The sequence below is a fragment of the Panicum virgatum genome, chromosome 4N (genome assembly GCF_016808335.1).
Source record: "Panicum virgatum strain AP13 chromosome 4N, P.virgatum_v5, whole genome shotgun sequence".
NCBI classification, from domain to species: domain Eukaryota; kingdom Viridiplantae; phylum Streptophyta; class Magnoliopsida; order Poales; family Poaceae; genus Panicum; species Panicum virgatum.
The window spans coordinates 12798458-12868867 of record NC_053148.1 but is presented as its reverse complement, the minus strand read 5'-3'; the positions used below and the strand labels follow the sequence as shown (position 1 = coordinate 12868867).

Below are 70410 nucleotides of genomic sequence, written 5' to 3'. Positions count from 1 at the left end.
GATCCATGAACCCGCTCCAACAGAGGTGAGGTCCCATCGGAGGCCATTGAACTTGAACAGCTGCCACATGATAGCACACTAAGGACGGGCACATTTCAGATAGAGCACAGTTCTGGATTTGATGTGGCAATTGTTCTACTTTCACAATAGATACCTATGTATCACCGATACGCGATACGGGTACAGCGATACGGGTACGGCGATATGGCGATACGTGCGTTTAAAAAACGACATAGTGGTAGTATAGAGAGAGTATCGGTGTATCGAAGTATCGGATATGCAAGTATCGGATACGGGTACGGCTGGGTTAGTGAAGTATAGGTGATTCATAGATAGATACTAAATGCTTGTCTGGTTTGGGCAGAGAATGTCAAGACACTAAATGTTGTAGGTGTTGGCGCCGGCCATGCTCCTCGCCAACGGAGGGTGCGGCGGTCGGGCGGAGGATGCAGAGCGCGCGGCGCAGACGGGCCTCGCTGCAGCCAGCTCCCAGCGGAGGCGGGGCGGAGCCTGCGTGCGGCGTGTGCTCGTGGCGGGAGCGGCCTCGGGCGGCGGCATCCACGCCGGCACCCCCTTCTCCCTCCTCCGTCGCCTGCATCGAGTCGCTGGTCGCGGGCGGCCTCGAGCACACCGAGCGGCGGTCCGGCGCGCCTCCCTGCTCCGGCCTCCCTCTCCCTCTCCCCCGGTGAACGGTTGGGGCCGCGCGCTGCCGGTGGTGGGCCCGCGCCACGTCGCGTGGTAGCGCTCGAACGCTACCACGCCATGTTTGGCGGACGGCGAGGCGTCCTGGGAAGGAGCAGACGCGAGGAGCGTGCCCGCTGCAGCCGTCCCGAACGGTACCCACGTATTGGAGGATGGGTTTGGCGTACCCAGTGCGGGCAGCCTAAGACACATCAAATGGAGCTACCGGTGCTCTACTCCCCTGCACACAGTGGTCAAGCCAGCTTAAAAATGGCAACGGGTCAGCTCTCTTAAACAACGTCGACATGAGTTAAAACCTACTTATCGTAGAGATGAGTAGACAAAGCAAAGAAATTAGATAGAATGACAAGAATGACAATTAGTACTTGCTCCGTCCTGCCTGCACATCAAATGGATTGCTAGATCGGTTACCGTTCGCTCCAAGGTTAAATCATAACGTATAATCTTAATCCCACAAGTCGCCAAGTACTAATTGTGGTTGGAAACCAACCCCATCCTCCCCCGTTTCTTCCCCTTCACCTTTCTTTTTCCCCGTATGGTACGTTTTATTTCACCACCTACATTCGCTCATGAAAGGAAAGGCATTAGGCAATGTAATGGATAAGGGATCATTTGCTTTACTAGTAAGGGCGCGCGCGAAACGCACGTGCTATACGTTAATATGATACTAAAATTCTGATTTAATAGTGTGCCGTATGTATTTATATAAATAAATTAAACACATGTTTATATTCGCTAGTAACCATGCACGTGCGATACGTTGATACGAATATATGATACTAACTAAAATTTTGATATAATAAAGTGCCCACGCGGCACGAGCATATTTATATAAAAATATTAAACACATGTTTATATTCATCAGACACATTAGTAGTGCTGATTTTTTTTCTTTCAATCGACGTAAATGGCAAAGTCAAATAATATATCTAAACATAGGTGCTTATAGGTACACAAAACCAAAGCAAGCTATCTTCGGTCATGGTTGCATTCCAAATATTTTCCATGAATACAACAGGAATAGATGCCAGTAACGAGGCACGTCATTTTACTCGAAATAATTCAGGACAGATCATCACCATCCATCCAAGAAACTCAACAGGATAAACAGGGAAAGGTTGCAAGCTGCAAACTTCACATCAAGTCTGAACCATCAACACGTTCAGATTTAGCCAACGTCAAAAACAAATTCATAAAGGCTGAGCAATGCAGTAATCCACAAGAACACAAAGCACAGATAGATGCCGATAAGTAACTGCAGTACCATTTCCATTAGAAGTTCATGACAAGGTCATCATTGACCATCACCATCCAAGAAACTAAACTCTGCAGGACGAACAGAAAGGTAAACAGGGCCGCCTCACACATCATGCACGAGACAACACCACCACCAGAAAGAAACGTCTCCCTCTCGTTCGCAACATCTCTCCATCAGCAACGACCACTCCACTAAACTACTGCTAGAGCACTGCGCAACTACGATATGGACTGCAAATACGAGACCTGGACGGACCGATTCGATCCCCACCCCTACTCGACCTTGATCTGGAACACGTCCTTGCGCTGCTCTGCCTTGATCTTGGGAACGGTCACCTTGAGCACGCCGTTGTTCATCTCCGCCTTGATCCGGTCCATCTTGAAGGCCTCCGCGGGGAGCTGGAAGCGGCGGGTGTAGCGCACCGGGCCCTTGCTGTCCTCGGGGTCCTTGTCGCCCCCTTGATCACCAGGGTGTTTTTCTCCGCCGACACCTTGACGTGCTCCTTCCCCAGCCCCGGCATCGCCACCTTCAGCTGCATCGCGTCGTTGTCGTCCTTCGAAACCCACCACCCGTGCCCGGAGAGGCCGGTTCCGGACGCCGCACCACCGTCCTCCATCAGCGCCAGCAGCGGGAGCAGCTTGGACGGCACGGCGAACAGGTCGTCTGCAGAAAACCCCAAATCATCAGTACTGGGTCTCAATTCGCCAGCTTAGAGCAAACAAGGGGAAGGGACGGGGCAACACGAGGCAGTACGGTACCTATGGAGAAGCGCTTGGGGACGGAGAGGTCGAGCGCGAGGCTGCCGTCGACGGTGTCCTTGCCGCTGGGCTTCTCGGAGGTGTCGTCGTCGCCGCTGCCCTTGGTGTTGAGGAGGCAGAGGGCGCAGTCGACGGGCTTCTCGAACGCGGACGGCGCTGCGGGGAGGAGCTCCTTGAGGTGGCCGGCCATTGGGGCCCCCTTGACGACGGCGGCGGAAGCCATGGATGGATCTCCCTCTCTCTCTCTCTCTCTCTCTCTCTCTCCCCTGTGTGATTGGGGTTTTGGTTTTGGATTCTAGCGGAGCGCTGCGAGGAGTGCCTTGACAGCGACCGAAGTGGGGTGGGGGGTTTAAAAGCTGGAGATTTCTTGGGGAAGGGGATGGCCAAGGAGCATCGACGGTTCACGCTGGGTCCCCTGCTTTGCGATTCGTGCAGTCCCGAGAGTGGTAACGGCCTCGGGCTGGATGGCTTGGCCGCTACTACTTGGCGGACATGCTCCGTCGATTGAGGACGCTAGCGAGTCGCTGAAACGTGGGGCCACACTCCGCATTATGGATAGACCGCAAGAGCCAAGGCTCGAAGCATATTGGATATATGGCCACCGAATTCGTTGCTCACGTTGCACACCGTTCACGTGACTCACACAACACAAGCTGTACACGATCAATGCACAGCTGGTTGTGTATGCTCAAAATGGGGGGCATCTATTCGTCGCTAATTGTGATTCCCTGCGATTCGGTCACAGAAGCCGAGCGATGTCCTTCTCGCAGCCTGCTCCCCCGCCTCCCCCGCTTCCCCGGCTCCGACTGCGCCGCCGACGCTAATCGAGCTCAACACCGCCGCACCACCTTCTCTTCGCCCCCGCCGCCGGCACCGCCCACCGGTTGTCCGGCCCTGGCCGGCCGGCGGCGCTCCCGCGCCCTCCGCCGGCCGAACCGCCGCTGCCGCCCCCGGCCCTCTCCTCTAGGTCCGGCGACCATGGAGGCCGCCCCCACCACTAGCAACCCGGAACCTAAAGCTCCACCACCTTCTGCCACCACCTCGGCCGCCGGCGACCTCGTCGGCGGCCGCCCCGTCCACCTCCCACCCCTCGCCGGCCACCCCCTGCCCCTCCCCCTCCCCTAGCTCGCCGGCGGGCGCTCCCCGCTCCCCTGACGGGAGGTAGAAGATGAACAGCGCATGTGTGCGATAGCTTCCCTCGCAGCAGCGCGCGATAAATAGACACGGCGCAAAATGGGCCGTGTGATATATTATGGCCTGGGTAGGCATTACAAATGGGCCACACCCACATAGTTTTTCTTGAACTGTACATAAACTTCACATTCTATTTCTAATTTTCTATGGATGCAAATATGTGAAAATAAAATTAAGCCAACGTCGACGTCCTGTAGCAGTGATCGCTGGCCTTGAAGGGGATGGCCCTGACCACGACCTGGTGGTACACCGCCGCCAGCGCCGCTCGGGCGAACGGCCCCACCCACAAGATCCACAGGCATCGAGCGTAAGCAATGGGTTCGTTCGGGTCCAGTAATTCAGGTAATTGAAAATTTAAATTTTAGAAATTGCTAACAGAAATTTATTTGAAAATGAAGAAATATGAAATTTCACGTGCTCAATTTTAGGTTGGATATCGGGTAATCCCAATAACTTGAGTTTTTATTATAATTCACACCTCATAAGTACTCCAGCTTGTCAGATAGCACCAGCACACAACAGATTCAAAATTCAATTCAGCTATGTAAGTTTTGGATGATAGTCGAATACAAGAATTAGCAATATGTATCCCCGAAGAAATCCGCGCGATGGCAGTGCTTCTCCCGTTTCAATCTATCATTGAATGACACGTGTAGCTATGTAGCTATTTCAGGCCCGCCCATTTTGACGTCCTCATGGGCTTGGCCTGCTGTGTCCATCGTCCGTGTTCTAGAAAAATTTTGCCCAACAGCTGTTGGCCCAAAAGCTACCCGCCACTGTGATCGGGGATACTTTTGAAAAAAAAAATCATTGCAACAAATTCATTACTTTAGATAAGCTTTCTCATCCCTAACTTGCTCTTTAATGCATGGGGCAAATAATCTATTAAAATAATTTTGTTGGTTTAAATAAGATTTTAAACACATCACTAGCTTGCTCTTTGATTAATACTCCCTTCATTCCAAAAATATTTGTCATTTTGCCTTTTTTAGATACATAGTTTTTGCTATGTCGAAATGCATAGCAAAATTAATGTATCTAGAAAAGCCAAAATAATAAATATTAAAGCAAAATAAAGTGCCACTACAACAAGATCAAAGCTCTCTGTGAAGATTTGCTCCGGTGACCGACTATGAAGCTACTAACTCTTGGTACTATTTAAGAAGAAATATAAAAAATTGCTATAATTATTTACTTCTATCATAAAAGTTTATAGCATGGTGGATCGTCTAGGCCATCCGCATCTTCCAGGCACTATAATTAGCATATTTACATATCTCAGTTAATTTAATATTTCCAAATCATATAATTATTGCAATTTTGTACTCCAGCATAGATTACTACCTCCATTAATGTGTTGTATTTCTACAAGTGAATATCCTCGCTTTTTAATTACTCCTATTGTGGTGTAAAATAACAAATGTCGTGCTTAAACCAATATGCTAAAGATAATTCTCCAGACTTTAGAGGAGTTGAGAGGACTTTGATGTCGCCTAGAGGGGGGTGAATAGGCGCACCTACAAAGTTTCACTCAAACGCAGCGGATAAAATTGACTGTTTGCCAAACCCGGAACTTCCGGGTTTCAAATCCGGAACTGGGCTAGACAGTAGGTGAACTCGAAACTTCCGGGTTTGTCAATCCAGAACTTCCGAGTTCACTCATAACAGAGTGAACACAATAAGAGTAGTGCTAATAAATGAATGTAAATTCAAATCCCAATTGTAGAGTCTGCTCAGAGAAGTTCTTTGAGCAGGTTCACGCAGATCCTGCACATACGAAACAACAATATCTCCAAGACACAAGTGTCTAATGGAGACATCCTCAAATCCACAAAACAAATGTAAATGCAATGAACACAAGGATTTGTTTTACCGAAGTTCAGATTCACCCCGTGCACCCATGTGTGAATCCTAGTCTCCGTTGAGGAAGCTTATATCGACCCCAAGGTCAAGATATTTCCTCCTTCCACTATATGACCATGCGCCCTCGTGGCACAAGATCGGTGCTACAACAAACTTGCCGCTGCTCACCACAAATCATGGCTAATCTCAAGTGCTCAAGGTTTTATGTGCTCTCTAGTGCTCTCACGCATTCACTCTCTCAACCTATCTCAAGGATATATACTAATCACACAATCTCACAAAGAGAGGTTGGGGAGAGCTCAACTATGGCTACCAAGCTTCTTGGGACTACCAGCAATGAACAGAATAAAGTCTGGAACAGCAGCCCACCAAGGAGGGGGCTAAGGGGTATAAATAGCCGGTCCCAACAAAACTAGCCGTTATGTGACAGTTAGAACCCGGAACTTCCGGATTCTACAACCCGGAACCTCCGGGTTTTCAAACCAACTAGCCGTTAGTGCCACGTGTGCCAAATCCGGAACTTCCGGATTCCAAATCCGGAACTTCCGGATTTGCCCTAGCAGCAATGTTAAAATGTGTACGTGAGGCTTTTGTGTCTCTTTCAACTCACATGGGTTACTTGAGCACTGAGACTAAACCAAAGACCATTGTGATGCATCCCTCTTGATAGTACGGGATACCTAAACTCAAGATCAAAGATAAATTACATTTCAACTTCTTGAGCTTCACTTTTTCATCCTATGTCGTGTGTTGATCAATCACAATCTGAGGTGTGCATCCAACTTGGCTTCTTTACTTTGAGCACATCTTCCTTGAGCTAGTGGCCTTGAACCTTTATCCTTGAATGAAATCCACTCCTAGTTCAAGTCACTGTCTTCACAATAAGATTCTAGAAAGATTAATACTTGCCAACATGAACACCACACATGACCAAGATTCTTCAAGTTGAACCCAAAGAACATTTTGTCACCATATCATTGGTTCCTTGGCACAACCACAATTGCCCTTCTCCAAGCTTAGTACCTAGAAACCCATTCTCGAATTCCAACTCTTCATCCTTGCATCACATATAGCTTCATGTAGGCTTGTATCACATTTTACTTACAATGAAATCCATTTTGACCCTCAAGCTATTTTTCTTCTTCTAATGAATAATGCTTCTCAATGTGAAATTCTCCTTATCTCTTAGAATTCTTGGACTTGATCATTATCAGTTTCCTTGCTCATGCCAAGCCTTTGCTTACATAGCCTCTAGAAACTCGCCTTTCGTGCCCATCCATTTATTCTCAAGAGGCCTCTTGAACTCACAATGATTTTTACATTATAATGAAAACCATTTCTTTCATACTTGCTTGATCATCAAATATCACTTGCAATTCTTATGACAATTTTTCCAATATATGAGACTATGCATAAGCATACAACCTTGTCTCATTCTCAATACCTTGACTTGTCATTTTGAGTACCACATACTTCAACAAGCTTCATTTAGATATGGGAGTGAATTCTTCACCAATAACACATATCCCAATTCACACAATACTCATTGCTTGTTATCATTCTCATACTAGATCATGTTGTGGCATTCATCTTGTCATATGAGTTTTGTCTTGAACATTGATACATTTCATCGCATATATAATAAATATGATAATCAATTTCTGCTCATATACTCAACAAGATGGTTAGTCCTTTAATCGTGATGTCAATCAATCCACCAAAACACACTAGGGGCCTAGATGCACTTTCAATCTCCCCCTTTTTGGTGACTGATGACAACACCGATTAAAGCTTACAAAAAGATATAATCAATTGAAGTTTTGAATTTTTAGATTTAGTAGGAGCTCCCCCTTACAATGTGCATTGAATGGAATTCAAATAATTTGGCCTCAAATGCCCTTTTGCACATGTTCACAAGAAAACAAAGAGCTCTCCCTAAATCTCATCATCCATGGAGTGCAAAATACATGTGTGAACATATAATACATGATGCATATGACAGAAATCTCACACAATAGCAAGATGAAATAAACTGATCAGTTATGTCCACACAAGCCCGGAACTTCCGGGTTCCAAATACGGAACCTCCGGATTTGCCAGGCAGAACTGGCCTAAAGCAACAAATTATCATTTCATCATATTTTATCACACTTCCGGATTTGGAAACCCGGAACCTCCGGGTTTGCCAGACCAGAACCACTAAAATCTGAATAGAAGCTTTAATCTTCAACAATTTCTTCCCCTTTGTCATCCATCACCAAGAAGTGTCTATGGGGAGTTCTTCTGGAGCTTCTACTGCTGATCATCATCCTCATCATCTTGTCTTCCACCTTGCCCGTTAGTCCCTTTGCCGGCATCACCAATAGGTTGATCAATCATCCAAGAGCCAAAGGCATCAAACCCATAAGATGGTGCAATATATGGAGGAGGTTTTGGTGGAAATTGAGGAGTCTGAGGCATGAAAGGAGCGGTCGAGGGGTCAACAAAAGTAGGGTTAACATAGGATGTGGTGCCACTACCATAGAGCTGCCCCCAATAATCTTCTTGCTGATATCTAGCATTCATTTGCTCCATAGTTTTAGGCTCACTTTGCTGTCCTTCTGAGCCAATGGGTGAGGGAGGATCATTGGGCAATATGGCTTCTTGCAATTTGTTTAGCCTCAAAGTGTCTTTCTTCCTCCTTTCCCTCTCCTTGTGCACCACATCATTTGTGGACTTGCACATCCCAAAAATCATATTGAACATCTTTCTAATTGGAGAGGGAGGCTTTTCTCAATTTTGAGATCTAGAGCCACCACGCCTAGAATAGGAGCGAGTAGGGACATGTGGGGCACTAGGAGCATGTGGGACTGTATCACCATCACCTGGAGCTGCAGCTTGCTCTCTAGATGCAATAATTTCAGCAAGAGTGGGTCCGGGGTGTGAGTCCATCTTAACATCAAAGGAGGAAGTTTGTAATCACACTCAAATCTTTTGTTGGTCTTTTGATCAATCAGGAACATGAGATAAGCTCCAAAACCACAACACTTTTGAGGTGATTCAGATATGGACTTGATTTGCTCCCATATGTAATCAAACACACTGAACTCTGGTTCGCTAGGAGTTAAAGCATATAGCAAATTCTTTCCATATGACGATATATTGTGAGCATCACCCTCTCTAGTAGCAAGTGTCTTCCTAAAGAACTTGTTAAGATATGCATAAAATAGAATTAGTCCTTTAGGCCCCCCCAAACTCTGACTCCCTACTAGGTAAGTACATGCATTTCATTTCTTCTTTAGGGAGAGGAGAGCTAAGGTGAAGTCTAACTCTTTCTGCATCAGCTCTCCCAAATCCAAACATGGCTGCAAACTCAACATAATTAATTTTATACCATTTTCCCTCTGTCATCCACTGGACCCATCTCATATCATCATGTGTTTCAAAATAGCAAGTGGCATAAAATTGGGCAATCACTTCAATGTTCCAATCATATTGAAATGCCATGATTTTGTATATATGCTTAGCCTTGCATGCACTAATGATCTCATTAAAGATTGGATCTCCCATGCTCTCAAGTTTTGGCCAATTCATAAATTGAGAGCGTGCCACTTTGTATTTCTTGCTAAGAATTGCACTCACATAGAAGTCTTGATGGAACTTGGTTTGAAATCTATAATCAACACTTCTTCCTTTCTTAGCACGCAAAGGATTCTTCAATCCTTCTTTTCTTACTTTGTCTATCATTCCCCTCTTCATGTAATCAGTCATGATATAGTCATGGGAAACACTTGGCTTTCTTAACATGACTCCAGTCACAAAGAGTGGCTGACTGGACTGCTGTACATGTTCTTCTTCTTCCTCCTCCTCATCATCATCATCGAGTTGAGCACCACCACTGCTAATCCCATGGCCACCACTGCTACTGCTGCCCCTCATTTGCCTACCACTCCTCTTTGTCCCATGGGGAGGTGATTCCTGATAGTTTGGATCACTTTCCTCCCCATCATCACTAGATGTGTTGTTTTCCTCTTGAATCTCTGGCTCATCTGCAATGTGCAAGGTGCCTCTGGAAAGTTGCCTCATGGATCTCCTTGTCCCAATAGGAACATTAGGATTTTTGCTCCTCCTCCTCAAAACAAACCTTTCCTCATCTGAATTATCTATGAAAACAAAGGAGGAACCTTGGATTTAGGACAGGAATGATTTTGAGTGAAAGAAACCGACAATTTGGAAGATCAGAGCTGGATTCCAGTTTTCTGGGTAAATCCGAAACTTACGGATTTGAAACCCGGAACTTCCGGGTTTGCCCAGAAAACCGTACATTCGAGTATCATCTAAATCGACCAAGTAAACATGATTCTTTTGCTAGGGATAACAACTATGGTCTAAATGTAGGTGCCCTACCAAAGGAATCGAACAGATCAATCCTAGGTAAAGAGATCGGGCAAAAAGATTGATTTTGTGCCGTTGCTCATGGTGGGAAGGGTTTGAAATTGATTCCGGAAGATGGATCCGAAACCTCTGGATTGTAATCACCAAGAGCCGCCCTTCAATCCTTGAAATCCTTGATCAAATGGCCGAATCGCCCCAAAATCGCCTCTCCCGAACTGTGTTTGTGTCGAGCAGTGAGTGGGAGAGGGAATGAGAGGTGAAAGGGTAAATCACGGGCTGAATAGTGATATACCAGTTGAAATCCGGAACTTTCGGGTTTCACATTACCCCTCGGTCAAGACTTGATATTGGAGAATTTGTCCGAGATAAATGTGAGTTCCAACTTCTTAGATATCCGTAAAATTTTTGGAACAAATATATCCATGGAAATTTTTTAGAACTTTGGTGGTGAATATTTTTACCCACTAAATCCGGAAGTTCCGGGTTACAAACTCGGAATTTCCGGGTTTACTGCTGTACTGGGTAAACTCCAGAGAATCCGGGAGAAAAACCAGAGTATCCGGGCCACCCCAGAGTATCCGGGCTGAAACCCAGAGAATCCGGGAGAAAAGCCAGAGTATCCGGGCCACCCTAGAGAATCCGGGCTGAAACCCAGAGAACCCGGACTATTCTCAAAATTGGGCAAAATATCTCAAAAGTGTTGATAGAGTTTGATTTCTAGATGAGAGAGCCTTGACCAGAGAAAGATTTTGATATTTTGGTTCCTTTGTCTTAGATATCCATTTGAAATAGGAACCTAGGCTTGCATTTGATGAGAGATAGCATTTCCAAAGAATATAGCCCTTGAGATGAGATTGGAATAGATCCTATGGACTTGAGAGTGTCTTGTTGCTTTGTGTTAGCCAACAATCAAACAAGTGTAACTATAACCACAAGGCAACTTGACATGGTCACAAAGACCAAGAACCAAAAGTTTCCAAACAGCTTACAACCTAGCATACTAGTTGGGTTTTCGAAAAATCTAACCTATAACACTCATATATCTAGTAACTCAAGTCAAGCACCGTCCTTAGTATATTTGGCTCATACCTCACAACAATTTAGTTCTATTGACACTAATTCAATCTCAAAAGAAGGTATCAACCAAATATTTAAAGTTACACTAAATGACATTGAATTACTTGATACAAAACATGCACACACTAGCATGTAGAGGGCCTAGATGCAAATCATAAATACTTGACCCTAATAAATCATACCTTGGCCCTTTAGGTTCCATGTCCTTCACAAGAGAAGGATCTCACATACATGACTTGCACATAATCATTATAAACATAACTTGAACTCTTTTCATTCGATTAATCATGAAAAGCTTAGAAGTCCAAATAAATCACATTAGTAGTACAAACCCTAGCTTTGTGCTTGATGATTCTTTAAATGTGGAAGGCAATGAATCGTCAAGCAGTAAAGCCTCATAACATGGACTAAGTTTCTCAAGAGTGAATAATGCATACATGTATGTGGAGGCAAGTATATGTGCATCTTTTGGTCGATTAAGACCAAATGAGAAACTTAAGCCATATTATGGAGAGCAGCCACACAAAGTGATAATCAATCCAATTTTGAGTTTAGATACACCTTTTTCAAGTTGGATTGGTGACCTTGAAGTCAAGTGGCATACTCATAGTGAAGCATATTACCCTTGTGATCATGTATATGTTTTCTACACACATGAAGCCTTGAAAGTAAGGTTAGTAGCAAGACACACAATATGAAATAAGCTCCCCCTAAATAAGTGCATCAAGGATAGAATTCTTGAGATATGCACTTGTGATCAATAAAGACACTTTAGGATACTCATTTCATATCTTGGTCAACTAATCAAGAAATATGTCTAGAATATAGAGTAGGTCAAGAATAAACTCACAGTCCCTTGAGTAATGTAGAAATCAAGTCGTCGCTACTGTCTGTCCACAGATATTACTCAACAGTGATTCTTTTGAAAATCCGGAACTTCCGGGTTGTAAAATCTGGAACTTCCGGGTTTATCGGACTTTCTTGACTGAAGGTAATCCATGAATTCTTGATCTTTCTTGAATCTTCAATACTTGTAGATGCTCCTGTAATGTTACTAAAGCACTAGCTCCACCAAAGAGCTTGTTAAGAGCACCACAATTGATAATTGCATATATTTTACAAATTAACAAAGTGAGCTAATCAATCCCTTTTATTTGAAATTACACAAAGCAATCTTAAATTTAAGAACTTGATTAGCACAAGGAAGATGTACATGTTATCGGAGATGCATTGGAATGATGGATCGGTTTGAGTTCAACTTGGCGATTTTCTAGATGAACTTTGGACAATGATATTGAGGTGAAGCTCTTCTCATGTTCGCCAAGTCCACAATGCATCTCTGAGTACCTGCTAATTCTTTCAAGCACATTTTGGTACCCAAGCCAAGTTAGGTCCACGAAGGTTAGTCAACAAAGATTTGGGAACCCAAATGGCTCTTGGGCGAGTAGTTGATGAACTCATCATCCTACCAGCACCAACACCATTTGAAGGTCTACTATAGCATAAAGGTACATTGTTGATCAAGTTTGGTTTAGGAGAGTTACCGTTTGGACAATCCTTACCAAGATGTCCTTTTTCTCGACATGTATAGCAAACTTTGTGCTTGATGTTGCTTGATGGATTGTTCTTATTGCCTTTAACTGCTTCCCTCTCCAAGTATTTTTCTTGAGCTCTCTTGAAACCTTTGTTTGGCTTGAAGTGCCGTTGTGATTTCAAAACCGGAACTTCCGGGTTGTACCATCCGGAACTTCCGGGTTTGCTTGACTTGTCTGGGCAAGTTGCAATTCTGTGTCCCATTTTGCAGCAGCCAAAACATCTTCTTTTGGCAAGGCTTCTTTGTCTCTTGGAGAGGGTTTGCTGGCCTTCTATTTTGATTGAGCACACTGAGGCATAAAGTCCCACGTTGGAGCTTTTGTAGCACTTAATATGATCCATATTTTTCTTCCTTGCTTGAGACTTGCTCTCCTTTGACTTGAGTATAAGTTTGCATGAGTTTTGCACGGTGGACCCCTTCTCAAACTTCTTCACCATGGTTTCACGGTTATCTTGAGAAGGTTGCACAACACTCTTGCCTTTTAATTTTGATAAGTCTTGTGAGAGCCTCTCAACCTCTTGCTTGAGCACTTCATTTTCTAGGGCGAGGTCATCATTGCAATCTTCCACGATCACTTGTTTATACCAAGATTGTTTCTCTTTGTTCTCATTTTGTGAGCAAGTGTTGTCAATTTGCTTGTATGATTTCACCATTGTAACTATGACCTCATGAGCAACTTCTAGATTGACAAATGAATCCACAAGTTGGTCATTGGAGCACTTGAGTTTCTGATGCAGATTTTGAAGGTCCATATGCTTGCTAGTAAGCTCATCCAATTCAGTCTTGAGGGCATGATTTCTCTCTTCTACTAGAGCAAGACATTTGATTTCATCATCCTTTTTGTTGAGAACCTTCTTTTGTTTCTTTATTTCTTGATCTTGCTTCATCACCTTTTTCATCAGCCCAAAAATTGTTTCCCTGCTCTTCTTGCTTACTTTTCTAAGTTCAAGCACTGGCTCCTCGTCATCATCATCACTATCACAATCACTACCACTATCAATATCTGAATCTGAATTGTCTTCAGCTGTGGCCATAAAGCACTGATGATGTCCATAATGTGATTGAGCAGAACAATTAGAGGCTGATTCATCATCTGATTGATATATTTCAGCATTATTCTCCAATCCGGAACTTCCGGGTTCTGAATCCGGAACTTCCGGGTTTGCTGAAATTTTTGGAGTTGAGTCAATGCCTTTTGAATCTTTGTTTTCCTGACTCTTGACAGATGATTCTTGATGAGCTGTGCTTGTTACTGATGATACTGAGCAATTTTTGTCATAAAGATTCTTGAGAAATTTCCAAATGAGATATGCGTTTTCTCGCATTTCTTCATTCTCAAGAATGATATCACTAATTTCTGCACATACAACACTCAGCAAATAATCAGGGACTAACGCGTTGAGTTGCATGCAATCCATTTCCCTTTTGTTTGTTATGTCAACATTTTTCCAACTAAAATTTGGAGGAATGATACTTGCAACTACAACTCGTTCCACAAGTGGACCAAGATTCCGCAAATGATTTTGAACATTAATGGACCAGAAAGCATAATTTGAGCCATCACTTACAAGCGGCTCAATGGGTACCTCATAGGACGTCGACATTATTTCTTCACGGCGGTTAAGCTTTGATGTGAAGTTAGGCTCTGATACCAATTGAGAGGACCTTGATGTCGCCTAGAGGGGGATGAATAGGTGCACCTACATAGTTTCACTCAAACGCAGCAGATAAAATTGACTGTCTGCCAAACCCGGAACTTGATTTGGACTAGACAGTAGGTGAACTTGGAACTTCCGGGTTTGTTAATCCGGAACTTCCGAGTTCACTCATAACAGAGTGAACACAATAAGAGTAGTGCTAATAAATGAATGTAAATTCAAACCCCAATTGTAGAGTCTGCTCAGAGAAGTTCTTTGAGCAGGTTCACGCAGATCCTGCACATACGAAACAACAATATCTCCAAGACACAAGTTTCTAATGGAGAGCTCCTCAAATCCACAAAACAAATGTAAATGCAATGAACACAAGGATTTGTTTTACCGAAGTTCAGATTCACCCCGTGCACCCATGTGTGAATCCTAGTCTCCGTTGAGGAAGCTTATATCGACCCCAAGGTCAAGCTATTTCCTCCTTCAACTATATGACCATGAGCCCTCGTGGCACAAGATCGGTGCTGCAATAAACTTGTCGCTGCTCACCACAAATCATGGCTAATCTCAAGTGCTCAAGGTTTTATGTGCTCTCTAGTGCTCTCACGCATTCACTCTCTCAACCCATCTCAAGGATATATACTAATCACACAATCTCACAAAGAGAGGTTGGGGAGAGCTCAACTATGGCTACCAAGCTTCTTGGGACTACCATCAATGAATAGAATAAAGTCTGGAACATCAGCCCACCAAGGAGAGGGCTAAGGGGTATAAATAGCCGGTCCCAACAAAACTAGCCGTTATGTGACAGTTAGAACCCGGAACTTCCGGATTCTACAACCCGGAACCTCCGGGTTTTCAAACCAACTAGCTGTTAGTGCCACGTGTGCCAAATCCGGAACTTCCGGATTCCAAATCCGAAACTTCCGGATTTGCCCTAGCAGCAATGTTAAAATGTGTACGTGAGCCTTTTGTCTCTTTCAACTCACATGGGTTACTTGAGCACTGAAACTAAACCAAAGACCATTGTGATGCATCCCTCTTGATAGTACGGGATACATAAACTCAAGATCAAAGATAAATTACATTTCAACTTCTTGAGCTTCACTTTTTCATCCTATGTCGTGTGTTGATCAATCACAATCTGAGGTGTGCATCCAACTTGGCTTCTTTACTTTGAGCACATCTTCCTTGAGCTAGTGACCTTGAACTTTTATCCTTGAATGAAATCCACTTCTAGTTAAAGTCACCGTCTTCACAATTAGATTCTAGAAAGATTAATACTTGCCAACATGAACACCACACATGATCAAGATTCTTTAAGTTGAACCCAAAGAACGTTTTGTCACCATAGCATTGGTTCCTTGGCACAACCACAATTGCCCTTCTCCAAGCTTAGTACCTAGAAACCCATTCCCGAATTCCAACTCTTCATCCTTGCATCACATATACCTTCATGTAGGCTTATATCACATTTAACTTACAATGAAATCCATTTTGATCCTCAAGCTATTTTTCTTCTTCTAATGAATAATGCTTCTCAATGTGAAATTCTCCTTATCTCTTAGAATTCTTGGACTTGATCATTATCGGTTTCCTTGCTCATGCCAAGCCTTTGCTTACATAGCCTCTAGAAACTCGCCTTTCGATCCCATCCATTTATTCTCAAGAGCCCTCTTGAACTCACAATAATTTTTACATTATAATGAAAACCATTTCTTTCATACTTGCTTGATCATCAAATATCACTTGCAATTATTATGATAATTTTTCCAATATATGAGACTATGCATAAGCATACAACCTTGTCTCATTCTCAATACCTTGACTTGTTATTTTGAGTACCACATACTTCAACAAGCTTCATTTAGATATGGGAGTGAATTCCTCACCAATAACACATATCCCAATTCACACAATACTCATTGCTTGTTATCATTCTCATACTAGATCATGTTGTGGCATTCATCTTGTTATATGAGTTTTGTCTTGAACATTGATACATTTCATCGCATATATAATAAATATGATAATCAATTTCTGCTCATATACTCAACAAGATGGTTAGTTTTTTAATCGTGGTGTCAATCAATCCACCAAAACACACTAGGGGCCTAGATGCACTTTCAGGAGTTAGTGTCATTCATATAAGAGCAAGTATTATAACAGACTGTAAACAGACTAAATACTGATGTGGAGAAGAGAAGAGAGGAAAGAGAAGAGAAGCGGGTTATAAACTGGCAGCCGGCTTCGACACAGTAACCAAGAAATCTTGTGAGAGAGACATGTGTGCCATGTATTAGTGATGAAGGACTGAACCACTATACGAATAGACTGAGAGATAGACTATAAGAATCCTTACAGCCAGTAGCAGGCTAAATCTCTATTAAAAAAAGTAGCAGGCTAAATTATTAACTTTGCTCTAAGGGCGCGGCGAAGCGTACTGTTCATCCTAGTAGGAATTGGTGAGGAGTAGATGAGTGGCCGGCGGGTAGGGATGGTAAAGGGACATAATTTTTTACTTAGATAATTTAAGGGTCAGGCTCTAAAAAATTTAAGAGGCAAGTTAGATTGTGAAGAGAGTATTAGGGTCATGTTCCATTACCACCCTTACCGGCGGGGTCGGTTGCCTAGACGGCAGCGGGCCCACTGGTCGTGGTCGCTGATGCGGCTGCGCAGTAGGGGCTAGGGGTGCACGTATCAGTGGCATGCCAGTCGACTCGGTGACGCGGCACGGTCGGCGATAGGGGTCGGGGCTGGGGGCTGGCTGGGGGCGCGGAGACGTGGAACGCGGAGGCAGGAGAGGTGGAGGCGGCACAGCCTGGGCGCCTGGCGGGCAGCGGCGGCGCAGTTGCTTGGGCAATGCCGAAGCCCGGGAGGGTGTGCAAGCGAGCATGTGAGTCTATAGTTAGAAAGTTGTGGGCCGGGAGTCTGCCTGTGATGGGCCTAACTATCTTGGTTTACTGGGTCTTTTAGAATATCGAGTATTTTGGGATTCGGATACTAGAGGTCTGTACCCAAATTTTCCAAACTATTTTCGGATTTCTGGGAGTCACTCCTCAAATTGCATTGTGTATTTCATGTTCGGGTATTTCGGAAATGATTTCGGATATTTCGAGTTCGGGACTCAAGTTTAGGAATTTATGCTGAGTAAGCATAGCAAGAACTTGCATCATGCTTTTTTTGCTAGCTGTTTGTCACTTATGTGGTCGTGGCTAGTACCCGGGCGGCCTGTCATAGACCATGGCGGTGCCCAAGCTCCTAGGGGGGTGGTGGTTATGCTCGTGCACATGCGTCGTGCTGGTGATGGAAATGGTGGTGAGGTGCACTAGGAACACGACGAGCTCGGTGTGCAGCACCGCAGCAACGCGAGGCTCGGGACGTGCGAATTCCTGACGCTGTGCTTGGCATCGACAAGACGGTGCACACAAGCACAAACGTGCGTAGGAACACGGCGCTGAGGTGGTCGCCGCGGCCTTGTACATATGGCGTGCCTCCAGCAATTGCCCCTATTGCCACCGACCTTGCCGCACACAATCCGCACCCACTGCCGAACTGTCACCGCTGGCCATCCTTTCTCAAAAACCCCAAAATCCATAACCCTAATTCCTCCTCCACTCCGCCCCCACCGGCCTCCACCATCACCCGCGGCCCCACGTCCTCCACTGTCACTTAGCATGCCTATGTGGAAGCCATGTAGGATAGAAAAGGATCATATTGACACATGAAGCAAAAATTAAGGATTTAATTGGCCCGTTTGAAAGATGAACGATGAAATTAAGCTTGTGATCAAAGTTGGAGGACTGAATCGACAATTTTGCCTAGTTTAATTGATGCTTATATATTTGATGTCTGGTCGTATTTAGACATGAGCATTTCTCTGGCTGGATCAGTTCAAGGAAAATTCTGGTTCCCTTTGTTTCGAAGATTATTTCTCACGATCGCTTAGTATATATTGCTCTTTATTTTAGGGTTGGGATGAGGTTGTGTCACTGTGTCAGATCACCCAGTATTTTTGAGGACCCAGAGAGCATGACACTCCTATTTGTATTTCTTTGTAGATTCTATACAATCTGGAGGAATTCAACGAGCTTCAAGCAATGGCCACAGACTATTTGGGCTAGCTGTGGTGGCGGAAGTAGGGCAGCAAGGAAAGGTAGCGGTGGAGTCCGTACAATGTATAGATGGCCATTCGGGCCGTCTGGCCCGGACCGGCCCGAGCCCGAGCTGGCCCGAGCACGATCTGATCGGGCCTGGCCCGGCACGACCAGGCTATCGGGCCGTGCCGTGCCACCCATCGTGCCACACCCTGGGCCCAAGCACGAGCCCACTGGCCCGTTTATGTGCCGGGTCAGCCCGAAAAGCACGAGATTCAGTTGTGCTTCGTGCCGTCCGCCGCCCGCGAGGTCGCGGCACCCGACCACCGCCTGCGCCTGTCGATCCCACCGCGCCCGCCGGCCGCCGCCTGCGCACGTCGATGATGCCGCGCCCGCCGATCGAGGTCACATCTGCTGGCCCCACTTGCCAACACCGCGCCCGCCAACCGCATGCCCGCGCTTGCCGTGTCGTCGACGGTGTGCCTGCCGGGCTCCGCCTGCGCTGCTGACGCCGTGCCTGCCGGCCACGCGCCCGACGCCGTGACCGCTAGCAGCACCTGCCGCGCAGCTCGTCAGAGGGAGGGAGGCGATGGGCCAGGATCCAGGGAGCAGGAACCATTGAGGCCGAAGAGGATAAGGCCATAACAGCAGCTCCAGTGGGCGAACCATGGGGAACCTCAGTTCACTTTAACTGAACCGAGACCATTGCAGCTGTCTGTTGGGGCAATAGCCCAACCCATGTTTGTAATGGGCCTCATATGGCGGCCCGAGGGCCTGACTGTAAAAATTGTACTCGCCAGGGGGCCGGGAAAAAATTACCACCTCCCTCCCCTCCTATATATAGATGACCCTTGGGGTCAAGGGGGGCCCTCTCTCCCGCATGAGCAATTCACTCTCTTGAGTTGTGCTCCTCTGCTGCTTGGCGGAGTCTCCTCCCCAACAGTTTAGCGCCCACCGCGTGTTTGGCACGAAAATAAAGCCCACGAGTTTGGCACGAAAATGAAGCCCACGAGTACCACACTTCGCCTCTGGCTCTTCGCATGACTTCGGCTCGCCAGCTTCGGCTTCGGCTGCGGCTAGGCTTCACTTCGCGGCTTCATCCGAGCTTCGGCTTCGTCTAGAATTCGCTTCGCGGCTTCGTCTGAGCTTCGGCTCCGGAGTCAACTTCGGCTAGGGCTCCGCCGTCATCGGCTTTGACTCCAGCATGAGCTGGCTCCAGCGTCAGGTGGCTTCGCCCGGCATCGGCTCTAGCGAAGGCTTCACCAACGGCTCCAGCTGGCTTCGGCTCTCGCGAAGGCCTCACCAACGTCTCCAGGCCACCACCTTTGGCCCAACTAGCTTCGGCTCCCCGGCATTAGCTCGGCTCTACTTCAGTCAAGCTCCCGTCAGCCTGCTGCTCCCTTCACCATCGGCCGAGCCCACGAAGACCTCGACCCATGGCGAAGGCGGCTATCGGCGGAGACCTCGACCCATGGCGAAGGCGGCTACCGGCGGCCCACTACGGAGCGCCACGGCTTCGGCCCGCAGCGGCTTCGGCCTGCTGCGAAGGCAACCACGTCCGGCCACGAAGGCGGCCACCGGCGGCCCATGGCGCTCGCAGCTGGCTTCGGTCCAGCACGGAAAACTGCTCTAGCTTCGACTGACGCCACGTGGTGCGCGCAAGCTGGCTTCGGCCCACCACAGAGAACGGCCCAGGTATGGTTTGTATTGCAGCAAAAATACTGGCCTTTTTTCATTTTTATATTAAAAAAACAAAATTTCAAAAATATATGTCGAATATGGAAATTTTCAAAAATGGGTGCCTTTCGCCCCCCTAATGGGCGACAGGGTGCATGTCGCCCATCCAGTGGGCGACAGGACCTAAATGTAAAAAAAATTACATTTAGGTCCTGGCGCCCAGGGCGCATTAAATAGTGAAATTGTAAAATTGATATAAAATCGTAGAAAAACCGGAAAAATACAAACTCAACTGTTCTGGATTCTATGAAATAATATCTACAACTTTTGTTAAATAAAGTTTTTCATTTGATCAATGTATCTAAATCAAGAAAAATAGTTCTTGTACCTAAAAAAATCTGAAATAATTCATTTGGTCTAGTTGTGCTTATCTAAAATTTACCAAACTTTTTTAATAGCTCTTAGAAAATAAAATAATAGTACTGTAAAAGTTATGACTTCTAATACTCAGTATAGCAGCATGGATAAATAATCCATTTAAACTAGATATATTGCAAGATCTAAATTAAAAACTTATTCTAGATATGTTTTCTGGGCCTACCAATTTTGTACAAGCCTATTCTCATCATATGCAACACTCTGGCCGAAGATGACATGCATCCAAAAGATGGATCTTGAGATTTAAATAAAAGTGCATTAAACTAGTATTTAAAATAAAGCAAGATACATTGATCGAATGAAAAACTTTATGTAACAAAAGTTGTAGATCTTATTTCATAGAATATAGAACAGTTGCGTTTGTATTTTTTTGATTTGTCTACAATTTTATATTAATTTTATAAGTTCACTGTTTAATGCGCCCTGGGCGCCTGGACCTAAATGTAAATTTTTTTACATTCAGGTCCTGTCGCCCACTGGATGGCCGGCAGGCACCCTGTCGCCCATTAGGGGAGGCGACAGGCACCCATTTTTGAAAATTTTCTAGTTCGGCATATATTTTTGAAATTTTGTTTTTTTAAATATAAAAATGAAAAAAGCCCAAAATACTGGGGCGCGGAAGGGTGTGCAAGGGATCGATTACTTTGCAAGGCCCACCTTCGGAGGTAACATCGTTACCAACCAAGTTACTCCATTTAGCTGCAAGTTACTATGCAATATAGTTAATATTCATAGCTACGTCATATCTCGTCACTAAGGTGGCAAGCGAAGCCACTTGCATGCGACGCTTATCAATTACTTTGCGTACGTTAATCAACTCATTTGTTGGTTCGTCATGCCCTCATGATTTTCAAAAAGCATCTTGATAGCAATAAAGTATCTTCAGAATGGACCACTTTAGTTTATGGTGAAAGTATCTTTAAACGTTGGCTTCGGCACTTAAATTTCAGTGAGCTTCGGCACTCAACAATATATGTGTCCTTAAGCAATATATGTTTGCAATACATCTTTATTACCTGGACTAACCATGTAGATGAAAATTTTTTGGTGTTATCTTCGCTGACTGTGGGCTTCGGCATCTCCCAAATTATTGGGCTCCGGCATTTCCTCTATTATGGGGTTTCTTTGCCTTCATTGATTATTGGGTTTCGTTTCCTACAGCTTCCCAAGGGCCTTCGGTTTGTACTGTCGGGCTTCAATTCTCATATATGCTCATGAGCTTCGCCATCCAGAATGAAAAATAAAAAATGAGCTTCGGCATATAAGAAGCAGCAAAGGGCTTCGACACCCTCAATAATTTAATACCGGTTTGTTTTTCCTTCGATGGATTTTTACTGTGGGCCCAACAACTAACCTGCTTCGGTCGTTACTAGCTTCGTCAGTTTTGGAATTCGGTTATCCAAGTTCGATGCAAGATTCTCCTTCGGGCTATTGGTTAGAATTATATATGGGGCTTCGATTATCCAAGGTTGATACAAGATTCTCCTTCGGGCTATTAGTTTTCACCCCGAAGAGAATTATATATGGGGCTTCGATTATCCAAGGTTAATACAAGATTCTCCTTCGAGCTATTGGTTTTCACCCCAAAGAGAATTATATATGGGGCTTCGATTATCCAAGGTTGATACAAAATTCTCCTTCGGGCTATTGGTTTTCACCCCGAAGAGAATTATATATGGGGTTTCGATTATCCAAGGTTGATACAAGATTCTCCTTCGAGCTATTGGTTTTCACCCCGAAGAGAATTATATATGGGGCTTCGATTATCCGAGGTTGATACAAGATTCTCCTTCGAGCTATTGGTTTTCACCCCGAAGATAATTGTATACGGGTTTCGGTATCGGAGGTTGATACAAGATTCTCCTTCGGGCTATTGGCATTCACCCCGAAGAAAATATATATGGGACATCGGTTATTCAAGTTTTATGAAAGATAATTCTTCGGGTTATTGGTCTTCACCCCGAAACAAAGCACGGTTATATATGAAAATGATCATTACTTTGGTCTTACGGAATTGTATTTGACCTTCAGTATTGATTGGCCTTCGGTTATTGGTGTACTTGACAAAGGTGCACCGAAGCGTCTATCTCTCTTCATTAAGCGAAAAGGGGAGTCATCGGCGCACTGCAAGTGAATGCCACTTGGAGATGATCACACACCAAGCTCAGGAGCCCTGTACGCCAAGCCCGGACTGCACTTGATTTGAACCAAGGCGTGCCAGTCAATTTGACCTGTAAATTGACAAGGAAACAGCAAACCGTCAAATTCAAGAGTGTATCGGCTGGATTTCTGAATCACTCTCACGTGGGGTATCGCCAAGGTCCTGCCGATACAGAAGACGACAAAAGATCGGGTATGATGAGCGTGTAATAAAAGAGATCTATAAGGGATCGGCAATGAGCTGCCGATGCCGATAAGCAGCTAGACTGCTAGATCTAAAGCCGACACGTGCCGAGTAACAATGTACAAACCCACAAATATATGGATCTGGACAAAGTTAAGCTTATAATTCAATCTAATCGGATTTACAGGGTTTATCGTGATAAATAAGGAGCTTACAGCCGATTAAACAGATCACTAAGTCGGGTAGTTTGTGAATTAATCTAAATGAGAAAACAGCGATGTGCCCGAGATCAAAGCTTAGATAAATTCGATAAATTTTGAATAGATCTGAATGAAGCGACAGCGATGCGCCCGGAAGCTAAAGCTCAGATTTACTTGGTAAACAAAAACTTACCAGCAAATCAAGTCGCTCGAATGTGAGACGTCCTTGATCAGCTCGAAAGAACTCACCGAAAAGAAAAAGGGATGGCGAAGTCACCGACAAGAAAATAAATTGCAAATAGTAAAGTTTGTTTATTTGGATGAGTATCAATCTTTACAATAGTCCAGGGGTTTATATTTATACCCCATGTTAACACAATCCTAGCCGATTACGGCAAAGCACGATTCTATTCTAAGGAATAAAAACTACTTCTAAAAATAAAATAACCCTTGCCAAACCGAAGCCAAAATATCTGGTCCACTCATTCTCCTTCGATCAGCAAGATCTTTGACCGTGGCACACGATCATCCTCCCAAATCTACCGATCGTACAACGCAGAACCCTTTCTCCTTCACAACACGCCTCCTTGACACGTGCCAAAATCTGGTGTCAACACATGCCCCCCAATTTTGAAGTAAAAATGTCCTTTTTACTTTGAAATTAAACCCTGTCATGATTATGCTGCCGAACGATCTCTTCACTTACTGAAATCTCGCTTCTCGTGCGGGTGGCAAGTGAAAATCTCTTCTTTGCCCTTACCCTTCACCTTCTCGTCCGCACAACGAGAATCTGCCGATTCACCTTCCGTCTTTATACCCATATGTCCCTCGATTAAACCCAGGAGTAAAGGCCGCGCCAGTAGCACGCAACCGATTCATCTCCCCAATCTTGGGCTATAAAACACCCAATTAGCATTGTAATCTCCTCATCGGCCAGAGCTTCCTTTGCTTTCTTCCTCCTTAAGCCCCAAAAAATCATAGCCTCCTCTCCTTCACCAAAACAGATGGCCAGCAACAAGCGCGCCGGCGAGGGTTCCTCCGATGCTCCCCGCCGCTTTGTCCCCGCTTCGAGTAAAGCATTCGCCCTTCCTGTCGTTGCTGCATTTTAGATCTCCATTTGACCTCATGTCTGTAGATACTCCGCCATCGAGCTCTCCGATAACTTCCAGGTCCTGGATGAGGGTACTCAGGATTACATCTGCGACCTCCTCTACCAGCTCACCGAGGTCCGCTGCGACCTTGACCGAGCTCAGACAGATCAAGTCGTCGTCCGCGGCCAGCTCACCAACGCCGACACCAGGGCCAGCAGTAAGTTTTCCGGACATGTCCTCTTCAGCGATTTTCTCCAAATTTTTTACTCTAACTTTTTCTTTTCCAGACCTGGAGTCGCAGGTCCAGACCCTCCTGGCCACTGCTCGAGTCACCATTGACTCGGCGGTCCTGGACTGGGTGGGACTCCCACCAGTCCAAAGCTGCACCTCGCAGCTGTCCTGCTGCATACAAGACTCGCTCTCGATCATCGCACTGGGCAATGTCCAGCTGGCGCTCCACTGCACGGAGCCAGTCGTCAGCCTGAAGGGGGTCGGACGTGTGAGAAAACGTCGGCGGGTGACCCCTCAGGAACTCGGCACGCCTGTCGCGAGGCTGCGGCGGTGGAGGAGGCGGAGGCTGAGTGTGAGCCTGCTGAAGAGCCTGAACCGTATTGTTCAGGGTGGCCATCATCTGCATCTGGAGCAGGAAGTACTGCTCCAGAGTCAAAGGCGGAGGCATCGGGATCCCGGTACCCTGGTTGTTCTGACCCTGCTGCTGGCCAGAACCGGAACCGGTGCTCCTGGTGTTCACCATCTGATTATGGACAAAAGATTTCACGAGTAAGGATATTGCAAGAATAAATTTAGATGGATATGATAACTCTTTGCGGAAAAAGACTCAGCCATGATAAAGTAGACAGGATAGAGTGGACTGTTTTACCCCCTACGATCTAATCTATTTTATTAATTAGTTAACTTAACCTAAGAGTGATTTTCTTTAAACAAATTTAAACTACTAAGCTATGCAATCATTCAAAAATTCAAATCAAACATGTAGCATAATAACATGCAGACAATTTTCACGACTTAGCCGAGTTTAACATACGACTCGACTAACACAACGCGTCGCAGAACGTGCTATCGTATTATTATAAAAGGGTAACCTAGTTTACTCATGGTGGTCAGATGACTGATTCGGGCCAAAATCTACGAAAACTATTCTTTAGAGGGAGAAATCAAGGCAAGACGAGTAAAAGTCATAGAATTCAAGGAGTATAATAGTAAAATAGTTTCAGCAGACAAGGATTGGAGAGAAGAAGTCCTAAAACTCGACCAGTTCTATCTAGGCTTCGTCCTACAGTCGATATGGCTCTGATACCACTCTGTAACACCCGGTTTATAAAAGGACATAAACCGAGCAATCATATACGTGCCAGGATCAAGTCACACGTATATACAACAGAATGAACAGTATATCATAGCACATATCACGTAAAAAGATATAATAAAGCGAATACGAATGTTATTTATTACATTAATGACAAAAATGTCTGATACAGCGGAAGCGAAGTACAAGTACGATAACACTCTCTGAAGCTGAGCAGGCGCCACAGGGACGTCGACTGGGAGACGAACGCCTAGAAGTCCTCGTAGTCCTGGTAGCGTTGAGCGAACTCCCTCGTGTCGGCAGGAACTGAGCAGCAGTAGAGTATCCAAGAGGAAAAAAGTAGAGAAGATGCAAGAGTGAGTACACAACTTGTACTCAACAAGTATAACACAAACTATGAGGCTCTAAGGTTGGCTGACTCAACTGCATTAGCTTTTAAGTGTTGGCAAAATTTTATTAAAGCTATTTACTACGAGTTGATGAATTACCATAACCCAGTTACATAGTAATTAGTCAAATTTAATCATGATGCTACTGAGAACCATACCAAACCAAGCCAAGGTAACCCCGAGAGGCACCTCCCTCGTCGGAAGGAGATAACCCCACTAATCAAAAGGAGGATCTGGGCCGCTCATGACCATGAGCACGGCTAGTATACCAGTTTTACACTATGCAGAGGTTGCACATCTTTACCCACAAGTCGTGAGCTACGCTAGTTGTTCATCATACTTCCTTAGGTGAGATGGCTAGCAAACTCACTACGAGGCCTTTACAAAGAATCTCGTTGGTAGGGAGTAACCGCGAGGGTGGATCGGCGACTATGGAGCAGGTCTAGTGGGCGTCAAGACACGAAGCACAGACGAGGCCACTCAGCACGAGGGCCATAGAAGCTAACCGCCCCTGCCCCGCAGATAAGTTACTCCAAACCAAAAAGACCTAATTATTACGCCAAGACCGTCCCATTCCAGTCTCGTGGTAGCGCTGTTGTCCCAGGTTGTCGCTCTATGAACCGGTCCTAATGGAGAGTGGCCAACCAAGCACTAAGCACCGTGCTGGCCCCCTAAACCATGTTTCTACAAAAACCATATTTTAACGAGACGTGAGCCACCCAAGCACGAAGCACATAGGGCCACTCTCAGAATTAAGTTCAAGTAAACCATTAATCAAATTAATTAAAAAGGACCATTATGTGTTATAGCGCGGCACCTAGCACAACTAACCAAAATGCAACCCAAAGGTATATATAAAGGATATAAAGTGGCTAGGAAATCCTTGTAGGCATATAGTATTAAATGCAGTATGAAAATGTATTTAAAAGTGATAGGTTGTTCATGTTATACTTGCCTTCCTCGTACTGCTCCTGCTGCTGCTCAAAGTGCTCAGAAGACGGTTGTTCCGGGTACTGGTACTGGGGCTCCTCAGATGGATCAGCGTCTACTCACGAACACATGGCCAAAAATAAGGCACAACAATAAGCATACAAGCAAACACTAACAAAAGCTAAGAAACAGTACATCAATACATAAAAACAGCACACTAAACTAGTCTAAAACTATTCTACGCGTTACAACGATCCCGTGGACATAAAGAACGCCTAAAACGGAGCTAAAACGCATAATCTAGGTTAAAAACAAGTTCTAGGGGCTTATCTGCGAGAAAAACTAAGTTCCAGGGGGTTTTCTGCAAAAATCGAGGACTAAAATGTAATTAAACCTTAGATACAAGGGCTAGCGTGCAAAAAGGCAAGGGCTGGACCGCGGGTTTGATATTTAAAAAGCTCAGGGTGCTACTAGCTAATTTCTGGGCCAAAACGTAATTAGTTTTGACTTATGATGGACCGCGGTTTGATTTAGGACAAACTCAGGGGCTCTTATGCAAAAAGAACGGGCCGAACTGGTACCCACACACGTGGGCCGCTGGATCTGGATCTAACGGTTTAGATCTAATGAAACTTCGATCTAATCTAGAGCGCTGGTTTCGGATCGGACGTACCAGATTCAACAGGGCGCGGGGCGGCGGCGGGACGTCACCGGAGCTCTGCTCCGCGGCGGCGCGTCGCCGGTGTTGGCTTTCCCGGCGTTCCTGGGCTCATTTTGGGCTGCGGGCTGGTGCAAAGGAACAAGGGCGGCGTGCGTAACCCACTGGGGGGTTAAGCCGGGTTCGGGGTGGTCCAGAGCGTGGAACTCGTAGGCAATGGCGGCTCCGGGCGGTGAGGCGATTCGGGGTCTCCAGGGGGCCACGGCTACCAAGACCAGCGCAAAAGAGAGAGGGAAATGGGGTTTGGCTCACCGAGGGTTCGGATTGAAGGGAGGACCGGTACAGAGGCAGCGACGGCGCGGACCGGCGGCGGAGCTCGACGTGGTGGTCGTGGACGTGGTTGACGCGGTGGTGCTCTAGTTCCTGGGTCCCACGGACGGCTTCAAGGCGACCCTGCTATGGTGCCACGGGGTCAGAGGGGTCTGGGAGTGGCCGGCGGCGAGGGAAAAACGGCGGCGGAGCTTCTCACCGGTGATGCGTCCCTGGCGGAATCCCGGCGTAGGCGTGACTCGATCCGGGGCCAAGGAGCTCGAAGATGATCCCGAGGTCGAGGCGGAGCCGGTGCGCTCCCTGGACGGAGCTCAGGTGCGGCGGGGCGGCGGGAATCCGGCTGCTCAGAGGCTCTGCGTGGCGGAGCAAGATGTGGCGCGGCGGCGGCTAGGGTTTGCGGGGGCCGTTGTGGATGGGAGGTGGGGTGCTGAGAGGGCCAGGGCGCGTTTAAGAAGGGATGGCCGGGGATCTCGGCGTGCGTTCCCGCGGTGAGTGCGGCGAGGATTGCGGGTGGCGGCGTGGCCGTTGCGCGCGAGGAAAGCGGGAGGTGGGGGATGACAGGCGGGTCCGGCTTGTCAGCGATAGGGTGGCAACGGTGACGCGCACTGCGGAGCGGGGCGAGCGGGCGCTGGGCGACGGGGTCGACCACTGACGCGTGGGCCCGGGCGAGGGGAGAGGGAAGTGAGGCGCGGGCGACCCACGGTGTGGGACTGGCAGGTCTGGCGGAGGGGCGCGTCGCGCAGGAGGCTGCTGCGCGCGTGCGCTGAGCTGCAGGGCCCAGGCGTCAGGCGGGGTGAGAGGAGGGCGCGGGCGTTAGCTGGGAGAGGAAGCCGGGCCGTGCGAGCGCTGGCCGAGCGGCACGGAGGGATGGGCCGCGCGTGGAAGCAGGCCCGGGAAAAGAGGGAGAGGAGGAGGAGGACTGGGCTGCTGGGCCGCGGGAAAGGAAATGGGCCGTGGGGAAAGGATGGGCTGGGTTGTTTTGGGTTTGGGTCCTCTTTCCATTTCTATTTCTTTTTCTTTTGCAAACTCACACAAACTAGTTTGAATTCAAACAAATTTGAATTCAAACTCCCTAGCACTCAACCAAAATAAACAAAATATGCACCAGCATGAATGCAACAACAAAGTTTAAACCTATGATAAAATTTTAATTACTTAAGGAACAAATTTTTAGATTAAATGCAATACTAAACACATTAAACCTTAGAAAAGCAAATAAAGCCAATTAAATTTATTATTAAATGCTGGAATTTAAATTAGGGTGTTACAATTTCCATCCATGAAACTGATTACTTTATATCCTGCAGCATCATCCACCAACATATCAGCAACTGGCATTGGGTAACCATCCATCGGTGTAGCTTTGTTGAGATTCCTGAAGTCAATGCAGACACGTAGCTTCACATTCTTCTTATACATAGGAATCACATTGGATATCCACTCAGCATATCTGCACTGCCTGGTGAATTTTGCTTCTATCAACTTCGTGATCTCGGCCTTTATATTTGGTAGAATCTTAGGATTGCATATGCCTTGATCCTTGCTGATGTGGCCGACACCCAGGCTTGATAGACAGACGATGTTCAATAATAGATCGATCCAAACCTGGCATCTCATAATATTCCCAAGCAAAACAATCTTTATATTCTTTTAACAACTTCACTAACTCTTGTTTATACTCAGGATTCAACTTAGCACTAATAAACGTTGGCCTTGGCCTATCTCTATCTCCAATGACTACTTCTTCTAATGCATCGGCCGACGTGAACCCGTGCCCCAACTTCCCTTCATCTTCTAGGAACTCATTCATTAAGAACGGTTGGGAGAATCGACTGCTTGGATCGGTAGAAGCATGGAAGTTACATTAACCGGTGTAGCCATTGATTTTGATTGTTGACCTTCATCAGCCTTTGGCTTGACACGCCAAACTCCAGATCTGACTCCCCTCCTAGGAGCTTCTCTTCTTTCCTCTTCCTCCAGTGCCTCTATCTGACGCAATCTCTGAACTCGTCTCTTCTGTGATCTGGTCAGACCTCCTGGGCACCATCGAGGCTGATCAATGTTGTCATGAATAGGTTCTCTCTCCGGATCTCTTCGGTGTGGGTATTCATCGGGGACTTGAGCAGCAGCAGCTTGTTCAACCCGCTCATCGGCAAAAATCCTTCCTCCGGCATGATCACGTAATATGGTCCTGCCCCCCAGCTGATCATGCACTGAAATCCTGCCCCCCATGTCGGTGTTTACAGCCAAACCTGCTCAGGGATACCCTTAGCAGTAGGGTATCCTGATCGGACTTGAGATTCTTAACCGGGTTGGACTCGACTTGTTTACTGTACTAGATTAGGTTATCCAGCTGATCCTCCGGATCGGAAGAGTACTCGGATTCGGAGTCGGTTAGCCCACCGATTTTTGAGTATGTATGCTTTGGGTGAGCGAGAAGCGGTATGCCCATCTCTACACGGAGGGCGTTCTCGTTCATCCAGTGTAGCCATGATTGAGTAGGAGTCAGCCCCTCAGGCTCCTTGATCCAGGGTTTGTCATAGATTGAGTCGCTGGATTGTTCTGGAGCCTTGGTTTTTCCCTTTTTAAGCTTGGCCAGTTCGCAAAGTGCGTCGACGTGTTTAGGCAGGCTGGCCATAGCATCCATGAACAGCTCGATGTTGTCTGATCATTCTTCGAGATCGTCGAATGGTTCAAAGTTTTCGAGACCGTTCATGAAGCAATCAAAGTCCTGATCGAATTTGGACTCGACTGGTTTCGGAGTCCGAGTGTGAGCAGGTTTCGGTGAAGGGCTCTGAGGTATCCTGGAGATAGACGGTCCCATCCGAACAAGCTGGGGGTTTGTCTCACCAGCTCCCCCGCAGATTCCTCCTCCCGATTTCTGCTCTTTGTTTTGCAGAGTGCTTTCAGCCACCTTAATGCAGTCGGCAAGCTTTGAATTTACCCGATCGATCCCTGAGAGCATATCGCCCGACCTCTTCTGCGGTGGGTTTAGTGCTTTAGGGTTCTGCTATGGCAATGATGGGCTGAGAGCGGTTTCTGCAAGTTTAATGCAGCCCTCTATCGATCGTGAAACTTGATCCACTCCGGCGAGTAGTTCTGAGTTTTTGATCTTAGGGCGTTTGATCGTCTTGAGATGAGCCAGGTATTTTCCAAGAGTTTTGGAAAGGTGAGGCTTTTCGGAATCATAATTTGTGTCAAACTCGACCAAACCAAGAGTTCGGTTTTGAGTTGTCACGTTTTTCTGGTTGTCCGAGTCGAGTTCGGGTGGAACTCTTTTCTCGTCGAGATCCGCAGACTCGCGGATGTCGGCGAGTTGGGAGCGGGTTTTCGATTTAGGCGAGTTAGGCGTGACAAGGTGACTGGAGAAGCCTCCCGTTCCGTCAGCCGTATATGCCCAAGAACCGAAAACGAGGGTTGTGCCTTCTGGCACGTTGTTGGCGCGCCAGCTGTCGGTGTTTACCGCTAAGCCTGCTCAGGGATACCCTTAGCAGTAGGGTTTGTAGGTAGGGATCGACTGCTCTAGAACTCGATGGTACAAGGAACACAAAGATTTAGACAGATTCGGGCCGTGAGTTTGCATAATACCCTACGTCCTGTGTGGTTTGTATTGCCTTAAGTGTTGATGATTGTTTGGAGGGGGTTCCTGCCCGCCCTTATATATCCGGGGGGACAGGGTTACATAGAAAGTCCTAGCCGAGTACAGTTGGAATCCTACTACAACATAATCGGATAGTTTCCTTTGTACTGCAGCTAGTTATATGCCTATTCGAATAGTTACAAAAGAGATAAGGTACATCCATGAGCTATCCCTTACTCTAGAACATTCTATGTCTATAAGCAGTCCCGCTGTCCCGGGTCTGACACCCTAGCCAATCATATACAGAGACGCGTCTATCATCCCTTCTCTCTCTAATAATCGGCCCTCGAGGCCTCTGGTCGAAACGTGGCTTCTTGTGCGACCGGTCTTCACGGTAGAAACCGTTGCACTCTGGACAATTATCCACTGTCGGCAGAGTTTACTCTTCTTCCCAACAGTACACAAAGAAAGGGCATCTCCAATGCCCTTCGTGTCGTCGTGCAGACTCTTCCCTGTACTGTCTTCTCTTTTGATCACGCTAGAATTTGTTCAGTAGCATCTGGGACGTGACCTTCTTCTTTGGTGCCGCTGATTCTTCTTTCTGTTGCGGCTCTTTGCCTTTAGCTTCATCGACCGTTATCTGTGCTTTGTTATCAACAGCACCAGTCTCCTTGGCCGATTGCGATGTGAGTACCTTTGTTTGTAATGCATTTCTCTTTTTTTCAACATCTACCATGTTTGCTAGAAACGGATGCCCATCAATCTTCATCAGCCTTTTTGGGTGTTTCAAACTTGAGCTTACCCTGTTCTATAGCCGATTGTATCTGCTGGCGAAACACCTTGCACTCATTGGTGTCATGAGATGTTGTATTGTGCCACTTGCAGTACTTGATATTCTTCAACTCTTGATCTGTCAGGATTGTATGATATGGTTTCAGCTTGATCTGCCCCTCTGACAGCAACAGGTCGAAGATCTTGTCAGCCTTGGTAATATCGAACCCATACTTCTCGGGTTCTTTGTTACCGAAAGGACATGAAATTGGCTTCTTATTTTTCTGAACTCATTCAGCCGATCCCACCATCCGATCATCATCTGAGTCAGAAGCATCTGAGCAGTCAACAAAATTAACCTTTTTCTGGAAGTTGCTTCTCTTCTGCTCATAAGGTCTTGCCTCCCCTGTCATCCTGTTGGCCATTTGATTGATGCTATAGAACTCCTGAGAAGCATATTTCTCCTTGATGTGTGGCAGGAGTCCTTGAAAGGCAACCTCTGCAAGATGCTGATCAGATAGAACTAGACTAAAGCACCGGTTCTTGACATCTCTGAACCTCTTAATAAAGGCAACAACCGATTCATCATTCCTTTGCCTCAGGTTGGTTGGATCGGTCAGCTTCATCTCCTCTACACCAGAGTAAAAGAATTGGTGGAACTACTTTTCCAGATCGGCCCAATATATAATGGAGTTGGCTGGCAACGTAGTAAACTATGTAAAGGCCGATCCAGACAAAGACATAGAAAACAAATGCACTTTTAATGCGTCATGTTGAGCCGCTTCTCCACATTGTACGATGAATCTATTGATGTGTTCAACTGTGGAGACTTCCCCCTGTCCAGAAAACTTGGTGAAATCTGGAAGCTTGTACTTGTGGGGCAATGGCAACTGATCATAAGCAGCTGGATACGGAGTTCTGTACATCAGGTTCTGCTGCTTTGGCTTCAAACCGAATTGATCTCTCATCACCTCAGCAATCTTGGATGCCCAGTCGATCTGCTGACTACTAGCTAATGCTGCCTGTGGTGCTGGTAGAATCAACGGCAAGGCTACCGATGCTGGCTGGACATTTGGTGTGGCCATCGGCTGTGCAGCCGATGCAGTTTGTGTGACTTGCTGAGGGGGTTGATTGGATGGTGATTGGTAGAGCACCATCTCATTACCATGATTGTTCTGCGCTGTCTTCTGATTAGGTTGTTGCTGTGCTACAAGAGGCACGTTAACGTGACGCACAAAACCAGTCGCAAGATTTTGAAAAACCCAGGTGACTCCATTGGCATGAGGAACTCTATTTGCCAGGACTTCTGTAGGAGACTTGGGCTGCAGCATCATCACCAGATTCTGTTGTTGAGGTATCGGCCATGGGGCTGACACGTTGCTTGGGCTTGCTAGCGAAGGTACTGACGTAGGTGTAACCGCTGGTTGTGAAGCTGGTGCTGTATCTTGAGGTTGAGTCGGCTGTGCAGCCGACGCATTGACTTGCTGATTCATCGGCTGAGAAGCCGATGTGCTTGGTTGCCCTGTTGGAGACGAAATCATAAATTCTGGAGGCATACCAAGACCGGATCCCAACCAGCTGGGTATCCTGGCATAAAGCTCCCCTGTGCATATGTAGTCATTGGCGTAGAATTGGTGTACACTGGAGGAATCTGAGTTGACGCTACAGTACTAATCAGCTGTGCATCTATGACACTCTCATCCGCACACGCTTGAGGATGAATTTGTGAAGTGCCAATAGCCGATCCAATAGGAGAAAAGACCATATGACTAGCCTGATCATAAGCCGGTCCCACAAAGCCAGGTGTTCCCCTATCTTGTAGCGTCTTGAGCACAGCGTTGTGAACGTGGTTGGCCATGATCGGAGCATGATTTACAAAAGCATATCCAATCGTCTGATTCATCTGATGTATCATCCTGTCCTCCTTCTGTGATTCTTCATATGATACAAAAAGTGGGAAAATTGAATTTCTTGATTACTTCCCCACTTCTGTTGGTGCTGAAGGACAAAAGGCACTGCTGCTCAAAAATATCTGTGATTGCTTTAAGTTCTGCCTTGTGTTCTTCCTTCAACTTCTCCTTATCGATCGGGATCGGGTTCTATTCAGAAACCTCTGCCTTCTCTGACATCTTGATGTTTCTTGTCCCACCAAGCGTGCCAAAAGATGTGTTGACGCGAGATGATCACACACCAAACCCAGGAGCCCCGTACGCCAAGCCCGGACTGCACTTGATTTGAACCAAGGCGTGCCAGTCAATTTGACCTGTAAATTGATAAGGAAACAACAAACCGTCAAATTTAAGAGTGTATCGGCTGGATTTCCGAATCACTCTTACGTGGGTATCGGCAAGGTCCTGCCGATACAGAAGACGACAAAAGATCGGGTATGATGAGCGTGTAATAAAAGCGATCTATAAGGGATCGGCAATGAGCTGCCGATGCCGATAAACAGCTAGACGGCTAGATCTAAAGCCGACACGTGCCGAGTAATAATGTACAAACTCACGAATGTATGGATCTGATCAAAGTTAAGCTTATGATTCAATCTAATCGGCTTTACAGGGTTTATCATGGTAAACAAGGAGTTTACAGCCGATTAAACAGATCACTAAGCCGGGTAGTTTGTGAATTAATCTAAACGAGAAAACAGCAATGCGCCCTAGATCAAAGCTTAGATAAATTCGGTAAATTTTAAATAGATCTGAACGAAGCGACAGCGATGCGCCCGGAAGCTAAAGCTCAGATTTACTCGGTAAACAAAAACTTACCAGCAAATCAAGACACTCGAATGTGAGACGTCCTTGATCAGCTCGAAAGAACTCGCCGAAAAGAAAAAGGAATGGCGATGTCGCCAACGAGAAAGTAAATTGCAAGTAGTAAAGTTTGTTTGTTTAGATGTGTATCAATCTTTACAATAGTCCGAGGGCTCATATTTATACCCCGCGCTAACACAATCCGAGCCGATTACGGCAAAATACGATTCTATTCTAAGAAATAAAAACTACTTCTAAAAATAAAATAACCCTTGCTAAACCGAAGCCAAAATATCTGGTCAACTCCTTCTCCTTCGGTCAGCAAGATCTTTGACCGTGGCATACGATCATCCTCCCAAATCTACCGATCGGACAACGCAGAACCCTTTCTCCTTCACAACACGCCTCCTTGACACATGCCAAAATCTGGTGTCAACAGAACCGTGCCGGGTTTGGGCCAGGCCAAAATTTCGTGCTTCGTGTCGGGCTTGCGGGCTGCAGCCCAAATGGACATCTATAGTACAATGCTAGGCTGGGGCACCGAAGAAAAGAAACCCTCACAAAAAAAAAAGATTGAGAAAAGTAACGTGATGGGCCTACTTAGCCCAAACCACACCCCAGCAGGCCAAGCCAGTCCATGTCCATCCTTTGGTCCGACACGCTCCCGCCGCGCCTATATAGCCCGCGAGGACCCGACTCTTTCCCTAATCGGCTAATCCCCGCCTCCACCGAGTCCTCCCATAGTCCCATCCATCCCCCTCCTGAAACCGGATTGGGGCGAACCGGACCGCATCAGAAGAGGTCTCGTCTAGCAGCCGAGTTCGCACGCCGGCGCGGACGGCCATGGAGGACGAGGAGCACGAGGTGTACGGCCAGGAGATCCCCGTCGACGGCGAGGACGTCGACATGTCCGGGGCCGGCGACGACGCCGCCAAGGTCCCGCTCCGCACCCTTTCGACCCCGCCGCCCAAACCCTAGCTGCTGTGCTGACCCGTGCTCGCGTGCGCAGCTGCAGGAGCTCGACGAGATGAAGCGCCGCCTCAAGGAGATGGAAGAGGAGGCAGCCGCGCTCCGCGAGATGCAGGCCAAGGTCGCCAAGGAGATGCAAGGTTCGGGACCCCTCCCTCCCCGTGTGCGCTACTTTTCCTCTTGAAGTGGCAAGATCCGCATCTGAAGTAGGGTTGTTGCCTTGCATATACTTGTTTGTAGTTGCGAATTAGCTGGTTCAACTGGGACTAGGTAGCAATTTGATGCTCTGGGCTGCTTGTTTTCGTTGATGTGCGGACAATGGCAGTAATGCAGGGTGGTTGGGAAATTTGTCTTAACTTGTATCTCCTTATCAGTAGTTGGGAATTGGCAGGTTGAGTTAGAAGTGATGTGACGTGGACACATGGTGTGGACTGTGGTCGGTTTTATTGCTGCTTGTACATGGTATTATGATGTGGTGTGGTCGTTCTCGTTGCTTCATGGTTTTACTGCTTATCTATAGTAGGGTGGGCTGTGATATTAACTTGTATCTGATTATCAGTACTTGGGAATCTGCTGGTTGTTTTAGAAGCCATGTGATTGTTGTTTAGGTTGATTGTTCTGGTTTCTGCATGGATGTGAGCACATAATGTTACCAGGTGAAATTATTGGTTGGGTAGTTTTGTGTTTAATAGGCTCGGTGTGAGATGGGTGATTGTGACATACATCTCTGTTTCCCATCATGTTTGTCAACCCCACTCTGTTATCATGGTCTCCTTGTCACTTAGGGTCTAGAAGGCTCATCATGATGATGAAATTCCGAGATTACTTTGTATTTGGTATCCCCTCTATTTTCCATTGCAATAACCTCAGCTTTCTGTTTTAGCACCTTTGGAGTTTGTCCATACACAAGGGCATGTTTGGAATACGAACATATGTGCAATTGGTCGTAAACTTTTGGATTTAGTAACCCTATGTATTTGGATCCCAATCATCCCCTACCCAAACAGGCCCTTAGCATTTGTTTGTTGCATTTTGTAATAAGATAAATATATAGACATTAATTCCTTAGTTCTCACAGACAATGATTGTTCTTTTTCTGTAGGTGTAGATCCTAATGCAACCACATCTGAAAACAAAGAGGAGATGGATGCTCGGTCAGTATTCGTTGGAAATGTAAGTTTTATCTCTCTTCCCTCTATATAATTTAAGAGGACTAATGTACAATTCAATATTTTATACCTATGGCTTTGCGTATCTCTGACGATTCACGTTTTGGTCCTCGTTACCAGAATATGTTTTTTCGAAATAAAGATATAAAATTGATATTCATGTGCTGACTATTTAAAAATATAATATTTGGGTTTTAATAATGATTTTCTTGTTTTTGTATTTGTTTTTAATCACTTTCAGTATAGAGTATGTCTCTGTGGGCAGGCTCCATTAGAAGTCTTATTTCGATGTGAGGGTTATATTATTTTTAGTTCCTGCTGCAAAGTTCCATTTCATTGAACAACAGGACTGTCTGTCTTACTGTATGTTAATGATACAAATCATAAATTTGTCTCCTTTATCTTTATCTATTTCCTTTTTTTCTCTGTTGCATTGATTGTGCAATGGCAATGGTCGCAGGATAGTCTGCTGTCATCAAGCCTTTCAATCAAAGTTTTGGCATCTGGTTGAATCTCGGCACAAGTTCTAGTGTTAGCTTAATCGGGGGAAGAAAAAGAGGAAAAATAAAAAGAAATTCTTGAAAAAAGAAAAGAAAAATGGGGAAAATCAGAAAAATGATTTGAAAAAAGTAAAGAAAAAAGTATAGAAAAAAAGAAAAGATAGAGAGGAAAAATGATATCATAGACTAGGAATTATCCCCCAAGGTAGCCAGCAGAGAACATGTCAGGCACATTCCTGGTACTGATGTGGCGTGATATCATTAGCCATTTACTGGCACGGTTCATAGGCATGACATGTAAGTTTGACCTCACATTTATGCTGAGTATACTGTAATCATTGTATGCTTCTATTGATATTTTGCCTGTTGGGATTTTACTCTTGATGTTTCTTCTGCTATTTTGTATGTGTTTTCTCCTCTTTCATACTGAAACATTCTTTTCGGCACTTCTGAATCCATCTTTAAAAGAAGACAACTTCTATCCATTAGTTTGCTTTGTGTGATCTCTGAACACTGTTCTTCTCAACAACCCAACCGTATTTTTGTGTCTTTTTTGGCATGTCTTCATGGCTACATGGCATTGTATAAACAGTAAACGTAGCAGGATGCCAAATCATATTATAATAAGCTTAAGCTAAAGCCCCAGTGCTTCACGATAGATGTCTGTATGTCATGCGTCCCTGAAGAGAACTTCTCCTGATTGAAGGTTTCATAGTTTGACAAATTATAGACAAATTATATCCTAGAAACCTCTCACTAAAGCTCACACTCCATTTCGTTTCATAAAAAAATATCATGTTTTAGGAAGATATTCATATAGGTAAGTGTTTACTATGGACTGGTGCTAGTAATGGACTCTTTTGTCTTTGTTGTCATTAGATATTATGTTTGTGGACTATATGCAACTGGGGGTTTGTAATTTAGTTTGTTTTATTATGCATGTACAGCCTAGGTTTATCATTCTCAGGGCCTTCAACTATGTAATTAGTGAATCTCCTGGTATAGCATAAATACATGTTTCTTTTCGAGGTAAAGCATTATGCACATGTTTCTGGCAAGTTGCATTCATTCATTCAGCCATATGCTGGCTGATGCAAAGTAGATGTTCTGTATAGTTGAAATAGTTGCCCTCAAATTTAATAAGCAATTTTGATGTCTGCGATTTGGTTTGTTGTGCAGTGGCGATGTGGGATTCATTTTGTTAACTAACTTTCTAACCACCTTAGAGCATCATTTAATCAGTTTTGGGACTTGGTAGGGATAAACATCACTTTTTGTCACCAAACTGTAGGTTGACCCAGATGGAGTTTATAGGAATGATTTTCAAGAATCAAAGTGACACCTGGACAATTTTGAGTTAGTTCTGGTGCAGCATCTCTCATATGATATTTTGGAATAGCTGACTCGTGACTCATGTACTATTTTCGTTTAGAACAGTGACAACTTATGAATGTAAGAATGTTATGAGTGACTTTGTAGATGCTTCACATGAATTATTTAATGTCTGCAAAAATCTAGATTCAGTGTTGTCTTATTTCAGTTGCATGGTTGTCTTCAGCTGATTGATTATTGAAGTGTGGCGAACTGGCAATACAAATCCACTCACTTTGGGTGCAATCACAAGTGCAGGTTGACTATGCATGCACTCCAGAAGAAGTACAGCAGCACTTCAATTCTTGCGGAACTGTCAACAGAGTGACAATACTGACTGACAAGTTTGGGCAGCCTAAAGGTTTTGCTTATGTGGAATTTGTTGAAGTTGAAGCTGTTCAGGAAGCTATTAAGCTGAACGAGTCAGAGTTGCATGGCCGCCAACTCAAGGTGCGAATCTTGGTGCTTCTTGCTTTCACTAAGTACACAGCTAACAATCTATTTACATTTTTTACTCCATTGACATTTGCATATTGACGTTAGTACCTTTTTTTTCTCATCAGGTGGCACCAAAGAGGACTAATGTTCCTGGGATGAAGCAGCCCCGCGGCCGAGGTTTCAATCCCTACCATGGCCACCCCTACATGAGGCCATATGGTTATAGTCCTTATGGCTATGGGTGAGTTGTTAACTGTTTATTCAGCTTCATGGCATGTAGACTGTCTGAAACAAGAAGATACTGATTTCGATCCTCCCTTTTCTAACATCCCCGTTTATTTTGTTGATGCAGGAGATTCCCCAGATTCCGCCGCCCTCGCAGACCTTATTTTTGATTCTCAGGTCTCCATAGAGTTGTCAGCACATGAAGCATAGTCGGTTCAGATTCAGGAGGAAGCTGGGCCTTATTCCCGCTTTCTGTTATTTCATAGCGTAACAACATCCCGGGTTTATGTTCCCAGACATGTTTTCGAATTGACGATGCTTAAGGCTTGTACTGTACTGTATTGTTGTCTTTCAGTGACGGTTGTGCAAAACAATTACGATTTGGTTACACGGAAGGTACTATTGTGATGTTGCCGGGCTGCTGTTGCTGCGATAGCGTGCTTTGCTTAAATGAATGTGTATGTTTGGAATATGATTGTCTTTAGGCTGATGCTTTGTTTCTTCACTTTATCGCATCTAAATATTCTGTTCAATTAAATCTGGTGCTGTCGAGGAACCCAATCCTCGGGTGCCTGGTCACCGTTCCTCACTGAGGCCTTTTTGATATATATATATAATATATATATATATATATATATATATATATATATATATATATATTAATCCCCTTCAATCCATAGGTATTGGAAGGGATTGAGGTGGAAATTTAGTTCATTTTCTCCAATCCATACACGGATTGGGAGGAAATATGTTTATCCAAAGTCCAGACAAAGACCCGACTTAGATGCCGTCCATGTAATCAGGCCCCTGCCGACAATCTTGCAAAGTTGCAATCACACGAGCAGCCAAATCATTCCCTTTTTTTCCTTTAGAAAAAATAGCAGATATGCTCGATAAAATGGGCAATTCTCCTGTCAATTAAACAGGAACACAAGTGAGCAAAATCAGTTCGAATCAGCATTCGATCCTCTGCACGGCAACGCAGCTGCTATTGGCAAAAAGCCAAGAGCTAGAAGCGGACGGCGCTTCCCCAGGCGTGCGCGTCCTTGAGCGTCGCCGCCAGCCAGCCGAGCCCCTCGTGCAGGCCCTCGCCGGTGAGCGCGCAGGCCCCCACCACGCGCGACGTCCGGTTCCTGAGGTCGTACAGGCCCAGCCGCTGCCCCACTTCCGCCGGTTTCATCGCCCCCTTCTGCGCGCAGAACAGAAAGAAGAAAGGGGAAAAAGAAATTCAGAGTCTGATTCAGAGATGAGAGCTGGATAGCTATCAACGTGTTCTGTCTTCTGTGCCTCGGTTAGGTCGGATTGGATCGCCAGTTACCATGTCCTACTTGTTGGCGGGCACCAGGATGACGCTGTTGAGCATGAGCGGGTCCTTGACGATGGCCAGGAACTCCTCCCTGGCCGCCCCAATCCGGTCCCTGTCCATCGAGTCGACCACGTATATCTGCACCGCAAATGGGGTGAAAAATCTTCAGCACGGCACGGCACATCGTGTCTCGTTCAGAGTTCGCAAGCAGGCAGCACTGATGGCAGGCTCTGAATTCAGACGATACCAAGGCGTCCGAGTTGCTCAGGTACTGCCTCCAGAGCGGCCGCAGCTTGTCCTGCCCTCCCACGTCCCAGACCGTGAAGGCCACGTTCTTGTGCTCCACTTTCTCCACGTTGAAACCTGCAGGGATCGAGCAACCAACATTTGCGTCAACTCGCAACGCCTGTCCAATCTCCATGCTCGCAGCGTCGCTCCCGGTATCTAGCTACAGCAATCTACCGATCGTCGGCACCGTCGACAACACTTCGCCGACGTGCAGCCGGTACAGGATCGTCGTCTTGCCGGCGGCGTCCAGACCGAGCATCACAACCTACATTGGCACCAGGACAAGGGAAGGAACAGAAAAACAACCGAGAAAGAATTCAGAGCCACAAGTAGAGCTTAATCACGGTGTCGTCTGCAGCAATGGCAATGGCAAAGGAGTGGTGTTTGTTACCTTCACCTCTTTATGGCAGGAGTTGTCGAAGAAGAGCTTCATCAGAGACTGGCCCATGCTCGCGTCGGTGCTGTATTGCCCTGCGCCGGGTCCCGTCGTCTTCTTCCTCGCTCCTCCCTGTTCCTGCGTCCCTGCACGAAGAGTTCAGAGCCTTTTTTGCGCCGCTTGCGTTGCAGCTCTCATTCTGGCCGCTTCATTTGCTCGATTTTTATTGGTCTTCAGGGATGATTTGATGAACGTGGAGCTGTCGCCTGTCGTGCGGTTACTTGCGGTTGAGGGGGATCGACGGTGGTGATCATGCTGCCCATGTCGCCGACTTGTTTTCGATGGCATCCCGTTGGTGTTTTGTTTGACATACCGACGGGGAATGAGAATCTGCAGTTGGTTCGACAATCGACATGGGAGCACGAAGGCACACCGGACACCGGACGCTTGCTGTGCTTCCACGGCAGATGGCACCGACGGTGTTGTCAGCTCTAGATTTCTTCGAATCTGATGGTTACCAGGTGTCTGCCACGGAGATTCGTATGCGTCAGCCAGAGAACAGAGTTCAGCTATGTATGTCCGTCCAAATGAAGATGTTGTTATTTGTCCCGACCAATAAGCCAACAAATAAATCGTTGTAGTATAGTGGTGAGTATTTTCGCCTGTCACGCGGACGACCTGGGTTCGATCCCCGGCAACGGCGCAATTTTTTTTACCCGCACTAAATCAGAGAGTGATGCTCTTCAGCTATAACCAATCCTTTTTTAGATATGCACTTTAGTTCGTTCAAAGAGGGAGATGTAGCACTGCAACTCTTAACCTTCATTTTTGTAGCTAAAGGACATTGAGAAGTTAGTTCGTGCAGAATAGTCCATGTATAAAGCTGAATCCCTAGATCCTATTGCGCTCATAAAAATTACACAGTGTGAATACTGAACAAGTTCTGAATGGTATCCGCAAAAAAAAAAAATGATAACTGTTGGCAGCATCTGGCCATCTGCCTTCACCAGTCTGGTCCTCGTCCGGTACCTCCGCCTGGTCAGAGCAGCGCCATAACGCCCTCGTGGGGAGAGGAATTATCCCCTTCGCCGGTGTCATCCAGTTCATCTGCTTAATTAGAACAGAACAGCGCAAACCAAGGCTCTCTGTTCTGTTGCATAAGACAAGAAAGTGTAGCAAAGTAGGATGCGTATAATGTGATCGATTATATTGCAATGAGCCTCTTGGTCGGTATATATAGGAGTACAAGACTTGGAGGGTAAGGTACCTCCCCTAGAGATAAAGAAGGCTATCACGGGATTACATCAATCCTAAACTACCATATCTAGAGTTGCCTAATATACTCTAACATCCCCCCGCAGTTGTAGCGGTAGCAACACGAACGGTCAGACTGGAGAACAATGGAGATGTATCTCCCTGCAGTCGGAACGCCGGTGCGAAAGCTTTGACTGGAGACTCATGCAGATGATAGCCCTTTAGTGTCGTAGTAGCCGAGGTCGAGGTGGACGTGGTCGAAGCCGTGGAGGGGCCGCGGGTCGAAGCGTCGTCGAGGTGCTCGAGTACGCAAACTCAACAGCTTCTTGCCGAAGATAGCAGCAGGACGGTGCGGCGGATGACGAAGGTAGACGGCGCGGTTTGCGACTTAGGTCACGCTCAGGACAGGGGTGGCGACGGCGCAGGTTGCAGCAAGTGTCGCGCTCAGATTAGGGGTGGCGACGACGTCTTCCTTCAGGAACATCGGCGGCGATGTCCGCGCGAGAACGGCTGGAGGCGCGGAGGCGGATCGTGTGCTTGCTTGACGAAGACCGGCGGCGAGTGGCGCCACCGCCTGAAAAGGAGACGACACCGATAGGGTGGCTTGATCACGAACGTCGTTGCTGCAGCCTGGAGGGCGCAGCAACAACCTCGTCCTTCGGGAGTGTCGATGATGAACGGAGACGAACGGCAGGGCGACGCAAACCGATCTTAGATCGGAAAAAAAATAGCAGCAGCATCAAGACTAACCTGCGGGTACAATCTCGGGTGCACCAAGTAATGCCCTCTCAAACCTTATCCTCATCCGCCGGTTGGCCAGAGGGCAAAGGAAGGAAGGGGCAGGAGCAGCCCGAGCAGCTCCTCTGCTCAGGTCGCGCAGCAGCCCGACGACCCCCAGAAGCCGCCCCCGCAGCCGCGACCTTGCGGACGGCGGCGTGGCGTTGAGGGAGGAGGGGAAGCAGGCTCACGGCGGCGCGTTGGAGAGGACCGGTGGTGGAGGGCGGCGGCAGCGCTGCGGCCCGGCGTGGACGTCGATTGGCGGTGCGGCGGCCCGCCGGCCCCGATGGTGCAGTGGCCTGGCGTCCCCGTGGTGATCCTCCGCAGCCACGCACTCGCGCTCATGGCAGCGGTGCGGCGGCGCTGGTAGGAGTCGGGGCGCCTGGCCTGATGCGCGGGAGGGGCGGGCGGATCCGGATGCGGAGCCGAGGGGGACGACGACGCGGAGGCGTGCAGGCCCAGTGGCGCCCCCATGGCGATGTGGTACCCGACGGGGACGTCGAGCGGCGCCGCCATGGGGCGGCCAGGGAAGAGGTAGTTCCTTCTGCTGTGCTTGACGACGACGGCGGCCCGGATCAGAGGGATCCGCGGCGCATCCTAGGAGGGCGCTGCCCCCGGCGGAGATCAATCTCGATCTCCCCGGGGGCGCGCGGGTGCTGTGGAAGCGGCGGCGCGGCTAGGGTTAGGATCTCGTAACCTAGGCGTCTGATGCCATGTAGGAAAGTAGGATGCGTATAATGTGGTCGACTGTATTGCAATGAGCCCCTTGGGCGGTATATATAGGAGTATAAGGCTTGGAGGGAAAGGCACCTCCCCTAGAGATAAGGAAGGCTATCACGGGATTACATCAATCCTAAACTACCATATCTGGAGTTGCCTAATATACTCTAACAGAAAGAACTCTGCTAGTAGTTGAACTCTCATCACTGCAAGCAACATGAGGCAGTATTGGTAAATTGAGGAAATTTAAACCTTTACCACCATTGTCAGCCTGAATCAGCTAATTTGGTGCCTGTTTTCCACCAAAATATTAACCTTTCTTACTTAAAGAACAAACGACGATTAATGGCTAGTTCTGCTAGTTCTTACCAGGAAAAGAGCCTCCCCTGCCACCAGATCCTGGATATCATCCAGGATGTCAGCACTAAACAACAACCCAGCTTGCACTTGACATGGCCAATTGTGCCAATTGCCGATGTCTCACAAGCTGAGGCTAGGTGTGGATTCCTTTTTCAGATGGTGATCATGGTGAGCCATTCAGCAGAATAAAAGCGTCACAGGCCCTGCATAGCACAATCAGTTCAGCAAAGTACAGTTATGTTATGACACTACCAATGCAGGTAAAAGCTCTCTGATTACTAGCTGCGTATTTATATCCTACAAAAAAAAAATGAGTCCTGAACAGTAAACATTCTTGAATTTAAATAAAAAATCTTGATCACTCCAGAAGACTACAGATCTAGAATGCAGGTCCTGAATGGCTCTTGGTCAAATAATTGTTCATAGTTTCCAAAGAGTAATAGAAACCTATGGTGCAGATAACTTGACAAAAAAAAAAGTAAAGGGAATACGGGTCCATAGTGATGTAAGACTAGACAGAATAACAAAGAAGTTTGTGAACACAATAGACGATTTAGGATTCAAAGATGCAAATCACAAACTAAACCAACTGTTGCAATATAGGCATTCAAAAGGAACCTAAACAAGTAAACATCAGGCACGGCATAACAAACAAACTAAACAGCAGTTTTACTACGGAGTACAGAATGTGCTTTACCATTGACCAATATGATGGCTGCTGATAAGTCACAAGTTCCCTATTGTTTAATTGAAATGGCAAGCATTCATAAGTTCAGAGTTCCGCAAGTTGAGGATGCTCATGAGTGTATGGCCTCATGTCCTTTTTTTCTCGAATATGTATGGCCTCATGTTCACCTGGGCTCCTGAACAATTAAGGGGATTCAGATTTCAGCATCGTCTTTTGCATTTATAATAGACAGATAACCATCACCTAGGAAATTTCGTCTCCATCAATCATAACCTTCTCATATGACACTGCAACCAACTTCTTTTCCACTGGATGTTTCGGCCAATAATTTTCTGGTCCTCTGAGCATTTTCCCATAGACATGACTCTGCATACATATTCGCAAGAACAGCATAATTTACAGAGCTCTTAGGATCTATACTGAAAAGATTCTTGGCTGCAGTTTCTCCAAGAGGCACATTTCCATGTATTTTACAAGCTCCAAGCATTGCACCATACATTGATGAGCTGGGTTCAGCGTTCATCTTCTGAACAAGCTTCCATGCATCTTCCAACTGACCTCCACGAGCAAGAAGGTCAATAGCAGAGCTATAATGCTCCGCTCTTGGATTGATACCATACTTGCTCATCATGGAAGTGAAATACTCTATACCTTTGTTCATAAGACCAGAGTGACTACAAGCAGACAGAAGAGCAAGGAATGTCACATCATTTGGCTTTACACCATCCTCCGCCATCCTGTCAAAAAGGGTCACAGCATCTTCTCCTAAACCATTTTTCCCACAGGCAGTAATAAGTGAAGTCCAAGAAATCACATTTCGGTGGGGCATTTCATCAAAAGCACGCCTAGCATCTGCAAATTCTCCAGTTTTCGCGTACATGTCAACTAGAGCATTGTCCAATGCTGCATCACCCATATGTTGCTTCTTGCACATATAAGCATGAACTTGTGTCCCAAATTTTATTGATGCTGTATTAGCACAAATCGCAAGCAAAGAACTTAACAGAACACCATCGATTCTTAAACCCTTACGGTGAATCTTACAGAAGAGCTTTATTGCATCTTCGCTGTGGTTTTTATCCATAGAGTACCCACTGATCAGTGCAGTAGATGAAACGAGGTCTGGTTCACACATGGAGTCATATATCACCCTTGCACTGCTCAAACTCCGACATTTTGCATAAGAATCAATAAGTGATGCAGTAACAATCTTGTCATCTGGATAACCCAGCTTGATGATGCAAGTGTGTATTAGCTTCACGTTGGAGAGCACACTCACTGCTCCACAAGCCTTTAAAGCACTTCCAAATGTGAAATGGTCAGGCAGCATTGCTGTCAAATTATTGATGTGAGTGATTGGCAATGGAAATCCAAACAAAAGGGTATCAAATTATCGAATGAAACCCATTAATATCCTAGAAGATTTCACAAAACCATTATCGTTTAGTTTTTGACTTTTTGGAAATATATTGGCTGATGAATTAGTCGTTGTTCTTGTTTCTTTAGTCCCCTTAGTAGTCCCTATACCGGTCATGCTTCTTGGATTATTTACAAGCGGTATTCAAGCTCTTATTTTTGCAACGTTAGCCGCAGCCTATATAGGTGAATCCATGGAAGGTCATCATTGAATTGACTAGTTTTTGAAATAGTTTTTTTTTAGCTTAGCCCAATTCATGCATGATTCCGGATAATCCTCTTAGTATGAATATACACGATAAAGAAATTAAAGTGGACTGAAGAGATTAGCGAGGAGCCATTGAAAACAATTAACATACATCTAGGCACCAATGTTCCCACAAAGAAATGTGCCATTTAGCACTTAGCAGTATTTTTTTTCGAGAATACGCAGGAGAGCTGCCTATCATTGCATTAAGAAGAAAAAAGAGTAGTTTCCTTTACAACACAGGCCACGAGGGGCAGCACTTAGCAGTATCAGTTATTTCATTTAGTCTACTTGAACGAGAGAAGAAATGTTCCATTTCCAGCACTTTGTTAATATTAGTGTATCACCTTTTCTTTTTCAGTAGAACTATGGAAGTATGGAACTAGATATAATGTGAGGTGCATAAGATAAGCAAAACTATTCATTAGTGAATAGCAAGATGTTTAACATACCATCTCTCAGCATTGACGAAAACAATCCAAGTGCATCACTGTACTGACTGCGCTCCACAAACCCCCTGATGAGGGCATTCCAAGACACCACGTCCTTCCTCTCCATCTCCGCAAACAGCTGACTCGCATCCGCCACCGACCCGCACCGCAGGTGCATGTCCATGAGCGCACTCTGCACGAACATGTCCCCCGCGAATCTCCCTTTGGCTGCACATGCGTGCACCTGCTCCCCGCTCCGCGCGCACCGGGCGCCCGCGCACGCGCTTGCAGCGCTTCCGAACGTGAACTGGTTTGGCCGGGTGCCGGACCGCACCATGAGCGCGAACAGCTCCAGCGCCTCCCGGGGCCGCCCGTTCTTGGCGTACGCGGAGACCATGGCCGTCCAGGACACCACGCTCCGGTGCGGCATCCCGTCGAACACCCTGCGGGTGGCCGCGACGTCGCCGAAGTGGGAGTAGAAGATGACGAGCTTGGTGCTTAGGTGGAGGTCCGGCAGCGAGGCGGAGGGCGCGATGACTGTCCGGTGGTGCACGGACTTGCCTTGCCGGAAGGCGTTGGAGCCGATGCAGCTCTGGAGCAGGGAGGAGTAGAGCGCGGCGGCGGATTTCTGGCCATTGACAAGGGTCATTGCGGTGCGCGTTATTCGACACCCACGGGTCTATCGCATCCTGCCGGTGTTGAGGTCGTGCGGGAAGCAGGGCCGCGGCAAGGTAGTAGGAGAAGGTTGCCGCAGTTGAGGTAGACGGCGGCGCCGGTGGCGGTTTGTTCGTTTGGTAGTATCAGTTTCGGGCTGGTTTTGAGTTTGGACAAGCTGGGGTTTTTCCAACTTTTCGAGAGAGAAAAAACAGGGTTTCTCCTAGTCACAAAATGTGCAATAGCCATGTTTTTTTTTCATTTTATTCCAAAATGAGGAATTGAGGATCCTCAATATTAATGCGAAGCTATTCGTGACAAATTTCAAAATGGTAAAATGCCATGCATTGGATTTTTCTTTTTCTTCGACTCGTTAAAGTAAACGTTTATAGAGCTGTTCGTTCTCGACTTGTCTCGACTTATTTCCTCTCACATAATACTATTCATTGTACCAGCCGAACACTATTCATTCTACCAGCCGAACAGCCTCTATGAGATCATGGAGGTGCCAAGGATTAGGAATTCAGCAAGGTCGACGGAAGACAACAGCATTCAAGGTAAGTCACAGGCAAACCCACTACAAGCGGCAGCACCTTCAGGCTACAAGCAATACTGATTCTTATACAAAAAAAAAAATGCTTCACTGCTCTAGCCATCTCTCCCATCTACATGACTACATCAAAAGCCTCAATACAAGGTGTTTATTCAGCAGCTACAAGTAATGCAAGCTGAGCAGGAGGGGGCAAGCCCCCAGAAATTGAAGAGCGATAATAGCAGTGTGATGGCACGCTGCAAACATACAGAGAACTCATTCCTCTAGACGGAAAATGATCCTCTATAGGTCTTTCTTCTACACAATCTGAGCAGCATTACTGTACAACCAGTCCTCGCATCACACAGGAGTTCTCACAGATCATGGTGAGCTTCTTTAGATGGAATTAATCCTCCCTGAAAAAATGGAGCACAGAATTCATCAGCTGGTCTGTGACGAAAAGTGCAGGCAACAGTAAGCACCAAGGTCTGTATCAACACTATCATGCATCGCTAACCATGGTTTCATTTAGTAGCAACAGATGAAATAACGTGTATCGGCTGCTATAACCCAAGCAATGGGGGATATGTTGCAAACTGATTTATTGCACTTAAGGGTGTTTTGAATGAAAGAAAACCTTGTTGGATTTATAGATTTAACCCCAAAGTTGAGCTAAATCCCCTGAACTCCTCTTTTCGAGTTAGAGCAGTGTAAAACCCAGGGAAAAGTTTTGAAGGTACTGTTCTTGTGTAACTATGCAACTGCGTTTTTCCTATGAAACTAAGCACATACCCTTGGCTATTTTCTCCATTGCATTAAACAGATGCTGCTTCAGACTTTGCTGGTCAAGGATAAAACAACAAAATCTATGATGCTTCTGTAACGTGGGCAATGTAGCATGCTGGAAAACTGGGTAAAGAGTGTTTAGAGTAGACTCAAACTTTTCAAACTGGATTCATGTACATACTTTGGATCCACAACTTAAAACAAAGCTGAACCGTGCAGAATGGGGCAGTGGTACATTATCCCATTCTCTGAACCAAAATGTGTAATGGTACAGAAGGACAACATCATACAAGTGATCAAGACAACAGAATACTAGAAAGCTAAGAGCACACAGAGTAAATAAAAAATATTGAAATAAAAATAACGATAACATAGTACACTGATTTTTAGTTCATGTTTCAGAAACAATATGAAGCCGGTTAGGGGGTTGTCTTGGTCCAAGTTACGGTGTGACCCTATAGGGTGAAGCCAGGGTTCGGGGGTTTTCTTGGCCGGCTTGGCTGACATTTCTTCTTAGTACAATGTCATGGGGATGGTCTTTGCCCCGCCGGTCAAGTTTTTTTTTTAATATGAAGGAAAAATGTAGCACATCGGCATAAAGAACAAGGAAACATGCTAGACAAATTCCTATCAATTTAAGCATCAACTAATAGACAGAATGTAGATGGTTTTTGCAGGAATAGCCTAAAGCAAATATGACGATTTTGGGCATTTGAACTCTTATTAAACATAGTGGGTGACCTACTAGCTAGGGAAATCCAGGATCTCACCAAGGACTCGAAAGAACTATTCAATGATTCAATACTATGCTATGTTAGTTGATTTAGCATCACAACATTCCACAAATATCTTGAAGCATATCATCTGTTCATGCTAGGGACAGATAAATATATTCCAGTAAATCATATGAATTCAATTCAATCTCACTATTTCTGCTTACATCCATAACGACCTTCAAGTATTTTATCCAAATACTGTTTAATGGCAACTTTTCTGTACATAACCTTACTTTGGTCTGAACAGGTCTGCTCTTCTAATCTTCTAACTGGCACTTAACACTAGTCAACCGGTTATCAGTAACATTAATTTTGGGATATCTTTCCAACATAGGGAATTCTACAACAATGATTAGAGATACCATGGAAATGAGAAAGAGATGGGTTTGGAAAACTAAGGTAAAAGCAAGTAGGCGACCATTTTGGGCCATCTCCCTCAGACAGCATTTATCATACGAACATCTGAAAACACAACTATTTGACCATGGGTCTGCAAATCATTAGAGTTAGCCTATCAGGCAAAACAGGATAAGGATCACCATAGAATTTTTCCTAATTCCAACGATGCAATGCCAGATAAATGCAAAGAAAACAAGCAATCTGCATTATAATTTCTTTCCTAGAATTACTGTAGCCAGAGGTTCCAATTGATAAAGGTGACACCCATTTTCCTTTCTCAGATGGTTATCAGTCATATTTCATGACTCATATGCCAAAACTAGTCTAGAAACAAAACTGAATTAGTCACTGCACAATTCAGCATGTTTCTCAGCCACTCCCTGCAGTGGGCTCTTGTTTTAAATTGGAACTACAAGATCAATTCATGCGAACCAAATACAAGAAAAAAATAGTGCTATGACTCATACCATTTGATTAGCGAACCAAAGAGGAAATGCTGCATGATCGGCACTTTCTCAAGCACCTCGGCCTTGTACATCTTGAGCAGCCCACTATTTACCTTCTTCCAATTGGGCACACCACTGATATCATCCAACATCGGTGAATGCTCTGCGAAGGGCCCCTTCTTTATCTTCTTCACATACGCGACACATGCCAGGTACATATACTCCTTGGAGAAGTTCTCCAATATATCCGGGTTGTGAATCGACTTGGGTTTCATGTACTTGTGATCGATAAGCTGCGCAGCCCCAAATATGAAGGGCAAAAAGTGGAAATCATCAAGGCCCCACACGCCATGGGAGCCCGCAGGCTCCAGCTGGTACGTGTCCTGCAGCGTACGCATAAAGCTGAGGTAGGCTGCGAAGACGCGCAGCACGACGGCAGGGTAGTCGGGCTCGGTGATGAGCCCGAGCCTGGCGAGGCAGTAGAGGAAGGCGGCGAAGTTGGTCTCGTGCCCCGTCCCGTAGTCGATGCGGGTGGCGTTGCCGAAGGAGTCGAGAAGGTACGGCGCGAGCTCGACCTCGGCGCCGGCGAGGTCAGCGGGGGACGCGGCGGTGGACGTGATCCGCGCGATGAGGTCGCTGGCGGAGTCGGTGAGCTTCTCGTGCCAGAGGCGAAAAGCCGGGTTCCCGTAGCGAGAGTTGTGCGGGAGCGGCGGGGCGGACGCGACGAGTGCCGTGAGGGCGGAGATGAGGTCGAGGAGCGCGGAGACGGCGGCGGACGGGGGAGCCGGGAGCGGGTCCGAGAGCTTACGGCCGTGGACGGAGGCGGATAGCGCGGCGACGAAGCCGAGGAAGTGGCGGCCGTGGAGGGAGGCGTGGAAGCGGGCGATGTCGTCGGGGGAGGCGATCCGCTTGGTGGGGGTCTGGAAGGCGTGGGGCGGCGCGGCCGGGGGCACGGGCAGGGGCTGCGGGACTGGGGAGAGGGCGATGGAGGCGGTGTTGGTGGGCGCGTTGATGGCCGGGAGGCGGATCGGGCGGTACGCAGGCGGCGGGGAGTCGGAGGTCCCCGACCAGGGGGCCGGGGTCGGAGCCGTGGTGGTTGCGCCGCAGGGGCGGCAGAGCGGGGTGTGCGCGTGGTCGTGGTGGGCGGAGGCGGAGGTCGGGGACGAGCCGGGGTTGGACATGGCTACCGTGCCGGTGGCGATGCGGCGGCGGCGGCGGCTGTGGTGGCGTGCGGGATCGGAGAGGCGAGTTGTCTGTCCTGGGCGTTTGGGTCGGCAAGTTGGAAAGTGGGGAGTATGAGAGAGAGGCGAATTAGCCGAAATGGTTGGGTTGGATGGACCGAGGAGGAGAATTTAGCCCGACTGATGGGCCTCGGCATATGGATTTGTTAGGTTTCTGGGCCGCAATATTGGGCCTTCTCTGTGTCCTTTTATTAATTGGGCCTTGTTCGTCATATGGCCATATGGGCCATGGGGGGCTCGCGGGCTGACTAGTTTTCTGTGACGACGTGGAAGATAGGGATTTTATTTTCTTTCAGTCTAAAACGTTTTTTTTGAAGGGTTTCCAATGTAAAACACGTTTTTATTTATCTTTGCTGTCAGAAAAATTAAAACGCTTACGTCCATGAATCCATAAAAAAAATTGTTTGTGACGACGAGAACATCTGACTGCATCATTTCTTATTTCATACTAGGCATACTATGCACCAAGCAGTTCCTAAGATTAGTTCGTCTGATTTTATTTCAAGAGGAATCCGAACAGCATCGGTGGATCATCTAAACGTCTTGGACGGTGTCCTGGATGCACAACTCCGATGCAAAGGAAAGCTTGGAGTCCTTGAGGTCGAAGACGAACCGCGTATCCACCTGCTGCAATGCGCCGATGACGGTTCGGCGTCCCGGCTTCATGGCAAGGCACGCGATCCGCCCCTGCTCCTCGTCATCCGCCATCAGGAACAGCTGCTCCGGCGAGACCACCAGCGCCGCCTCCTCCTCGGGAAAGTGAAGCGACAGCGACGGGAGGCGCCCCTTCATCGCCTCGGACGATGCTCGGACGCAGAGGCCGTAGCCGGAGAGCTCCACCCGCTCCGCCCCGTAGTGCGCAAGGTCCGACCACACGGCCGCTTCGACGACGTCGTACGCCTCCCGGGCCATCACCGTCAGCGGCGTGACGAGGTCGATCACGCACCCGCCTTGCCCGTCGTCGCGGCGGGCGAACATCTCCGGTCGGATCCCGTCGAGCCTGCGGGCGCCGAGGCTGACGCCGACGAGGCGAACGTAGTGCCCCGACGACTCGTTCCGGGCGCCGAGCGCCGGCAGGATCTTGGTGGTTCTGTAGCGCGGGTTGCGCGGGACGTCGGTGCCGAATCGGAGGAAGCCCTGGCGGCGGCGGTTCGCGTCGCCGCCGCCATGGAAGAGGCAGTACGAGAACCGCGTCAGCCCGCGAGCCACGGCCGTCGCGCCGATGACCCGTCGTTCTGGAAATGATGGGCGCTGTGGGCGCAGCCGAAGGGCACGTTCTGGTGCACCGCCCCCTCGTAGGTCAGCTGGTCGGTGCCGAGGTAGCCCTCGACCGACATGCCCCTCGGGCCGTCGACGCGGAACGCGCACGCTTGCCCGTTGAACTCGGACCAGTACGGCGGCTGCCAGAACGGGTCGGTGCCCGGGACGAGGCGGAACGTCGGCGAGGCCGTCTTGTCGAAGAGCCGGTGGCGCTGCGGGGAGTGCGGGTCGCACCCCTTGCACTTCATCCAGATCAGGTTGCTCGAGGTGTCGACGACCTTGAAGAGGTAGTCCTGTCGCCCGTTGCCGGTACCGACGCCGACGACCAAGGCCCTCGGCAGGCGTAGCGGGGCGTACATCTCCGGGGCGCGTAGGGTGGTGGTGACGTTCGCCGCCGAGGAGTTCGTGGCGCCTGATGGTGGGCGCGGCGGAAGGTCGGTGCGGAGGCGGCTCTGCAGATGCAGGAAGCCGTCGCTGCCCCGGCGGACGGTGTGGTCGAGGCCCCCATGATCGGCGGCGGCCACCAGCTGGAGGCTAAAACCGGCCAGGCTAGCGTTGGCCGCGTTATTGTGTGGTGGGCAACGGTGGCGACTGTGAGAGTGGGGTCATGATGCATGAGTAGTAGTGCGGTGACGATAGCAAGACTGATAGCGTGTTTCATCTCCATATACATGACATACAGTTGATGGCATGGTATTGTTGGATGCCGATGGCAGGTTCACATGGTAAGAGAAGTTATATAGAGAGAGCTTAGACCTCACGTCAGTTTCTGTTCCGTCTTCGAGATAGCATCTTCAAGATGTTGAGCTGGGTACAATGTGCTGCTGGGGCTATCTATAGCTACAGTCAAGAGATGGAGTTCTATCTTGAAGATAGGCTTAGGATGTCTTTAACTCAGCATGTAACGCTACAAATGCGTCGTACTACAATATTGGAGAACGAAATACATGTACATTCAAGCATGCAACAAGTAAAACATGAATCGGAACAAATGCGATGATTTCAAGAGAGCGTGTTACTCCTCGTTTAAGCACACTCCCTCCGTAAAAAAAAAGACTGTCCTTTTAAAAAATTTCAGACGCGTTACCCCATCCTAAGAAATGATTTTGTTACCCCAAATTACTATAGCAATTGTGATTAAAAATCATATTGTTTTTTTAATTTTTTTATATCTATACTATAAAGAACCTAAACAATTGAAATTAGCATAGACCAAAAAAATTACTCTGTACCTCTCACAGGCGATCCCACATGTCAGGCCCTTGGTATAGCGGCAGACCAAAACAGACGAAGCAGACCCACAAAGCCTGGCAACCTGGCGTTCTGAAACGATTCCGCCAATTGTCGCCATCTTTTTTCACCGGGCGCCTCCGCATACCCGCCCGCGATACCCACCCCATGGATTACGCGTCCCACCTCTCCTTCCCAAATTTGTCGCCATGATCTCGGCGTCTTCTCCTTCCCAATTTCCTCGCCATTAGCACAGCACCGCCGAACCCTCCCTGCCCGACTCCTGCCCAACAGCATCGCCGCGCACGTCGCCAACCCTCCAAGCAGCTCACGTCGCCAGGCGTGGCGAGGCGTGGCTCCAAGCAGCGCAAGTCGATAGGCGTAGCGTGCAGATCGCCGTGCGGCTGCGCGGGGCGTCGCTGATTCCGGGAGGTACGTAGTAAAATGGAACCCTAACGACCACCTCTATCCATTGCCCTACTCCGCTGATCCTAACTTGGCCTAAATCACCGGCGATTTCGAGCAAACAGTGACGCGACATCTGCAGATCGCCGTGCGGCCGCGGCGGGCGTCGCTGATTCCGGGAGGTACGTAGTAAAATGGAACCCTAACAACCACCTCTATCCATTGCCCTACTCCGCTGATCCTAACTTGCCCTAAATCACCGGCGATTTCGAGCTAACAGTGACGCCGGCCACCATCGTTGGAGAAGTTGGAGCTATTGCAATTTAGTCCATGTGGCCGTGCGGCCGCGCGGGGCGTTGCTGATTCTGGGAGGTACGTAGAAAAATGGAACCCTAACGACCACCCCTATCCATTGCCTGCTCTGCTGATCCTAACTTGCCCTAAATCGCCGGCGATTTCGAGCTAACAGTGATGCCGGCCACCATCGTTGGAGAAGCCGGAGCTATTGCAATTTAGTCCATGTGTGTGTGTGTGTGTGTGTGTGTGTGTGTGTGTGTGTGTGTGTATATATATATGTAATTCACTATATGGTGTTGGGCATCCAGCCGTAATGGTGTCTTTGATCTTTAGTTTGGTCTTTTGCAACTATCTTTTAGCCCCAGATTCAGATCGTAGTATGCAATTTCAGGTGATCATGGACCATCGGGAACCCTTGTGTGATATCACCAATCAACCCGCTGCTGGCCGTAGAGGGTTGAAAAGACCCAAATCGCAAACAGACACGGCGCTGCCTGACGATCATGATCACGGTAAAATCCAAGTGTATCTGTTTGCTGCTAAAATTGTATATGCACTCATTGTTTATGATGCAAGTTAGTTTTCGGATTTTATTATATGACACAGTTCTTGCTGCGTTGGAAGCAAAACGTCAAAAGGCCAGAGACAATTATGCAAAGTTAACTGATGAGCAGAAAGCACAACGGATTAATGCAAAGAGAAGGGAGGCTTACACACTAAAAAAAATGCGAGCCGTGCTCCAGCGCTCGTTGCTAATGCTGGTACTGTCTCGGGTACCAAAAAATTAAACACACATATTTTATTTATTTAGTTTTCTCACGTTTATTACATATAGATGAAGGGGACACGTTTGCTACACCAGTGGTGGCCGCGCTTCTGTCCAACGAAGCATCAGGTAACATCGATAAGATTAGCTGTTACGATTTTGAAAGTAAATTTTTGGTTTTATAAATCTCTTTGATTTTGAATAGAAATCATTGGTGGCGCTACTCCTGCATTTATACCAACATCTGTGGACATCTCCGAGTCAGGTTGGCTTCATTGTATTCATGATGGATGGTTCAGTGGTAGTAATTCAGAATTTATCCTCAATTTATTATATGATACAGTTGTTGCTGCATTGGAAACAAAACGTCAGAAAGCCAGAGACAGTTATGCAAAATTAACTGCCGAGCAGAAAGCACAAAGGAATGCAAAGAGAAGGGAGGCTTACGCACTAAAAAGAAATGGGAGTGCTGCACCAGAAATTCATACGCTCGTTACTAATTGTGGTATTGTCTCCACCGCCAAAACTTTTAAACACGCATAATTGAAATACTTAATTTGCTCACCTTTGTTACGTGTGGATGAAGGTGACACGCTTGCTACACCGGTGGTGGCCATGCTACCGTCCAACGAAACATCAGGTAACATCGTATATCAGATGGCCTTGTTACGATTTTGAACGCACATTTTTTTTTGTTTTATAATTTATAAAACTCTCTAATTTTTAATAGAGATCATTGATGGCGCGACTCGTGCATTTATACCAAAATCTTTGGATGTCTCCGAGTCAGAATGGCTTCATCGTAATGAAGCCAGAGCGTTCATTTGTAGGAATTCAGATTCTGTCAGGACCATCTTAAACTCTGGTGCCCTTAGCGCAGGTTAGTATTAAGTAACCAAAATTATGTTGTTATTTTCTGCGTGGTATCTACTAATGAATTCTGCCTATAATAATGCAGATAAAGGTGTAGATGTTTATGAGAAGACGCCAGAAGAATTGAAAAGGGAGAGGGACAGGAAGAGATATGCTAACATGTCTGCGGAAGCAAAGAAGGAAAAGATATCTAAAAAGCATTTGTCTCAGCCTCCTAATAATAATATTCGTTCTATAGACTTGAATGATGAAGGTAATTACGTTTATATACGTAGTTTTATAGTTTTCACAACTGAGTTGTCCTATTTTTTTACTTGATACGATGGTGGTATTATAGATTCATTCTCAGCGTCAAAACTACTTGGTTCAGTACAATCTGTACTGACTAATCTTCCCATCACTCGAAGTGCGTCCAAAGATTAGTGAATCTGTATTTTGTTTTATGTGTTAATAAAACTAACATTTCGGTGGCATGTATTTTGTGAAATAAGTAGTCAATGTTGTTAATTCTAATATAATTCTTGAAAGTGCATCTCGGCCCCTAGTGTGTTTTGGTGGATTGATTGACACCACGATTAAAGGACTAACTATCTTGTTGAGTATATGAGCAGGAATTGATTATCATAATTGTAATCTATGTGATGAAATGAATCAAGATTCAAAACATATGCTCATATGACAAGATGAATGACATATTCTAGTATGAGAATATTAACAAGCAACAACTACCATAGAAATTGGGATATGTATCAACGATAAAGAATTTATTCGTATATCCAAATGAAGCTTGTTGATGTAAGTGGAATTCAAAATGACAAGCCAATGTATTATGAATGAGACAAAGGTGTATGCTTAGGCATAGTCTCACAATTGGAGAAACTTGTCATAAGAAATATATGAGATAGTTGATGATCAAGCAAGCATGAAAGAAATGATATTCATTGTAATGGCAAAATCAATGTGAGATCAAGAGGGCTCTTGAGGATAAATGGATGGGATCGAAAGGCGTGTTTCTAGAGGCTATGTAAGCAAAGGCTTGGCATGAGCAAAGAAACCGATAATGATCAAATCCAAGAATCACTACAAAAAATCTGTTGATCCATGACGATTGAATTTCGTCACAGATCACTGAAAAACCGTCATAAAATAGTATCTATGACGATCTCAAATAACGTCATGTATTGAGCGTCATAGATCACACCTCGTGACGTTCCTTAAATTTTCGTCATAGATTGCTTGATCCATGACGTTTTAAAACCGTCATGGAATGTCCCCGGGCCCCCGAAGCCCAACCCAAGCCCGTTTTCTATGACGAAAATTAACGTCACGAACAGTATAATTTTCGTCACAGATTCAATTGCCATGTCACACAATGATGACATGGAAGATGACGTGGCTGCTGACATGACGATGACGTGGATAGCAATGATGACGTGTAATTTGACATGATCGATGACGTAGCAGTGACGTGGAAAGTGGTGATGACATGGTACCACATGGATGCTGACATGGACAGTGATGTGGCAGCAAGCACGTGAGCCAATTTGGGCCTCATTTACACAGCCCATTTGGGCCTCATTTACACAGCCCATAACTGCATGATCATTTCAGCCCAACCCAAGATATATCAATAAGAAATTAACATCTCATCACATAAATAAATTTTGATCGAGCATTTAATCACATACAACATTAAATCACATAAAAAAATTTCATCCAGAATTGCAATAAGCTATATTTGAAAGCTAATATGCAATGGCAATATGTACATAACGTGCATCATTTCTCTTTTTCCTGTAGAGGCACTCAAACAAATTCGATGCATTTGTTCTTGATCTTTGTACTTCTCTCCCTGAAAATTGCAAGCATGCAAAGAACTTAATCTTTCTGAAAAGGAAAAATAGAGAAGCCAAGCAAAGTTACTCGGATACAAGAAATTAGTTTTTGCAAAACAAAAGGGTATTATAGTTTGTACATATTTATGCATTGACATTCACTCAATATGGAAGAATTGCTGATTTGTCATACAAATAAACAACTTAACAGCTTCAGTGCTAGTCATACAAATAAACAATCTAACATCTTCTGTGCTCGATGACAAGCACGAGCAGCTACTCAAGATAAAAATAAAATTAAACTACCAGACTTGCAAAAGATAAGTGCTTAGTTACTGAATATGCAATGCAATTGTATTATTGTACTACCAAGAAGCTCATCTCATAACTAGCAGTAGCTAGTTATGATAGTAGTTGTAGCAACAAGCTGCAGCATGACAACAGTAGAGAGTAGTGATAGTAGTAGTAGGCTTCCATACCTCCTAAATGCTCTCTTGGACTGGTGATGTATAAAAAAAGGGCAGCTGCAGCTCTGGGGATTATGCAGCTCCACTTCTCGTGTGCTTCTCTTCTTTTCTCGTTCACCTTGTTCATCTTCCACCTGCAGCAACAAAGTGTGCGTGTGTGCTTGTGCTCACTGATCAGAGGATCAGTGCGGCTGAGGTAAAGGGTTAGGCTAACACAATAGAATGAATGTTTGCAAAAGTTAAGAGGACATCAGCAGCACCCTGCAACAGATAAACTCATTTTAGTTATCATCAAAGTGAGCTAAGGATTTTGTGGGAAAAAATAGCTCTGTCAAAATGAAAGGGCACAATTATTTCTGAATCATATGTTTCATATCTATGAATTGCATAGAAAAACAAAACAAATTGAAGAAATGTTTGTCAGTACAGCTAATCTGACGGGAGATTACAATGAAGCTAGTGCTGAACTGGCCATCATGCTAATCAATCTATCAGCGAATGAATCGGTTGAGAGACGTTTATACCAAATACTATCAGTAAATGAATCGATGAAAAAAATCAAGATGCAGCATTGCCTACGATTTAAAAATAAAGATGTCATATACGCAGCATGGATACTTCACACAAGAGCAGAGCTGTCAGATATCTCTTGTATTTTGAAAAGTCAATATTTAATATTTGAAAAAAAATCATATATCAGATTTATAGTTTCTTTAGTTAAAGAGATGCATGCAGGGAGGAAGCTAAGTGAACAGCAAGCACTACTGAAACTAGCTATAATCTCAACATCAACTATAATTATGCTGTACAGATGCAGACATACCTGCCGAACACCATTCTCATGCTTCAATATAAAACTCACCCGTGGAATTACTAGAAAGATATCCTACAAAAATTTCAGAACGTGAAGTGAACATCAATGTGAAGTGAACCAAGAAAGTAGCAAAATTACTAGAAAGATATCCTACAAAAATTTCAGAACGTTTGTTGCTACCAGAATTTAAGCTGCTCTGAAATTTGGTTCAAACATGGACTGATAACTGTAATGCAAATCAAATCATCATATAATTATCTTCAATGCATAGCAATTTTTTTGCAACTAGACTGTTCCTTCAAATAAAGTAAAGTGGAACACAGTTAGGCAAAAATGAACAAAAAAATTATACTGCAGGTAAGGTTGCCAAGCATGTCTTAATTTTTCTAAAAGATGTACACGGTCCCCTCCCCATCAATCCATTCAAAGCATAACTCACATGCAAAAAGTCAAACAAAAAGTGCGCACTGCATGAATGAGAAGAATGGAGCATAGGCTTAATTAATGTACAAGTCGAAGGAAGAAGAAAATAATCTCAGAACCCAATGGAGAAGCGGTGCGGGCTGGCTGCGCATGTCGGACGCTCCATTGCCCTCGTGGGTACCTGCCGCAGCTCGTCCACATGAGGCGGTTCGAGCTGGACGGAGATCAGCGCTAACCGTGTGTGGCTTGCCGAAGCTCGCCCGCACGCTTCGGAGCGAGGTCGAGGAGAGGGGCGCAGATCTGAGGGGGGGAGGGGGAGGGGAGTGCGTAGACCTTAGCCCTCTTCCGACTCGCCACGCCGGTGCCGGACGGAGTAGAACCCTAGCAAGAAAGTAAAGGGGATGAGAGGAGGACGATACGATGCAGAGAACATGGTGAGAAGGGGATGGAGGAGGGGCGCACCTGAACCTGGATCTGCTACCACCGTGTCGTTCATCGCCGCGTCCGTGTCGTCGGTGTCCGCGGAGGGGATCCTCGCGCAAGCGGACGAGGCGGAGCGCCGCTGTGATTTCGCAGCCACGGCCGCCTGCCTCGAGTCCGCTCGGCGCCCGCCCCACGCCGCCAAGCTACTACCGCTCGTCGAGGCTCGTGCTTGGGTGGCGCGCGGGGAGGGAACGGGGATGGCGGCGGGGGGCGAGATGGGCTCTCTGTGTTGTGAGCAGGGAAGAGACGGCGATGTGGGTGGGAGGAGGCGGCCGACAGGGGTAGCAGGAGCGCGGAACAGGAGGTAGGGTTTCAGCGGGCCTTTTATACACATAGGGATTCATTCGAATCGTCGGATCGGAGATGTACGGCTGGTAAACGTCGGACCTTAGAGGAAAATGGCCCAGACAAAGTTTCATGGCCCGTTTAACATTTTTCTTTTTTTATTTTTATTGTACTGCACCATTGTGAAGTAACATGTAAAAATAATTACCATATATATCAATTTATTTTTTACATATAATAGACTACATATAAGTTCTCCTACAGAAGTTTCAATAATTTTCTAAGTCATTTACTATTTTTAGTAGTTTAAATGACTTTCTGTGCGTTTATTGAAAATAATTACAATTTAAGCTACATGTATCTCAAATAATATTTAAAATATTTGATAAAAATATATTTTAAGGACATATGAACCATTATAGCTTATATCCTAAAAATATATAAAAAGTTCAAATGTTTGTTAGGGGCAATTCAAACTTCTATTTACAACCTTATTATACAATAATGATAATAATACCTAAAACTTCTCCAATTTTTTTGTAAATTGGTATAGAATCATTTCATGTATTTATATGCTTTTAATAAAAGTTTCACAAGATTTTATGGAAATTGTAATATACATTGTTCACAAAATTTATAGGTGTGTCACATTGTTTCATAGAACGCAAGTTAAACTTTGAGATTTAAGCAACTCATTATATTTTCAAACTTATATGCACCTCAAATTTGTACACAACCTTATTATCACTATAACATTAGAAAATGTGAAGTTACATTACCAATTATTATAAAAAAACATATTTGTCTACTTTCAATTTAGGTGGAAGAAAACAAGCCATATAAAAAAGATTCAAGAAATATTAATTAACATACCAGAAAATACCATTAAATGAAAGATCATAATTTTGGGAAAATTTAGAAAAAAGAACCATGAAATTTGGAGTTGTTATGGGGGATTAATACCAATTATAAATTTTAATTTCGGATTAAAAAGATAAACATTTTTCCCTAACTGATGATGGGCTGCTTCAGCATTTTATCTGGGCTCGGCCCAAGATAGGGCGGAGCTGGAGCTGGCCCAAGAACTGCTGCATTATGGAATCTTTAATTAAATTTAGCTAACAAAGCTCGACACAACCAATGAAGTGGCTTGGTGGTAGAAGTGGCCCACTCTAACCCGCAGGTGCTGTGTTCGTATCGCCCTTGCTGCTTTTTTTTGGATCATTTTTGGACAAAATGTAGATTAATTAAAATGTAAAAAATATCTCATGGCCCAACCCGACACAACTGAAGGACTAGTGTACTGGTATGACTTCGTGCTTGAAGAAGTGCAGCTCCCACGTTGAGTTCCCTCTTTACCGCTTTTTTTTCCTTTTTTTAAGCCGTATTGATAATTCGTATGCACCTCAAATTTGGTTTAACGCCAAATTCAAATTTTTTCCAATCACTTTTTTTATTCAATCACATATGCATGTACCACGGGAGGATAGGGAGCGGAATAGGACTTAGTAGAATGTTCAAATTTGGTTTGAGACTTTTAGTTTGCTTTTCATGTGCGCTGACTAGGCTGCCATGTAAGCATTAAATAAGAGAAGAAAAAACTTGAATTAAAAATGAAAATGTCAAAACATATAGTTAAAATAACTATGACGATTTTTTATGACATTAATGTTAAAACGTCATGTTTTGTGGGCTCAATTATGACGAATTCAATAAAACGTCACAAAGTTCTGGGCCTAGGGTCCATACCTTCAAATTCGTCATAGATTGTGTGCAATTGTGACGCTCCATTAAAATGTCATAAAATTTTCGTCATAGATCACCATATTTCTTGTAGTGAATTCTAAGATACATGGAGAATTTCATATTGACAAGTGTCATTCATTAGAGAAGAAAAATTGCTTGTGAATCAAAATAGATTTCATTGTAAGTTAAATGTGATACAAGCCTACATGAAGCTATATGTGATGCAAGGATGAAGAGTTGTAATTCGAGAATGGGTTTCTAGGTACTAAGCTTGGAGAAGGGCAATTGTGGTTGTGCCGAGAAACCAATGCTAGGGTGACGAAACGTTCTTTGGGTTCAACTTGAAGAATCTTGGTCATGTGTGGTGTTCATGTTGGCAAGTATCAATCTTTCTAGAATCTTATTGTGAAGACGGTGACTTGAACTAGAAGTGGATTTCATTCAAGGATAAAGGTTCAAGGTCACTAGCTCAAGGAAGATGTGCTCAAAGTAAAGAAGCCAAGTTGGATGCACACCTCAGATTGTGATTGATCAACACACGGCATAGGATGAAAAAGAGAAGCTCAAGAAGTTGAATTATAATTTATCTTTGATCTTGAATTTAGGTATGCCGTACTATCAAGAGGGATGCATCACACTGGTCTTTGGTTTAGTCTCAGTGCTCAAGTAACCCTTATGAGTTGAGAGAGACACAAAAGCCTCACGTACACATTTTAACATTGCTGCCAGGGCAAATCCGGAAGTTCCGGATTTGGCACACGTGGCACTAACGGCTAGTTGGTTTGAAAACCCGGAGGTTCCGGGTTGTAGAATCCGGAAGTTCCGAGTTATAACTGTCACGTAACAGCTAGTTTTGTTGGGACCGGCTATTTATACCCCTTAGCCCCCTCCTTGGTGGGCTGCTGTTCCAGACTTTATTCTGTTCATTGCTGGTCGTCCCAAGAAGCTTGGTAGCCATAGTTGAGCTCTCCCCAACCTCTCTTTGTGAGATTGTATGATTAGTGTATATCCTTGAGTTGGGTTGAGAGAGTGAATGCTTGAGAGCACTAGAGAGCACAGCAAACCTTGAGCACTTAAGCTTAGCTGTGATTTGTGTGATTCGCATTTGTTACTCTTGGAGGTGAAGCCTCCTAGACGGTTAGGTGTCGCCGGTTAGCTCCCAAGGATTGTGGTGAGCAGCGACAAGTTTGTTGCAGCACCAATCTTGTGCCACAAGGGCGCATGGTCATATAGTGGAAGGAGGAAATAGCTTGACCTTGGGGTCGATATAAGCTTCCTCAACGGAGACTAGGATTCACACGTGGGTGCACGGGGTGAATCTGAACTTCGGTAAAACAAATCCTTGTGTTCATTGCATTTACATTTGTTTTGAGGATTTGAGGAGCTCTCCATTAGACACTTGTGTCTTGGAGATATTGTTGTTTCGTATGTGCAGGATCTGCGTGAACCTGCTCAAGGAACTTCTCTGAGCAGACTCTACAATTGGGGTTTGAATTTATATTCATTTATTAGCACTACACTTATTGTGTTCACTCTGTTCTGAGTGAACTCGGAAGTTCCGGATTGATAAACCCGGAAGTTCCGAGTTTACCTACTGTCTAGTCCAAATCCGGAAGTTCCGGATTTGAAACCCGGAAGTTCCGAGTTTGGCAGACAGTCAATTTTATCCGCTGTGTTTGAGTGAAAATTTGTAGGTGCGCCTATTCACCCCCCTCTAGGTGACATCACGGTCCTTTCAATTGGTGTCAAAGCCTAACTTCACATCAAAGCTTAACCGCCGTGAAGAAACGATGTCGACGTCCTATGAGGTACCCATTGAGCCGTTTGTAAGTGATGGCTCAAATTATGCTTTCTGGTCCATTAATGTTCAAAATCATTTGCGGAATCTTGGTCCACTTGCTGAACGAGTTGTAGTTGCAAGTATCCTTCCTCCAAATTTTAGTTGGAAAAATATTGACATAACAAACAAAAGGGAAATGGATTGCATGCAACTCAACGCGTTAGTCACTGATTATTTGCTGAGTGTTGTATGCGCAAAAATTAGTGATATCATTCTTGAGAATGAAGAAATGCGAGAAAACGCCTATCTCATTTGGAAAATTTTCAAGAATCTTTATGACAAAAATTACTCAGTATCATCAGTAACAAGCACAGCTCATCAAGAATCATCTGTCAATAGTTAGGAAAACAAAGATTCAAAAGGCATTGACTCGACTCCAAAAATTTCAGCAAACCCGGAAGTTCCGGATTCAGAACCCAGAAGTTCCGGATTGGAGAATAATGCTGAAATATATGAATCAGATGATGAATCAGCCTCTAATTGTTCTGCTCAATCACATTATAGTCATCATCAGTGCTTTATGGCCACAGCTGAAGACAATTCAGATTCAGATATTGATAGTGGTAGTGATTGTGATAGTGATGATAATGACGAGGAGCTAATGATGGAACTTAGAAAAGTAAGCAAGAAGAGAAGAGAAACAATCTTTGGGCTGATGAAAAAGGTAATGAAGCAAGATCAAGAAATAAAGAAACAAAAAAAGGTTCTCAACAAAAAGGATGATGAAATCAAATGTCTTGCTCTAGTAGAAGAGAGAAATCATGCTCTCAAGACTGAATTGGATGAGCTTACTAGCAAGCATATGGACCTTCAAAATCTGCATCAGAAACTCAAGTGCTCCAATGACCAACTTGTAGATTCATTTGTCAATCTAGATGTTGCTCATGGGGTCATAGTTACAATGGTGAAATCATACAAGCAAATTGACAACACTTGCTCACAAAATAAGAACAAAGAGAAACAATCTTGGTATGAGCAAGTGGTCGTGGAAGATTGCAATGATGACATCGCCCTAGAAAATGAAGTGCTCAAGCAAGAGGTTGAGAGGCTCTCACAAGACTTGTCAAAATTGAAAGGCAAGAGTGTTGTACAACATTCTCAAGATAATCGTGAGACCATGGTGAAGAAGCTTGAGAAGGGGTCCACCGTGCAAAACTCACGCAATCTTATACACAAGTCAAAGGAGAGCAAGTCTCAAACAAAGAAAAAAAATTTAGCTCATGTCAAATGCTTCAAGTGCTCCAACATGGGACATTATGCTTCAATGTGCTCATTCAAGCAAAAAGGCCAGCAAACTCTCTCCAAGAGACAAAGAAGTCTTGCCAAAAGAAGATGTTTTGGCTGCTGCAAAATGGGACACAGAATTGCAACTTGCCCAGACAAGTCAAGCAAACCCGGAAGTTCCGGAGTGTACAACCCGGAAGTTCCAGTTTTGAAATCACAACGGCATTTCAAGCTAAACAAAGGCTTCAAGAAGGCTCAAGAAAAATACTTGGAGAGGAAAGCAGTTAAGGACAATAATAACAATCCATCAAGCAACATCAAGCACTAAGTTTGCTATACATGTCGAGAAAAAGGACATCTTGGTAAGGATTGTCCAAACGGAAACTCTCCTAAGCCAAACTTGATCAACAATGTACCTTTATGCTATAGGAGACCTTCAAATGGTGTTGGTGCCGGTAGGATGATGAGTTCATCAACTACTCGCCCAAGAGCCATTTGGGTTCCCAAATCTTTGTTGACTAACTTTCGTGGACCCAACTTGGTTTGGGTACCAAAATGTGCTTGAAAGAATTATCAGGTACTCAGAGATGCATTGTGGACTTGGCGAACATGAGAAGAGCTTCACCTCAATATTGTTATCCAAAGTTCATCTAGAAAATCGCCAAGTTGAACTCAAACCGATCCATCATTCCAATGCATCTCCGATAACACGTACCTCTTCCTTGTGCTAATCAAGTTCTTAAATTTGAGATTGATTTGTGTAATTTCAAATAAAAGGGATTGATTAGCTCACTTTGTTAATTTGTAAAATATATACATTTATCAATTGTGATGCTCTTAACAAGCTCTTTGGTGGAGCTAGTGCTTTAGTAACATTACAGGAGCATCTACAAGTATTGAAGATTCAAGAAAGATCAAGAATTCATGGATTACCCTCAGTCAAGAAAGTCTGGTAAACCTGGAAGTTCCGGATTTTACAACCCGGAAGTTCCGGATTTTCAAAAGAATCACTGTTGAGTAATATCTGTGGACAGACAGTAGCCACGACTTGATTTCTACATTACTCAAGGGACTGTGAGTTCATTCTTGACCTACTCTATATTCTAGACATATTTCTTGATTAGTTGACCAAGATATGAAATGAGTATCCTCAAGTGTCTTTATTGATCACAAGTGCACATCTCAAGAATTCTATCCTTGATGCACTTATTTAGGGGGAGCTTATTTCATATTTTGTGTCTTGCTACTAACCTTGCTTTCAAGGCTTCATGTGTGTAGAAAACATATACATGATCACAAGGGTAATATGCTTCACTACGAGTATGCCACTTGACTTCAAGGTCACCAATCCAACTTGAAAAAGGTGTATCTAAACTCAAAATTGGATTAATTATCACTTTGTGTGGCTGCTCTCCATAATATGGCTTAAGTTCCTCATTTGGTCTTAAGATGCACATATACTTGTCTTCCATATACATGTGTGCATTACTCACTTTTGAGAAACTTAGTCCATATTATGAGGCTTTGCTGAGTGGCGACTCATTGCCTTCCACATTTCAAGAGTCATCAAGCACAAAGCTAGGGCTTGTACTACTAATGTGATTTACTTGGACTTCTGAGCTTTTTCATGACTTACCCAAAGAAAAAGAGTTCAAGTTGTATTTACAATAATTATGTGCAAGCCATGTATGAGGGATTCTTCTTTTGTGAAGGACATGAAATCTAAAGGGCCAAGGTATGTTTTATTTGGGTCAAGTATTTATGTTTTGCATCTAGACCCTCTACATGCTAGTGTGTGCATGTTTTGTATCAAGTAATTCCAAGTCATTTTGTACCTTTAGATATTTGGTTGATACCTTCTTTTAAGATTGACCTAGTGTTAAGAGAACTAAATTGTTGTGAGGTATGAGCCAAATATGCTAAGAACGGTGCTTGACTTGAGTTACTAGATACATGAGTATCATATGATAGATTTTTTGAAAACCCAACTAGTATGCTAGGTTGTATGCTGTTTGGAAACTTTTGGTTCTTGGTCTTTGTGACCATGTCAAGTTGCCTTGTGGTTTGTTGACGCTCCTTAGAGCACCAATTTACGTACCGCAAGCGCACGGATCGTGTAGCTTTTCCCTTAGAGTATTCCCTCAAGGTTTATCAATCCACGGAATAAATGTATTACTATGCTTAACTAAGCACTAATGACGTTGGTAAAAGATCTATATTAAGTGTTTGAGTGTGAAATAGATCTAATCTAACTAATCTAATCTAATCCAGACTAGTGAGCAATGATAGGTGTGTGCACAAGATATGAAGAGCATTTGTCCATAGGGTCTAGGATCACTAGAGATGTAATCGCCAAGCAACGAAGAACGGATCTAATCTACCAAAGGTGTGTTCCAAGATATTCCCCGTCCTTTGGCATTCCGGACAAGTCGAAACAAATCTTTTCGCGTCTTCATGCATCTCGGGCCAATAGAATCCACTAGCCCATACCTTAGCTTGAGTTCTAAAGTGCCCATAATGTCCTCCATATCCCGACGAGTGACACTTTCTTAGAACTTCTTCACGTTCCTCCCTCGGTATGCATCTTCTTAGGACTCCATCTTCTCCATATCTATATAAGCATGGTGGATCCCAATAGTATTTTCTTCTTTCCGCGCTCACTCTTTTCTTTGCATTCTTGTCCAAGTGATCCAAGGGCATCCCTTTTATTGCCCTTATTATATCATTCATCCAACTATTTTTTTCGAGAATTCTATATAGGTGATCATCTCTCATTTGGTCCTCAATAGGTTTTTTTCCATCATCTCCATGGTTCATCCTCGATAGGTGGTCGGCCACAACGTTCTCGGCCCCTTTCTTGTCCCTTAACTCCACATCGAATTCTTGTAGCAATAGAATCCATCGAATCAAGCGTTACTTAGCATCTTTCTTGGACAAGAGATACTTGATTGCCGCATGGTCGGTATAAACTATCACCTTTGAATTTACTATGTATGATCTGAATTTTTCGAAGGTGAATACCACGGCAAGCAATTCTTTCTCCGTTGTTGCATAATTAACTTGGGCTTCATTGAGAGTCTTGCTTGCGTAGTAGATAGCATTTACCTTCCCCTCTTTCCTTTGTCCAAGAACGGCTCCTACGGCGTAGTCGCTTCAATCACACATGATTTCAAAAGGTAGATTCCAATCCGGAGGTTGCATGATAGGAGCACTTATGAGAGATTGCTTGAGTGTTCGAAAGGCGTGAAGACAATCACTATCGAAGGTGTATTCCACATCTTTTTGGAGAAGTTGTGTCAATGGCTTGGTGATTTTTGAAAAATCCTTTATGAACCTCCTATAGAATCCGGCATGACCGAGGAAGCTCCTCAAAGATTTGATGTCCGTAGATGGTGGCAATTTCTCCACGGTTTCTATCTTTGCTTTGTCCACCTCTATCCCTCTCTCGGAGATAACATGACCGAGAACAATTCCTTCTTTCACCATGAAATGACACTTCTCCCAATTGAGCACAAGATCAACCTCTCCACATCTTTTAAGAACTTTCTCTAAATTTGCCAAGAAATTATCAAAGCTAGTACCATGCACCGAGAAATCATCCATGAATACCTCCATAATCTCTTCTATGAAATCTAAAAATATAGCCATCATGCACCTTTGAAAAGAAGCGGGCGCATTGCACAATCCAAAAGGCATCCTCCGATATGCAAAAGTTCCATGCGGGCAAGTAAATGTGGTCTTATGTTGATCATCCGGATGAATAGTTATTTGGAAGAATCTCGAGTATCCATCAAGGTAACAAAAGTGTGAATGCTTTGCCAACCTTTCTAGCATCTCGTCAATGAATGGTAGTGGAAAATGATCCTTCCTCGTTGCCTTATTCAATTTTCTATAATCGATGCCCATCCTCCATCCCGTGATGGTTCTTTGCGGTATCAATTGCTCCTTCTCATTTTTCACAACAGTGAGTCCTCCTTTCTTTGGAACGTAATGCACGGGGCTTACCCATTCACTATGTGGCACGGGGTATATTATTCCG

The 70410-nt window shown here is 45.5% G+C and overlaps 5 protein-coding genes, 1 long non-coding RNA gene and 1 other non-coding gene across 10 annotated transcripts; 2 read left to right on the top strand and 5 right to left on the bottom strand.

The window, feature by feature from the left end:
- Window positions 1-1944: 1944 nt before the first annotated feature.
- Window positions 1945-3023, bottom strand: LOC120669985 (26.2 kDa heat shock protein, mitochondrial-like). The gene is made up of 2 exons (XM_039949932.1): window positions 2719-3023; window positions 1945-2623 (listed from the first exon to the last, which is right to left on the bottom strand). Exons 1-2 carry the CDS (start codon window positions 2939-2941, stop codon window positions 2313-2315), a joined length of 534 nt encoding a protein of 177 aa, XP_039805866.1. The 5' UTR covers window positions 2942-3023; the 3' UTR covers window positions 1945-2312.
- A 32719-nt stretch (window positions 3024-35742) lies between these two features.
- On the top strand, window positions 35743-40198 carry LOC120669984 (polyadenylate-binding protein 2-like). 2 transcript variants are annotated; one of them, XM_039949930.1, is made up of 6 exons: window positions 35743-35990; window positions 36064-36163; window positions 37126-37196; window positions 39322-39513; window positions 39627-39742; window positions 39854-40198. In XM_039949930.1, exons 1-6 carry the CDS (start codon window positions 35898-35900, stop codon window positions 39894-39896), a joined length of 615 nt encoding a protein of 204 aa, XP_039805864.1. In that variant the 5' UTR covers window positions 35743-35897; the 3' UTR covers window positions 39897-40198. The 2 variants fall into 2 exon arrangements, with proteins under 2 accessions (XP_039805864.1, XP_039805865.1); XM_039949931.1 differs by having other exon boundaries at window positions 35774-35990; window positions 36070-36163.
- Window positions 40199-40569: 371 nt separating this feature from the next.
- On the bottom strand, window positions 40570-48418 carry LOC120670951 (ADP-ribosylation factor 1-like). Of its 3 annotated transcripts, XM_039951143.1 has the most exons (7): window positions 45505-45773; window positions 44817-45010; window positions 41712-42221; window positions 41495-41585; window positions 41280-41395; window positions 41045-41170; window positions 40570-40915 (listed from the first exon to the last, which is right to left on the bottom strand). In XM_039951143.1, exons 3-6 carry the CDS (start codon window positions 41766-41768, stop codon window positions 41051-41053), a joined length of 384 nt encoding a protein of 127 aa, XP_039807077.1. In that variant the 5' UTR covers window positions 41769-42221; window positions 44817-45010; window positions 45505-45773; the 3' UTR covers window positions 40570-40915; window positions 41045-41050. The 3 variants fall into 3 exon arrangements, with proteins under 3 accessions (XP_039807077.1, XP_039807076.1, XP_039807075.1); XM_039951142.1 differs by lacking the exons at window positions 40570-40915; window positions 41045-41170; window positions 41280-41395; window positions 41495-41585; window positions 41712-42221 and adding an exon at window positions 47611-48404 and having other exon boundaries at window positions 44570-45010; window positions 45505-45670; window positions 45739-46827; XM_039951141.1 differs by lacking the exons at window positions 40570-40915; window positions 41045-41170; window positions 41280-41395; window positions 41495-41585; window positions 41712-42221 and adding an exon at window positions 47611-48418 and having other exon boundaries at window positions 44967-45010; window positions 45505-46827.
- On the top strand, window positions 42328-42399 carry TRNAD-GUC. Its single transcript has one exon. It is a non-coding gene; the product is annotated as a tRNA-Asp (tRNA).
- A 347-nt stretch (window positions 48419-48765) lies between the features above and the next one.
- Window positions 48766-52468, bottom strand: LOC120670626 (serine/threonine-protein phosphatase 2A activator-like). Its single transcript, XM_039950769.1, has 2 exons — window positions 51204-52468; window positions 48766-49191 (listed from the first exon to the last, which is right to left on the bottom strand). Exons 1-2 carry the CDS (start codon window positions 52361-52363, stop codon window positions 49182-49184), a joined length of 1170 nt encoding a protein of 389 aa, XP_039806703.1. The 5' UTR covers window positions 52364-52468; the 3' UTR covers window positions 48766-49181.
- A 489-nt stretch (window positions 52469-52957) lies between these two features.
- On the bottom strand, window positions 52958-54042 carry LOC120669142 (aspartyl protease family protein 2-like). Its single transcript, XM_039948942.1, has 2 exons — window positions 53763-54042; window positions 52958-53658 (listed from the first exon to the last, which is right to left on the bottom strand). The coding sequence occupies exons 1-2, from the start codon at window positions 54040-54042 to the stop codon at window positions 52958-52960; spliced, it is 981 nt and encodes a 326-aa protein (XP_039804876.1).
- A 4843-nt stretch (window positions 54043-58885) lies between these two features.
- On the bottom strand, window positions 58886-60414 carry LOC120670184. The gene is made up of 2 exons (XR_005673090.1): window positions 60380-60414; window positions 58886-59106 (listed from the first exon to the last, which is right to left on the bottom strand). It is a non-coding gene; the product is annotated as an uncharacterized LOC120670184 (long non-coding RNA).
- Between the last annotated feature and the right edge of the window lie 9996 nt (window positions 60415-70410).

Bases quoted from the DNA above. Each gene is read 5' to 3' on its own strand.
- LOC120669985 (XM_039949932.1), bottom strand. From the start codon at position 2,941: ATGGCTTCCGCCGCCGTCGTCAAGGGGGCCCCAATGGCCGGCCACCTC. The intron at 2,624-2,718 runs GTACCGTACTGC...GGTTTTCTGCAG, and splicing joins CCCCAAGCGCTTCTCCATAG to ACGACCTGTTCGCCGTGCCG.
- LOC120669984 (XM_039949930.1), top strand. From the start codon at position 35,898: ATGGAGGACGAGGAGCACGAGGTGTACGGCCAGGAGATCCCCGTCGAC. The intron at 35,991-36,063 runs GTCCCGCTCCGC...TCGCGTGCGCAG, and splicing joins CCGGCGACGACGCCGCCAAG to CTGCAGGAGCTCGACGAGAT. The intron at 39,514-39,626 runs GTGCGAATCTTG...TTTTCTCATCAG, and splicing joins TGCATGGCCGCCAACTCAAG to GTGGCACCAAAGAGGACTAA.
- LOC120670951 (XM_039951141.1), bottom strand. From the start codon at position 48,238: ATGACCCTTGTCAATGGCCAGAAATCCGCCGCCGCGCTCTACTCCTCC. The intron at 46,828-47,610 runs GTATGTTAAACA...ATAATTTGACAG, and splicing joins TTCGTCAATGCTGAGAGATG to CAATGCTGCCTGACCATTTC.
- LOC120670626 (XM_039950769.1), bottom strand. From the start codon at position 52,363: ATGTCCAACCCCGGCTCGTCCCCGACCTCCGCCTCCGCCCACCACGAC.
- LOC120669142 (XM_039948942.1), bottom strand. From the start codon at position 54,042: ATGTACGCCCCGCTACGCCTGCCGAGGGCCTTGGTCGTCGGCGTCGGT. The intron at 53,659-53,762 runs GCATGTCGGTCG...CATCATTTCCAG, and splicing joins CCGCGTCGACGGCCCGAGGG to AACGACGGGTCATCGGCGCG.